At 42.5% G+C, this 60,948-nt stretch overlaps 6 non-coding genes across 6 annotated transcripts; all 6 read right to left on the bottom strand.

The window, feature by feature from the left end:
- Positions 1–37,173: 37,173 nt before the first annotated feature.
- TRNAS-GCU (transfer RNA serine (anticodon GCU)) lies at positions 37,174–37,255 on the bottom strand. The gene has a single exon. It is a non-coding gene; the product is annotated as a tRNA-Ser (tRNA).
- A 2,565-nt stretch (positions 37,256–39,820) lies between these two features.
- On the bottom strand, positions 39,821–39,903 carry TRNAS-GCU (transfer RNA serine (anticodon GCU)). The gene has a single exon. It is a non-coding gene; the product is annotated as a tRNA-Ser (tRNA).
- Positions 39,904–42,468: 2,565 nt separating this feature from the next.
- TRNAS-GCU (transfer RNA serine (anticodon GCU)) lies at positions 42,469–42,550 on the bottom strand. The gene has a single exon. It is a non-coding gene; the product is annotated as a tRNA-Ser (tRNA).
- Positions 42,551–47,760: 5,210 nt separating this feature from the next.
- TRNAS-GCU (transfer RNA serine (anticodon GCU)) lies at positions 47,761–47,842 on the bottom strand. The gene has a single exon. It is a non-coding gene; the product is annotated as a tRNA-Ser (tRNA).
- A 5,211-nt stretch (positions 47,843–53,053) lies between these two features.
- TRNAS-GCU (transfer RNA serine (anticodon GCU)) lies at positions 53,054–53,135 on the bottom strand. The gene has a single exon. It is a non-coding gene; the product is annotated as a tRNA-Ser (tRNA).
- Positions 53,136–58,345: 5,210 nt separating this feature from the next.
- On the bottom strand, positions 58,346–58,427 carry TRNAS-GCU (transfer RNA serine (anticodon GCU)). Its single transcript has one exon. It is a non-coding gene; the product is annotated as a tRNA-Ser (tRNA).
- Between the last annotated feature and the right edge of the window lie 2,521 nt (positions 58,428–60,948).

Below are 60,948 nucleotides of genomic sequence, written 5' to 3' on the forward strand. Positions count from 1 at the left end.
GACCACCTCAACAGTTTTGGATTTTCACCTTTCATTTGCATCAGCCATCTGAGAGGTCTGTGGTCAGTTTGAACTACAAAGTGATTACCTAAGAGGTATGGTCTCAGCTTCTTCAGGGACCAAACCACAGCAAAGGCCTCCCTCTCAATGGCACTCCAACGCTGCTCCCTGGGGAGTAACCTCCTGCTAATGAAAGCAACAGGCTGGTCAAGGCCATCATCATTTGTTTGGGACAAAACTGCCCCTATCCCATGTTCAGAGGCATCTGTCTGCACAATGAACTGCTTGGAGTAATCTGGAGCTTTTAGACGTGGTGCTGTGCACATTGCTTGTTTCAGGGTGTCAAAGGCCTGTTGGCATTCTACAGTCCAGTTTACCTTCTTGGGCATTTTCTTGGAGGTGAGTTCTGTGAGGGCTGTCACTATGGATCCATATCCCTTCACAAACCTCCTGTAATACCCAGTCAAGCCAAGGAATGCCCTGACTTGAGTCTGAGTTTTTGGAGCTGCCCAGTCCAGAATAGTCTGGATCTTAGGCTGGAGTGGCTGAACTTGGCCTCCACCTATAAGGTGTCCCAAGTAAACCACAGTTCCCTGCCCTATCTGGCATTTGAATGCCTTGATAGAGAGGCCTGCTGATTGCAGAGCCTTCAAAACCTTCTTCAGGTGGACCAGGTGATCCTGCCAGCTGGAGCTAAAGACAGCAATATCATCAAGATAAGCTGCACTAAAGGACTCCAAACCAGCAAGGACTTGATTCACCAACCTTTGGAAGGTGGCAGGGGCATTCTTTAAACCAAAGGGCATAACAGTAAACTGCTAATGCCCATCAGGTGTGGAGAATGCTGTTTTTTATTTTGCTCCAGGTGCCATTTTGATTTGCCAGTACCCTGCTGTTAAGTCAAAGGTACCTAAGAATTTGGCAGCACCTAATTTGTCAATCAGTTCATCAGCCCTAGGAATGGGATGGGCATCTGTCTTGGTGACAGAATTAAGTCCTCTGTAGTCCACGCAAAACCTCATCTCTCTCTTTCCATCTTTGGTGTAAGGTTTGGGGACTAAGACCACTGGGCTAGCCCAGGGTCTGTCAGAATGCTCAATTACTCCCAATTCCAGCATATTGTGGACTTCCACCTTGATGCTTTCCTTAACTTGGTCAGACTGTCTGAAAATTTTGTTTTTGACAGGCATGCTGTCTCCTGTGTCCACATCATGGGTACACAGGTGTGTCTGACCAGAGGTTATGGAAAAGAGCTCAGCAAACTGTTGCAGGACCTTCCTACAATCAGCTTGCTGTTGGCTAGAGAGGGTGTCTGAATAGATCACTCCATCAACTGAGCCATCCTTAGGGTTTGATGAGAGGAGATCAGGGAGAGGTTCACTCTCAACTTCCTGGTCCTCATCTGTTACCATCAACAGATTCACATCATCCCTATCATGGAAGAGATTTAGGCGGTTCACATGGATCACCCTCTTGGGGCTCCTGCTAGTGCCTAGGTCCACCAGGTAGGTGACCTGACTCTTCTTTTCTAGCACTGGGTAAGGGCCACTCCATTTGTCCTGAAGTGCCCTGGGAGCCACAGGCTCCAAAACCCAGACTTTCTGCCTTGGTTGAAATTCAACCATTGCAGCCTTTTGGTCATACCAAAACTTCTGGAGCAGTTGGCTGGCCTCAAGGTTTTTACTTGCCTTTTCCATGTACTCTGCCATCCTTGAACGTAGGCCAAGTACATAGTCCACTATGTCTTGTTTAGGCTCATGAAGAGGTCTCTCCCAGCCTTCTTTCACAAGAGCTAGTGGGCCCCTTACAGGGTGGCCAAACAGAAGTTCAAAGGGTGAGAACCCTACTCCCTTCTGAGGCACCTCTCTGTAAGCAAAAAGCAGACACGGAAAGAGGACATCCCATCTCCTTTTGAGTTTTTCAGGGAGCCCCATGATCATGCCTTTTAATGTCTTGTTGAATCTCTCAACAAGGCCATTAGTTTGTGGATGATAGGGTGTAGTGAATTTATAAGTCACTCCACACTCATTCCACATGTGTTTTAGGTATGCTGACATGAAGTTGGTACCTCTGTCAGACACCACCTCCTTAGGGAAACCCACTCTGGTAAAGATACCAATGAGGGCCTTGGCTACTGCAGGGGCAGTAGTCGACCTAAGGGGAATAGCTTCAGGGTATCTAGTAGCATGATCCACTACTACTAGTATGTACATATTCCCTGAGGCTGTGCGAGGCTCAAGTGGACCCACTATGTCCACACCCACTCTTTCAAAGGGGACCCCCACCACTGGAAGTGGAATGAGGGGGGCCTTTGGATGTCCACCTGTCTTACCACTGGCTTGACAGGTGGTACAGGAGACACAAAACTCCTTGACTTTCTGGGACATGTTGGGCCAGTAGAAGTGGTTGACTAGTCTCTCCCACGTCTTGGTTTGTCCCAAATGCCCAGCAAGAGGAATATCATGGGCTAAGGTCAGTATGAACTCTCTGAACTCCTGAGGCACTACCATTCTCCTAGTGGCACCGGGTTTGGGATCTCTTGCCTCAGTGTACAGGAGTCCATCTTCCCAATAGACCCTATGTGTTCCAGTTTTCTTGCCATTGGACTCTTCAGCAGCTTGCTGCCTAAGGCCTTCAAGAGAGGGACAGGTTTCTTGCCCCTTACACAACTGCTCCCTTGAGGGTCCCCCTGGGCCTAAGAGCTCAACCTGATAAGGTTCTAACTCCATAGGCTCAGTTCCCTCAGAGGGCAGAACTTCTTCCTGAGAAGAGAGGTTCTCTTTTTGTTGTTGTGTTGCAGCTGGTTTCCCAGTTGTCTTTCCTTTTCTCTTGGTAGGCTGGGCCCTTTTTCCAGGCTCCAGCTCTACTTTTTCACCCTGAGCCTTGCACTGTGTCCTTGTCTTGACACACACCAGTTCAGGGATACCCAGCATGGCTGCATGGGTTTTTAGTTCTACCTCAGCCCATGCTGAGGACTCCAGGTCATTTCCAAGCAAACAGTCTACTGGGATATTGGAGGAGACCACCACCTGTTTCAGGCCATTGACCCCTCCCCACTCTAAAGTTACCATAGCCATGGGATGTACTTTAGTTTGATTGTCAGCATTGGTGACTGGATAAGTTTGTCCAGCCAGGTATTGACCAGGGGAAACCAGTTTCTCTGTCACCATAGTGACACTGGCACCTGTATCTCTCAGGCCTTCTACACTTGTCCCATTAATTAAGACCTGCTGCCTGTATTTTTGCATATTAGGGGGCCAGGCAGCCAGTGTGGCTAAATCCACCCCACCCTCAGAGACTAATGTAGCTTCAGTGTGACACCTGATTTGCTCTGGGCACACTGTTGATCCAACTTGGAGACTAGCCATTCCAGTGTTAGCTGGAGTGGAGTTGGAAGTGGTACTTTTCTTGTGACAGGCCTTGTCTCCAGTTTGGTGTCCAGGCTGATTAGAGCTACGACACCAGGCCTTTTTGGGATCAAAGTTTTTACCCTTGTACCCAAAATTGTTTTGTGAAGAGGCTCTGGGCCCACCCTCCTGTGCAGGTTTTTGGGGGCCTGAAGAAGACTCTTTACTATTTTTGTTTTTGGATGTCTCAACACTCTTCCCCTGGGGAGGCTTTGTGACCCCTTTCTTTTGGTCACCCCCTGTGGAAGTCTTGGTCACCCTAGTATTGACCCAATGGTCCGCCTTCTTTCCCAATTCTTGAGGAGAAATTGGTCCTAGGTCTACCAGATGCTGATGCAGTTTATCATTTGAACAATTACTTAATAGGTGTTCTTTCACAAATAAATTGTACAGCCCATCATAATCATTAACACCACTGCCTTGAATCCAACCATCCAGTGTTTTCACTGAGTAGTCCACAAAATCAACCCAGGTCTGGCTCGAGGTTTTTTGAGCCCCCCTGAATCTAATTCTATACTCCTCAGTGGAGAATCCAAAGCCCTCAATCAGGGTTCCCTTCATGAGGTCATAAGATTCTCCATCTTTTCCAGAGAGTGTGAGGAGTCTATCCCTACACTTTCCAGTGGACATTCCCCAAAGGAGAGCACCCCAGTGAGATCTGCTTACTTTTCTGGTTACACAAGCCCTCTCAAAAGCTTTGAACCATTTGGTGATGTCATCACCATCTTCATATTTAGTTACAATCCCTTTAGGGATTTTCAACATGTCAGGAGAATCTCTGACCCTATTTATGTTGCTGCCACTATTGATGGGTCCTAGGCCCATCTCTTGTCTTTCCCTTTCTATGGCTAGGATCTGTCTTTCCAAAGCCAATCTTTTGGCCATCCTGGCTAGCAGGAGGTCCTCTTCACTGAGGCTATCCTCAGTGATTTCAGAGGTGCTGGTCCCTCCTGTGAGGGAAGCAGCATCTCTGACTAGTATATTTGGAGACAGGGCTTGAGGGGCCCTGTTCTCCCTATGTAGGACTGGAGGGGGGAAGTCTCCTCCAAGTCAGTATCATCATCCTCTGGGTTGTCATCCTCAGAGGGGTTGGCTTTTTCAAACTCTGCCAAAAGCTCCTGGAGCTGTTGTTTGGAGGGTCTTGAGCCAATTGTGATTTTCTTTAGTTTGCAGAGTCACCTTAGCTCCCTCATCTTAAGATGGAGGTAAGGTGTGAGGTCGAGTTCCATAACATTCACATCTGCACTAGACATTATGGGGGTCATTCTGACTCCCGCCGGCCGCGGTAACCGCGGTGCCGGCGGGAGCCGCCACAATACCGCTGCGCGGTCAGAAGACCGCTGCGGTTATTCTGTGTTTCCCGCTGGGCGGGCGGGCGACCGCCAGAAGGCCGCCCGCCCGCCCAGCGGGAAACCCCTTTCCACGATGATGCCGGCTCCGAATGGAGCCGGCGGAGTGGAAAGGGTGCGACGGGTGCAGTTGCACCCGTCGCGAATTTCAGTGTCTGCTATGCAGACACTGAAATTCTCAGTGGGGCCCTGTTACGGGGGCCCCTGCAGTGCCCATGCCATTGGCATGGGCACTGCAGGGGCCCCCAGGGGCCCCACGACACCCCATACCGCCATCCTGTTCCTGGCGGCCAAAGCCGCCAGGAACAGGATGGCGGTATGGGGGTCGGAATCCCCATGGCAGCGGAAAAACGGCGGTACACCGCCGGTTTTCCGTTTCTGACCGCGGCTGTACCGCCGCGGTCAGAATGCCCTTGGGAGCACCGCCAGCCTGTTGGCGGTGCTCCCGCGGTCCCCGGAATGACCGCCTATGTTTCTAAAAGTTGGAATACTTTTTAAGAATCTAAAACTTGTTCTAGAACCTAATTCAAACATTCACAAAACTTTTAAACTCTCAAAGAAATGCTAACAGGGACTAACACAAGGCCCTAGCAGGACTTTTAAGAATTTAGAAAAATAGTTCAAATTGCAAAAATCTATTTCTAATGACAATTTTTGGAATTTGTCGTGTGATCAGGTATTGGCTGAGTAGTCCAGCAAATGCAAAGTCTTGTACCCCACCGCTGATCCACCAATGTAGGAAGTTGGCTCTGTATGCACTATTTCAAAGTAAGGAATAGTATGCACAGAGTCCAAGGGTTCCCCTTAGAGGTAAGATAGTGGCAAAAAGAGATAATACTAATGCTCTATTTTGTGGTAGTGTGGTCGAGCAGTAGGCTTATCAAAGGAGTAGTGTTAAGCATTTGTTGTACATACACACAGGCAATAAATGAGGCACACACTCAGAGACAATTCCAGGCCAATAGGTTTTTGAATAGAAAAATATATTTTCTTAGTTTATTTTAAGAACCACAGGTTCAAATTCTACATGTAATACTTTGCATGAAAGGTATTGCAGATAAGTACTTTAGGAACTTTGAATAATCACAATAGCATATATACTTTTCAAATAAAACACATATAGCTATTTTAAAACTAGACACAGTGCAATTTTCACAGTTCCTAGGGGAGGTAAGTAATTGTTAGTTCTTGTAGGTAAGTAAACCACCTACGGGGTTCAAGTTTGGGTCCAAGGTAGCCCACCGTTGGGGGTTCAGAGCAACCCCAAAGTTACCACACCAGCAGCTCAGGGCCAGTCAGGTGCAGAGTTCAAAGTGGTGACCAAAACACATAGGCTTCAATGGAGAAGGGGGTGCCCCGGTTCCAGTCTGCCAGCAGGTAAGTACCCGCGTCTTCGGAGGGCAGACCAGGGGGGTTTTGTAGGGCACCGGGGGGGACACAAGTTAGCACAGAAAGTACACCCTCAGCAGCACGGGGCGGCCGGGTGCAGTGTGCAAACACACGTCGGGTTTTCAATTGGAATCAATGGGAGACCAAGGGGTCTCTTCAGCAATGCAGGCAGGCAAGGGGGGGGGCTCCTCGGGGTAGCCACCACCTGGTCAAGGGAGAGGGCCTCCTGGGGGTCACTCCTGCACTGGAGTTCCGATCTTTCAGGTCCTGGGGGCTGCGGGTGCAGAGTCTTTTCCAGGCGTCGGGATCTGGGAGTCAGGCAGTCGCGGTCAGGGGGAGCCTCGGGATTCCCTCTGCAGGCGTCGCTGTGGGGGCTCAGGGGGGGCAACTCTGGCTACTCACGGTCTCGTAGTCGCCGGGGAGTACTCCCTGAAGTGTTTGTTCTCCACAAGTCGAGCCGGGGGCCTCGGGTGCAGAGTTGCAAGTCTCACGCTTCTGGCGGGAAATGCAGTTGTCTTGAAGTTGCTTGTTTGGAAACAAAGTTGCAGTCTTTGGTGAACAGGGCTGCTGTTCTCGGGAGTTTCTTGGTCCTTCTAGAGCAGGCCAGTCCTCTGAGGATTCAGAGGTCGCTGGTCCTGGGGAAAGCGTCGCTGGAGCAGTTTCTTCAGAAGTGGGGGAGACAGGCCGGTAGAGCTGGGGCCAAAGCAGTTGGTGTCTCCGTCTTCTCTGCAGGTTTTTTCAGCTCAGCAGTCCTCTTCTTCTTAGGTTGCAGGAATCTGAGTTCCTAGGTTCAGGGGAGCCCCCAAATACAGAATTTAGGGGTGTGTTTAGGTCAGGGAGGGCAGTAGCCAATGGCTACTAACCCTGAGGGTGGCTACACCCTCTTTGTGCCTCCTCCCAAGGGGAGGGGTGTCACATTCCTATCCTTATTGGGGGGATCCTCCATCTGCAAGTTGGAGGATTCCTAAAAGTCAGAGTCACTTCAGCTCAGGTTGCCTTAGGGGCTGTCCTGACTGGCCAGTGACTCCTCCTTGTTTTTCTCATTATCTCCTCCGGCTTTGCCGCCAAAAGTGGGGCTGTGGCCGGAGGGGGCGAGCAACTCCACTAGCTGGAAAGCCCTGTGGTGCTGTAACAAAGGGGGTGAGCCTTTGAGGCTCACCGCCAGGTGTTACAGTCCAGCAAGGGGGAGGTGATGAACATCTCCACCCAGTACAGGCTTTGTTACTAGCCACAGAGTGACAAAGGCACTCTCCCCATGTGGCCAGCAACATGTCTCGAGTGTGGCAGGCTGCTAAAACCAGTCAGCCTACACGGGCAGTTGGTTAAGGTTTCAGGGGGCACCTCTAAGGTGCACTCTGGGGTGTATTTTACAATAAAATGTACACTGGCATCAGTGTGCATTTATTGTGCTGAGAAGTTTGATACCAAACTTCCCAGTTTTCAGTGTAGCCATTATGGTGCTGTGGAGCTCGTGTATGACAGACTCCCAGACCATATATTCTTATGGCTACTCTGCACTTACAATGTCTAAGGTTTTGCTTAGACACTGTAGGGGCACAGTGCTCATGCACAGGTGCCCTCACCTATGGTATAGTGCACCCTGCCTTAGGGCTGTAAGGCCTGCTAGAGGGGTGACTTATCTATACTGCATAGGCAGTGTGAGGTTGGCATGGCACCCTGAGGGGAGTGCCATGTCGACTTACTCGTTTTGTCCTCATCAGCACACACAAGCTGGCAAGCAGTGTGTCTGTGCTGAGTGAGGGGTCCCCAGGGTGGCATAAGATATGATGCAGCCCTTGGTGACCTTCCCTGGCATCGGGGCCCTTGGTACCAGGGGTACCAGTTACAAGGGACTTACCTGGGTGCCAGGGTGTGCCAAATGTGTAAACAAAAGTACAGGTTAGGGAAAGAACACTGGTGCTGGGGCCTGGTTAGCAGGCCTCAGCACACTTTCAAATCAAAATATAGCATCAGCAAAGGCAAAAAGTCAGGGGGTAACCATGCCAAGGAGGCATTTCCTTACACACCGTAACTAACCTCAAATTAGCATCACCATGATTGGCTTCATGCAAAACAATTCAGCAAACACAAATTTGGAAAACATCCAACTATGGCCTCTAACAAAGAGAAGTTGGTACCTAAAAAGAAAAGGCAAACCGACAATTACAATTTTCATCAGATAGTTACCCATCCAACGGATCAGCAAACAGCATCAGTTTTCGTCCTAAGGACATCAGTCGTTTTCATCATCAGCAAAGATAGGACAGGGAAAAGTCTCAGTATGGCATAGCTAAGGAACAAGAAGTCCCTTCATATAAAGGAGATATAAGTATCAGGAAAGGAATAAATAAAGGGAGGTTTAGAGTATCAGGACAAACAAACGGCAAAGTCTCAAAAGAAATGGCCTAAATGGCTCAGTAGAATGGCAAAGAATGGCTTGGAGTGGAATGTCCAATAAATGGCTGATTTCTCCTCAGGTCATGTGGTTAAATCAAAACTATCTAATTAACTCCTAATTCCTCATTGGATAATAATTGGTGCATCGTTATCTCTGTCCAATAATTCTTCACGCATTTCACCAGAATTTTCCACAAACCACAGTTCACATGTCGTTGTTTGGCCCATGTTATTGACGTCTTCATCGGTTGGAATGTCAGGTAAACAAAGTTACACTTTACGCACCAGTCAGTAGTTCCATTGTTTTCTCCTACTCCAGGCAGCCTTGCACCTGTTACGAATTCCACTGTTGCATTCAGCAAGAATGTCTCCTTGAGCAAGTGGGGTCCCATGAGAAAGAATTTACTACAGCTACACACATCTCTAGCTTCTGGAAAAGTACAGTTTTGTGTCCTTCAGGAAAACAGCACATTGCACGTTAGAAAAACACAGTTTAATATGAGACCAGGCAACTAGGCCCAGACCCTCGCTAAACTAAGGCCTAATGCTCAATGAACAAACTCCTAATACATAACTCCAATTTTGATATGTTAATACAAATTCAAAATATCAGTACATTATTAATTCAGCATAAATAACTTTCATTAGTCTTCGTATACATTGGTAGCCACTCCCCGTAGGCACATTTCAAACACGTGCATTATTTCTACATTAATACATTTTCTATGCATTTTCATTACACAATATATTGCAAACTTCTACGTCCCGCAACTTACCAACCCTCTGCCTCAGGAAAGATTTTGTTATTCATGCGCAGAAACCGGCCGGCGCTGTTTACAGTAATGCCTAAGCACAGTACTCACCTGAGCGGTGTTTCGAAACCGAGCCGTTTTACTGTCAGAAATACCATGGGATATGTAATTTAACTTTAACAGAAAATAGGGTTATCCCAGCCCTACCACATACTAAAAACTAAACATGCAATAATAAACCGACATAGGTGGGATTCAAACCCACACATGCATAGCACAATGGATTAGCAGTGCATTCCATTAACCACTCAGCCACCTCGTCTTGTAAGGGTCATATTTCAGTAGTACAAAATATAGTAGCCGAAATGTGTTCTATGAGGTGAAAGTTGTCCACACATAATAAAGAGCATATATTTACAGATTGTTATGGCAACTTGTTGTCTTCAGCTTTGCTCTAAATGACCTTGTTGTCCTTCCCTACTTCAGCTTGAATTTATATGATATATGTAATGTAATCATGAAAATTACACATTCCAAATGTGTTCTATCCATATGTGATCTACTGTCACACTACCCTCAAATGAGCTAAGATTGCTTTATTTCAGTTGTACGTGGATTTAAAGTCCAATTTCATACAAATATTTTACTGGTATGTTGCTTTCGAGTCTCTAGGTGTCATTCATTGTTGGGGTGCTTACATGTCAACATTAGGCAGCAAATAGTACACAAATAAGGAAAACTGCCTTCCCATTTAATGTGCATTGTTCTGCAAAACGTTTTAAGTAGGAGAAAGTAAAACTTAGTTTATAAAACCGCCTAAACTGAGAGTATTGCCGCTACAGCTATGACACTTCAGTTTAAAAACGTACGTGCATCAGCAAGAAATATTTTTGCGCTAAATAAATTCCTGTCCGACTGCTCACGTAACGCGTAAAACTGAGGCAGTCGTAATTACACTACATTGAAGTAATATCTTGGTGGTTTTCGTTGACGATGACTCAGCAGCAACAGATCAGATGACTTTTTATTAGTGATAGCGCATCACGGCCTTCATAAGTAAACTTACAAGGAGACACGCCTAGGTCGATGAACCTTTTGGACCACGTTCGAGGACTTCCCAGTACGAGATGTCTTTTGGCATCACAAATCAATGGATTAATATCTCAACAACAATAGCAAAAACTAATCATCATGCTAATCAATAACCTTTAATGAGAGTCAATAAAGTGAACACACCATGACTTTTCAGTCATGAATAAAAACACCAATTTAGTTAAGTGTTAGGATACTTATTTCCCCATTGGTTACAATCTAAAGTCATTTCTGTTAATCTCATCGGCAATTCATCTCATTAGTAACTTTTCAGATTTCCAATTAGAAATGCAATTAATCAATACATGGAGAATATTCACTCAGTATTAACACATCTTTAATAAGAAGCATCTTAGCAAAGTCTCAGTAGTGCATGATTCAACAAAGCAAGAACTCAGTCATTTGTCTGTTTGCGTCAGATTTTAGTGAACACCTTAACTAACCTCAAATTAGCATCAGATTGTTGGGCTTCATGCAAAACAATTTAGCAATCACAAATTTGGAAAACATCTAACTATGGCCTCTATCAAAGAGCAGTTGGTACCGAGAAAGAAAAGGCAAACCGACAATTACAATTTTCATCAGATAGTTACCCATCCAACGGATCAGCAAACAGTGTCAGTCTTCGTCCTCAGGATATCAGTCGTTTTCACCATCAGCAAACACAGGACAGGGCAAAGTCTCTGTATGGCATAGCTGAGGAACAAGAACTCCCCTCATATAGAGGAGATATAAGTATCAGGTAAGGAATAAGTAAAGGGTGGTTTAGAGTATCAGGACGAACAAACGGCAAAGTCTCAAAGGAAATGGCCTAAATGGCTCAGTAGAATGGCAAAGAATGGCTTGGAGTGGAATGTCCAATAAATGGCTGATTTCTGCTCGGGTCATGTGGTTAAATCAAAACTGTCTAATTTACTCCTAATTCCTCACTGGATAATAATTGGTGCATCGTTATTTCTGTCCAATATTTCTTTACCCATTTCACCAGAATTTTACACAAGCTACAGTTCACATGTCGTTGATTGTCCCATGTTATTGACGTCTTCATCGGTTGGAATGTCAGGTAAGAAAAGTTAAACTTTATGCACCAGTCAGTAGTTCCATTGTTTTCTCCTACTCCAGGCAGCCTTGCACCTGTTACGAATTGCACTGTTGCATTCAGCAAGAATGTCTCCTTGAGCAAGTCGGGTCCCATGAGAAAGAATTTACTACAGCTACACACATCTCTAGCTTCTGGAAAAGTACAGTTTCGTGTCCTTCAGGAAAACAGCACATTGCACGTTAGAAAAACACAGTTTAATATGAGACCAGGCAACTAGGCCCAGACCCTTGCTAAACTAAGGCCTAGTGCTTAATGAACAAACTCTTAATACATAACTCCAATTTTGATATGTTAATACAAATTCAAAACATCAGTACATAATTAATTCAGCATTAATAACTTTCATTAGTCTTCGTATACATTGGTACCCACTCCCCGTGGGCACATTTCAAACACGTGCATTATTTCTACATTAACACATTTTCTATGCAGTTTCATTACACAATATATAGCAAACTTCTACGTCCCCCAACTTACCAACCCTCCGCCTGAGGAAAGATTTTGTGATTCATGGGCAGAACCCGGCCGGCGCTGTTTACAGTAATGCCTAAGCACAGTGCTCACATGAGAGGTGTTTCCAAACCGAGCCATTGTACTGTCGGAAATACCATGGGATATGTAATTTAACTTTCACATGAAATAGGGTTAACCCAGACCTACTGCATATTAAAAACTAAACACACAATAATAAACTGACAAGGGTGGGACTCAAACCCACGCATGAAGAGCACAAGGGATTAGCAGTCCATCACCTTAACCACTCGGCCACCTCTCCTTATAAAGGAGAGTTTTCAGGAGGAAAAAATATAGTAGCCGAAATGTGTTCTATGAGGTGATAGTTGTCCACACATAATAAAGAGCATATATTTACAGATTGTTATGGCAACTTATTGTCTTCAACTTTGCTCTAAATGACCTTGTTGTCCTTCCCTACTTCAGCTTGAATTTATATGATATATGTAATGTAATCATGAAAATTACACATTCCAAATATGTTCTATCCATATGTGATCTACTGTCACACTACCCTCAAATGAGCTAAGATTGCTTTATTTCAGTTGCACGTGGATTTAAAGTGCAATTTCATACAAATATTTTATTGGTATGGTGCTTTCGAGTCTCTAGGTGTCATTCATTGTTGGGGTGCTTACATGTCAACATTAGGCAGCAAATAGTACACAAATAAGGAAAACTGCCTTCCCATTTAATGTGCATTGTTCTGCAAAACGTTTTAAGTAGGAGACAGTAAAACTTAGTTTATAAAACCGCCTAAACTGAGAGTATTGCCGCTACAGCTATGACACTTCAGTTTAAAAACGTACGTGCATCAACAAGAAATATTTTTGCGCTAAATAAATTGCTGTCCGACTGCTCACGTAACGCATAAAACTGAGGCAGTCGTAATTACACTGCATTGAAGTAATATCTTGGTGGTTTTCGTTGACGATGACTCAGCAGCAACAGATCAGATGACTTTTTATTAGGGATAGCGCATCACGGCCTTGATAAGTAAACTTACAAGGAGACACGCCTGGGTCGATGAACCTTTTGGACCACGTTCGGGGACTTCCCAGTACGAGATGTCTTTTGGCATCACAAATCAATGGATCAATATCTCAACAACAATCGCAATAACTAATCATCATGCTAATCAATAACCTTTAATGAGAGTCAATAAAGTGAACACACCATGACCTTTCAGTCATGAATAAAAACACCAATTTAGTTAAGTGTTAGGATACTTATTTCCCTATTGGTTACAATCTAAAGTCATTTCTGTTAATCTCAACGGCAATTCATATCATTAGTAACTCTTCAGATTTGCAATTAGAAATGCAATTAATCAATGCATGGAGAATATTCACTCAGTATTAACACATCATTAATAAGAAGCAAGTTAGCAAAGTCTCAGTAGTGCATGATTCAACAAAGCAAGAACTCAGTCATTTGTCTATTTGTGTCAGATTTTAGTGAACACCTTAACTAACCTCAAATTAGCATCAGCATGTTGGGCTTCATGCAAAACAATTTAGCAAACACAAATTTGGAAAACATCTAACCATGGCCTCTATCAAAGAGCAGTTGGTACCGAGAAAGAAAAGGCAAACAGACAATTACAATTTTCATCAGATAGTTACCCCTCCAACGGATCAGCAAACAGCGTCAGTCTTTGTCCTCAGGCCATCAGTCGTTCTCACCATCAGCAAAGATAGGACAGGGCAAAGCCTCTGTATTGCATAGCTGAGGAACACGAACTCCCCTCATATAGAGGAGATATGAGTATCAGGTAAAGAATAAGTAAAGGGTGGTTTAGATTATCAGGACGAACAAACGGCAATGTCTCACAGGAAATGGCCTAAATGGCTCAGTAGAATGGCAAAGAATGGCTTGGAGTGGAATGTCCAATAAATGGCTGATTTCTGCTCGGGTCATGTGTGTGAGAAAACAGGGCTGATTGCAGAGGCCCCCTAACTTTTTGCCCCCATTTTCCACTTTATGCTGGTGTTTTCCTGACTCTGATGGTGCCCTGGGTACTGCTAACCAGTCCCAGGGCCTGTGCTCTGTGTAAAATCAATATGCAAATTAGGCTAAATATAATTGGCTAAGTTAACCTACCTATAAGTCCCTAGTATATGGTAGGGCATGTAGTTTTAGGGACCACAGCATAGGTGGTGCACACCTAGGTGCACTGCTGAGGTGCCCAGTGTCATTTTAAAGGCAGGCCTGCCTTGCTGGCTGCTTTTAAATTAAAGTTATATGCAAATTCGACTTTGGAATTAAAAGTAGTTCCAAAGTCTTAAACTACCTTATTTTTACATATAAGTCACCCCTAAGGTGTGCCCTATGTGACCCTAGGGCTGGGTGCCATGTAACTATAAGCAGGGACTTTATAAAAATAGATTTATAAACCCTGGTGAGGTAAAAACAGCCAAATTCGTTTTTCCCTCATTGAAGTAAATGGCCTTCATAGGCTAGAATGGGGAGACTTTATTTTAAATTTTAAAGTCTCCTTAAATGTTGCATACCAAGAATTTGGTATCAAATTAATTGTTGTAATAAATCCCACAACTTCCAGTTGTTGGATTTAATATAACTTGTTCAGGTAAAAAGTTTTAGACTTTACCTAAAATGTTGCCAATTTCAGCCCTGCATTGTTTTTGCTGCTGTGCTCTGATTGGCCAGCCTGCAGCAGCTTAGCCAAGGTGCCTTGATGAGGTGTGAAGTGGCCTGGCTTCACACAAAGGAATGTGCTTGTGGGAGAGAATCTCCCCTCAGCAGATGGTGAGGCAGGAAGGGGGAGGGCTGCCAAACTGGTCTTCAAAGGCAGAGAAGGACATTTGGAGCAACCAGCAACACCCCCACATCCTGCAACCCCAGACAACTAGGTGCCCCCTTGATTAGATTAGGAGAGGGCAGGAGAGGGGTGTGTTTATGATTTTTAGCCACACCAGTGGGTGGGCTCAGCCAGATGTAACCTCCAAAAATCAGATTCAGCCATGTTGGATTTTTAGAGAATGTTGCCTTCTGGGATGGATTTTTGCCACACTTCCCAGGAAGTGGTCATCACAGGGGGACGACCCTGTACCTGATTGGAGAACCAGGACCCCCCTGCTTTTCACCCAGGAGCAAGGATAAAACTGGCAGACCTGCACCCACACCTCAGATCCCCACCAGAATTCAACAAGAAAAGAACTAAAGGAGAAGAAGGACTGCCCTGCTGGACCCCTGGCCTGCACCTGGAACCTGCACTCAGAAGGACTGCACCAGCTGCACACTTGGGCTTCACCACAAGAAGGACTTTGCCTGGCTTCAACTGGTTCAAGGAGGGACTCCCTGTTTGCTACAGGTGAAAAATTGCTAACCAGAGTCCCCTGCACCAACTCCTGAAGAAAGCGACCAGCTGACCACTGCCCAGTGGCCAAAAAGGAGTTTGCGCCAGGTGCATTCTGGGAGTGGTAGTCCGCACCCCCCAAGAACCATCTCAGAACTTCTGGACCCTTGGGGTGAACTGTGGACCCCAAAAGAACCTTAAAAGAACATCTGGGTGAAGCCCCAGAAGTTTGGAGAAGATTTGAGAATTTTTGTAAAAAAGCTCCATAGAGGGACCGACCCGCCTCGTAGATTCTAGCCGGCTTGCCTCAACCGCGACCCGGCCTGATTTGGTGGTTCGTCCCGGTAAAGAAAAATCTCCGAAAAAGAGACTAAGTCCGAAGGTAAAAAGTTGACCGGGACCTCCCAGCCATCGTATCCGAGAAGGGCTCCATGGACGTCGGATCAAGATCCAGGTTTACCCCGGTCGAAGGATTTTCACCTCGAAAAAACAACTAAGTCCGAAGGTAAAAATCTCCACTGAGGAATCCAGCATCGCGTATCCGGAGAAGGGCTCCAGGAGGTCAGATAGGACTGGCAGGTTCGTCCCGCTGAAGAAAATCTTCAAAATAAAGACTAAGTCAGAAGGTAACTTTTTAACCGAGGCCTCCCGCGACCTGTAGCCGAGCAAGGCTCCATCGCGGTCGGCCTGAAACTTTGACTTTGCCCCGGTCGAGGTGCAACCAGATGACCCGATTGGCGCTTTTTGTTTCTAAGCGCTAGAAAAATTATAATTCTTTTAAAATTCTTATCTCCGGTTCCCTTTATCCGATTTTATTCGTTTTGGTGTCATTTTAAAGATAAAAATATAAACTATTTTTATAAATTGGTTTTGAATTTTTAAACTGTTTCCTGTGTTTTATTTAATTACTGTTTTGTGATATTTGAATGCTTTACACACTGTCTCCTAAGTTAAGCCTTGACGCTCGTTGCCAAGCTACCAAGGGTTGAGCTGGGGTTAATTTACTGAGACCTAACTGGACCTAAGTGGAGGTTAGTGGCTTGTTGCTAGGTGTAGGTACCTACCTGCCCTTACCAGTAACCCATTTTCCAACATTTTTGGTGGCAGCGGTGGGATCCTGTACTTGTGTTCAGTATCACGTTACAGTTTTAAGTAAAACAAATTAAAAATCCTTTAAATTGTCTTAGTGCAAAAATTGTTTAAAAAAAAAAAAGATTTTTTATTTTTTTTTTACAATTTTTAATTTGGATTAATTTCTATTATTGAATTTTTGTAATTTTTCTAAATTATTGTTTCCAATTTTTGCAAAAAGTTTTTGTTGACACAAAACCAGGGAACCATGGAGCTTGATCTGGCTAGCCTACCCACACTGACAGTAGTCCAGCTTAGGGGGTTGTGTACTGAAAGAGGGTTGCCTGCAACCACTGACCTCAGGAAGCAAGTCCTGATCAAATCCCTGACAGCATGGGCTGAGGCCCAAGAAGTAGACCTAGGGGAAGCTCCAGAGGAGGAAGAAACAGGGGAGGGTGCTAGCTCTAGCCACTCAGGGGAGGGAGGGCATCTGAGCCTAAGTGAGGATGAGGAAGAACGTTCCTCAGTACATACAGTCACTAGGGGCAGACCCAAAGCTAGTGGTGGGAAGGGGGTCCTTTCAGGAGGAGAGAACCCATCCATCAGGGAAAGAGAGCTGGAGGCCCAGCTAGCATATATAGCTTTGGAAGCAGACAAGCTGGCCCTAGAAAAGAAAAAGTGGGCAAACAAGGAGAAAAGAGATGGTGGCAGCGATAAAGAAGCTGAGGTGTCCATGGGTGGGGGAGTTTGCCCCAGATTACCCAAGGGGGTGGTTCCTGCTTATGTAGAGGGGTATGATATAGACAAGTGGTTGGAGGCCTTTGAGAGGGCACTCCAAATGAGAAGGGTTAGGCCTCAATACTGGGGTTCCCTTTTGTGGGAGTTGGTCCCCAACTCAGGGAGGGATAGGCTTCTGACCTTAAGTGGGGAGGAGGCAGATTCGTACCCTAGTATGAAGAGGTGCTTAACCAAGAAGTTTGGTCTGACCCCAGAGCAGTATAGAATGAAGTTCAGGGACACCCAGAAGGTCAGTACCCAGTCTTGGGTTGACTTTGTAGACACCTCACTAAAGGCACTAGAGGGCTGGATTATTGGTAACAAAGTAAATACTTATGAGGGGTTATACAGTCTGATCATGAGAGAGCACATCTTGACCAATTGTACCCAAGAAAGGTTACGCCAGCATCTAGTGGACTCTAAGCAGACCAACCATAGAGAGCTAGGGGAGGCAGCTGATGAGTGGTTGAGAACCAGGGTGGTTGTCAAGTCCCAGGTGGGAGACTCCAAGAAGGGGGGGTCAGGTCCCCAAAAACCTAAGGAGGGCGGTGGTAAGCCCACCACAGAGACTCACTCTGTACCCCAGAACCCAAAGAAGGAGGAGAGTAAATCATACTCCCACTCTGACAAGCAGAGACAGGGAGACCCAGGGTTAAAAAAGCTCTTGAACAGTAGGGCTTGCTTTGACTTTCAGCAGACAGGTCACTTCAGAGGGGATGCAGCCTGTCCAAAGAAGGTGGTTAGCACTGGGCTGTCCAGTGTAGCCATGGAGGAGGACTCCTCAGATGATGAAGTCCTTCCTAGCATTGAGCTGGGAGACAGGACCAGATGGTAAGCTGGTGATCCCTGAGGGTGGAAGTAGGCACTTCCACCCCATTCAGGTGAATGGGATCCCTACCACTGGCCTGAGAGACACCTGTGCCAGTCACACTATAGTGAGTGACCGGTTAGTGACCCCAGACATGTATGTCCCAGGAGAGACAAGGAAAGTCAGGATAACCACAGGGGAGGTCACCACCAAACCTGTAGCCATAGTGCCCCTAGAGAGGGAGGGTATCCTTGACTGGTTTAGGGTGGTAGTCAGTGCTGACCTCCCCCTAGATTGTATCCTGGGCAATGACCTCCCAGAGGTGGGTCTGGTCCCAGATGGGGCAGTCGCCCAGGGCGCCCCCCAAACCAAAGTCCTGGGGAGTCAGTCCCTACAGTTAGGAGACAGGGGTCCCCAAGAAAAGGAAAGAAGAAAAGGAAGGGTAGGCCACTCTTAAAGAGAGTTCCAGGGAGCCAAAGGCCTTCTGCCCCAGTACGGGGGGAGCCCAGAGTTGGCACTGGTGAGGCCTCCCCTCACCCCAAGGAAGTCCTGAGTAGTCAGGCAGCTGTCCAGATGCAGGGTGTTGCCCCTGCACTGACAGAAGGGAGAGTGGAAGGAGGGTGTCTGCCACAGGAGGTGGTAGCCCCCCACTCTAGACAGCAAGAGGGGTGCCAGGACCCCAAAGTTGCCCCTAAAGCAGCTCAGCCACCTGTCAGTGGAGAGCTTAGGGTGTGGTTCTGGGTACTGACAGCTGTCAGTAGCCTCTGCTGGGTGCTAGCCTTCCTGGCAGCACTGTACTTGGCCTGGGAGGCAAACCCCAGGGCCAATAGCAAAGTAGACCCCCTGACCCTGTTGGTCATGGTGGGGTTGCTCAAGTGTTGGGTGACCTCTTTGGGTAAGCTAGGTGTTGCCCTAGCAAAGTTAGGAGTAGGGGAGGTGGGCACCTCACTACCCAAGTTGGCAGAGAGAGAGGAGGAAGACCCCCCTAGAGGGAAGTTTCAGTTTGAGATGGGTCCTTTCACTGTTGGGATGGCTTCACTACCCAGAGGGAGTGACCATGACAGGAGGATGTAAGGCAGAGTAGGCCCTGCAAAGGGACAGCCAGTTTTCTTCACTGTCTTCCTCGCCTAACAAGCCAGGAAGACTCTCCCAGGGCTGGGCTGAGTCTCCTGGGCGTGTGGGCTGGGGGGGGGGGGCTTGTGTGAGAAAACAGGGCTGATTGCAGAGGCCCCCTAACTTTTTGCCCCCATTTTCCACTTTATGCTGATGGTTTCCTGACTCTGATGGTGCCCTGGGTACTGCTAACCAGTCCCAGGGCCTTTGCTCTGTGTAAAATCAATATGCAAATTAGGCTAATTATAATTGGCTAAGTTAACCTACCTATAAATCCCTAGTATATGGTAGGGCATGAGGGTTTAGGGACCACAGCATAGGTGGTGCACACCTAGGTGCACTGCTGAGGTGCCCAGTGTCATTTTAAAGGCAGGCCTGCCTTGCTGGCTGCTTTTAAATTAAAGTTATATGCAAATTCGACTTTGGAATTAAAAGTAGTTCCAAAGTCTTAAACTACCTTATTTTTACATATAGGTCACCCCTAAGGTGTGCCCTATGTGCCCCTAGGGCTGGGTGCCATGTAACTATAAGCAGGGACTTTATAAAAATAGATTTATAAACCCTGGTGAGGTAAAAACAGCCAAATTCGTTTTTCCCTCATTGAAGTAAATGGCCTTCATAGGCTAGAATGGGGAGACTTTATTTTAAATTTTAAAGTCTCCTTAAATGTTGCATACCAAGAATTTGGTATCAAATTAATTGTTGTAATAAATCCCACAACTTCCAGTTGTTGGATTTAATATAACTTGTTCAGGTAAAACGTTTTAGACTTTACCTAAAATGTTGCCAATTTCAGCCCTGCATTGTTTTTGCTGCTGTGCTCTGATTGGCCAGCCTGCAGCAGCTTAGCCAAGCTGCCTTGATGAGGTGTGAAGTGGCCTGGCTTCACACAAAGGAATGTGCTTGTGGGAGAGAATCTCCCCTCAGCAGATGGTGAGGCAGGAAGGGGGAGGGCTGCCAAACTGGTCTTCAAAGGCAGAGAAGGACATTTGGAGCAACCAGCAACACCCCCACATCCTGCAACCCCAGACAACTAGGTGCCCCCTTGATTAGATTAGGAGAGGGCAGGAGAGGGGTGTGTTTGTGATTTTTAGCCACACCAGTGGGTGGGCTCAGCCAGATGTAACCTCCAAAAATCAGATTCAGCCATGTTGGATTTTTAGAAAATGTTGCCTGCAGTTGGTACCGAGAAAGAAAAGGCAAGCCGACAATTACAATTTTCATCAGATAGTTACCCATCCAACGGATCAGCAAACAGCGTCAGTCTTTGTCCTCAGGACATCAGTCGTTTTCACCATCAGCAAAGATAGGACAGGGCAAAGCCTCTGTATTGCATAGCTGAGGGACAAGAACTCCCCTCATATAGAGGAGATATAAGTATCAGGTAAGGAATAAGTAAAGGGTGGTTTAGAATATCAGGACGAACAAACGGCAAAGTCTCAAAGGAAATGGCCTAAATGGCTCAGTAGAATGGCAAAGAATGGCTTGGACTGGAATGTCCACTAAATAGCTGATTTCTGCTCGGGTCATATGGTTAAATCAAAACTGTCTAATTTACTCCTAAGTCCTCATTGGATAATAATTTATGCATCGTTATCTCTGTCCAATAATTCTTCACGCATTTCACGACAATTTTCCACAAACCACAGTTCACATGTCGTTGTTTGGCCCATGTTATTGATGTCTTCATCGGTTGGAATGTCAGGTAAGAAAAGTTACACTTTACGCACCAATCAGTAGTTCCATTGTTTTCTCCTACTCCAGGCAGCCTTGCACCTGTTACGAATTACACTGTTGCATTCAGCAAGAATGTCTCCTTGAGCAAGTTGGGTCCCATGAGAAATAATTTACTAGAGCTACACACATCTCTAGCTTCTGGAAAAGTACAGTTTCGTGTCCTTCAGGAAAACAGCACATTGTACGCTAGAAAAACACAGTTTAATATGAGACCATGCAACTAGGCCCAGACCCTCACTAAACTAAGGCCTAGTGCTTAATGAACAAACTCCTAATACATAACTCTCCAATTTTGATATGTTAATACAAATTCAAAACATCAGTACATAATTAATTCAGCATTAATAACTTTCATTAGTCTTCGTATACATTGGTAGCCACTCCCCGTGGGCACATTTCAAACGCGTGCATTATTTCTACATTAACACATTTTCTATGCAGTTTCATTACACAATTTATTGCAAACTTCTACGTCCCCCAACTTAGCAACCGTCCGCCTGAGGAAAGATTTTGTGATTCATGCGCAGAACCCGGCAGGTGCTGTTTACAATAATGCCTAAGCACAGTGCTCACCTGAGCGGTGTTTCCAAACCGAGCCATTGTACTGTCGGAAATACCATGGGATAAGTAATTTAACTTTCACATAAAATAGGGTTAACCCAGACCTACCGCATATTAAAAACAAAACACACAATAATAAACCAACAAGGGTGGGATTCAAACCCACGCATGCAGAGCACAATGGATTTGCAGTCCATCACCTTAACGACTCGTCCACCTCATTGTGCAAAGGTCAGTTTTCAGGAGGAAAAAATATAGTAGCCGACATGTGTTATATGAGGTGATAGTTGTCCACATATAATAAAGAGCATATATTTACAGATTGTTATGGCAACTTGTTGTCTTCAGCTTTGCTCTAAATGACCTTGTTGTCCTTCCCTACTTCAGTTTGAATTTATATGATATATGTAATATAATCATGAAAATTACACATTCCAAATGTGTTCTATCTATATGTGATCTACTGTCACACTACCCTCAAATGGGCTAAGATTGCTTTATTTCAGTTGCACGTGGATTTAAAGTGCAATTTCATACAAATATTTTACTGGTATGGTGCTTTCGAGTCTCTAGGTGTCATTCATTGTTGGGGTGCTTACATGTCAACATTAGGCAGCAAATAGTACACAAATAAGGAAAACTGCCTTCCCATTTAATGTGCATTGTTCTGCAAAACGTTTTAAGTAGGAGAAAGTAAAACTTAGTTTATAAAACCGCCTAAACTGGGAGAATTGCCGCTAAAGCTTTGACACTTCAGTTTAAAAACATACGTGCATCAACAAGAAATATTTTTGCACTAAATAAATTGCTGTCCGACTGCTCACGTAACGCATAAAACTGAGGCAGTCGTAATTACACTACATTGAAGTAATATCTTGGTGGTTTTCGTTGACGATGACTCAGCAGCAACAGATCAGATGACTTTTTATTAGTGATAGCGCATCACGGCCTTGATAAGTAAACTTACAAGGAGACACGCCTAGGTCGATGAACCTTTTGGACCACGTTCGGGCACTTCCCAGTACGAGATGTCTTTTGGCATCAAAAATCAATGGATCAATATCTCAAACAAATCGCGATAACTAATCATCATGCTAATCAATAACCTTTAATGAGAGTCAATAAAGTGAACACACCATGACCTTTCAGTCATGAATAAAAACACCAATTTAGTTAAGTGTTAGGATACTTATTTCCCTATTGGTTACAATCTAAAGTCATTTCTGTTAATCTCATCGGCAATTCATCTCATTAGTAACTCTTCAGATTTGCAATTAGAAATGCAATTAATCAATGCATGGAGAATATTCACTCAGTATTAACACATCATTAATAAGAACCAACTTAGCAAAGTCTCAGTAGTGCATGATTCAGCAAAGCAAGAACTCAGTAATTTGTCTATTTGCGTCAGATTTTAGTGAACACCTTAACTAACCTCAAATTAGCATCAGCATGTTGGGCTTCATGCAAAACTATTTAGCAAACACAAATTTGGAAAACATCTAACTATGGCCTCTATCAAAGAGCAGTTGGTACCGAGAAAGAAAAGGTAAGCCGACAATTACAATTTTCATCAGATAGTTACCCATCCAACGGATCAGCAAACAGCGTCAGTCTTTGTCCTCAAGTCATCAGTCGTTTTCACCATCAGCAAAGATAGGACAGGGCAAAGCCTCTGTATTGCATAGCTGAGGAACAAGAACTCCCCTCATATAGAGGAGATATGAGTATCAGGTAAGGAATAAGTAAAGGGTGGTTTAGAGTATCAGGACGAACAAACGGCAAAGTCTCAAAGGAAATGGCCTAAATGGCTCAGTAGAATGGCAAAGAATGGGTTGGAGTGGAATGTCCAATAAATAGCTGATTTCTGCTCGGGTCATATGGTTAAATCAAAACTGTCTATTTTACTCCTAATTCCTTGTTGGATAATAATTTTTGCATCGTTATCTCTGTCCAATAATTATTCACGCATTTCACCAGAATTTTCCACAAACCACAGTTCACGTGTTGTTGATTGGCCCATGTTATTGACGTCTTCATCGGTTGGAATGTCAGGTAAGAAAAGTTACACTTTACGAACCAGTCAGTAGTTCCATTGTTTTCTCCTACTCCAGGCAGCCTTGCACCTGTTACGAATTACACTGTTGCATTCAGCAATAATGTCTCCTTGAGCAAGTTGGGTCCCATGAGAAAGAATTTACTACAGCTACACACATCTCTAGCTTCTGGAAAAGTACAGTTTCGTGTCCTTCAGGAAAACAGCACATTGCACGTTAGAAAAACACAGTTTAATATGAGACCAGGCAACTAGGCCCAGACCCTCGCTAAACTAAGGCCTAATGCTTAATGAATAAACTCCTAATACATAACTCCAATTTTGATATGTTAATACAAATTCAAAACATCAGTACATAATTAATTCAGCATTAATAATTTTCATTACTCTTCATATACATTGGTAGCAACTCCCCGTGGGCACATTTCAAACACGTGCATTATTTCTACATTAACACATTTTCTATGCAGTTTCATTACACAATATATTGCAAACTTCTACGTCCCCCAACTTACCCACCCTCCGCCTGAGGAAAGATTTTGTGATTCATGCGCAGAACCCGGCCGGCGCTGTTTACAGTAATGCCTAAGCACAGTGCTCACCTGAGCGGTGGTTCGAAACCGAGCCATTGTACTGTCGGAAATACCATGGGATACGTAATTTAACTTTCACATAAAACAGGGTTAACCCAGACCTACTGCATATTAAAAACTAAACACACAATAATAAACCAACGAGGGTGCGATTCAAACCCACGCATGCAGAGCACAATGGATTTGCAGTCCATCGCCTTAAACACTCTGCCACCTCGTCGTGTAAAGGCTAGCTTTCAGGAGCACAAAATATAGTAGCCCAAATGTGTTCTATGAGGTGATAGTTGTCCACACATAATAACGAGGATATATTTACAGATTGTTATGGCAACTTGTTGTCTTCAGCTTTGCTCTAAACGACCTTGTTGTCCTTCCCTACTTGAGCTTGAATTTATATGATATATGTAATGGAATCATGAAAATTACACATTCCAAACGTGTTCTATCCATATGTGATCTACTGTCACACTACCCTCAAATGAGCTAAGATTGCTTTATTTCAGTTGTACGTGGATTTAAAGTGCAATTTCATACAAATATTTTACCGCTATGGTGCTTTCGAGTCTCTAGGTGTCATTCATTGTTGGGGTGCTTACATGTCAACATTAGGCAGCAAATAGTACACAAATAAGGAAAACTGCCTTCCCATTTAATGTGCATTGTTCTGCAAAACGTTTTAAGTAGGAGAAAGTAAAACTTAGTTTATCAAACCGCCTAAACTGGGAGTATTGCCGCTACAGCTTTGACACTTCAGTTTAAAAAAGTACGTGCATCAACAAGAAATATTTTTGCTCTAAATAAATTGCTGTCCGACTGCTCACGTAACGCATAAAACTGTGGCAGTCGTAATTACACTAAATTGAAGTAATATCTTGGTGGTTTTCGTTGACGATGACTCAGCAGCAACAGATCAGATGACTTTTTATTAGTGATAGCGCATCACGGACTTCATAAGTAAACTTACAAGGAGACACGCCTAGGTCGATGAACCTTTTGGACCACGTACGAGGACTTCCCAGTACGAGATGTCTTTTGGCATCACAAATCAATGGATCAATATCTCAACAACAATCGCAATAACTAATCATCATGCTAATCAATAACCTTTAATGAGAGTCAATAAAGTGAACACACCATGACCTTTCAGTCATGAATAAAAACACCAATTTAGTTAAGTGTTAGGATACTTATTTCTCTATTGGTTACAATCTAAAGTCATTTCTGTTAATCTCATCGGCAATTCATCTCATTAGTGACTCTTCAGATTTGCAATTAGAAATGCAATTAATCAATGCATGGAGAATTTTCACTCAGTATTAACATGTTAATAATAATAAGCAACTTAGCAAAGTCTCAGTAGTGCATGATTCAACAAAGCAAGAACTCAGTCATTTGTCTATTTGCATCAGATTTTAGTGAACCCCTTAACTAACCTCAAATTAGCATCAGATTGTTGGGCTTCATGCAAAACAATTTAGCAAACACAAATTTGGAAAACATCTAACTATGGCCTCTATCAAAGAGCAGTTGGTACAGAGAAAGAAAAGGCAAACCGACAATTACAATTTTCATCAGATAGTTACCCATCCAACGGATCAGCAAACAGCGTCAGTCTTCGTCCTCAGGACATCAGTCGTTTTCACCATAAGCAAAGACAGGACAGGACAAAGTCTCTTTATGGCATAGCTGAGGAACAAGAACTCCCCTCATGTAGAGGAGATATAAGTATCAGGTAAGGAATACGTAAAGGGTGGTTTAGAGTATCAGGACGAACACACGGCAAAGTCTCAAAGGAAATGGCCTAAATGGCTAAGTAGAATGGCAAAGAATGGCTTGGAGTGGAATGTCCAATAAATGGCTGATTTCTGCTCGGGTCATATGGTTAAATCAAAAATGTCTAATTTACTCCTAAGTCCTCATTGGATAATAATTTATGCATCGTTATCTCTGTCCAATAATTCTTCACGCATTTCACCACAATTTTCCACAAACCACAGTTCACATGTCGTTGTTTGGCCCATGTTATTGACGTCTTCATCGGTTGGAATGTCAGGTAAGAAAAGTTACACTTTACGCACCAATCAGTAGTTCCATTGTTTTCTCCTACTCCAGGCAGCCTTGCACCTGTTACGAATTACACTGTTGCATTCAGCAAGAATGTCTCCTTGAGCAAGTCGGGTGTCATGAGAAATAATTTACTAGAGCTACACACATCTCTAGCTTCTGGAAAAGTACAGTTTCATGTCCTTCAGGAAAACAGCACATTGTACGCTAGAAAAACACAGTTTAATATGAGACCAGGCAACTAGGCCCAGACCCTCACTAAACTAAGGCCTAGTGCTTAATGAACAAACTCCTAATACATAACTCTCCAATTTTGATATGTTAATACAAATTCAAAACATCAGTACATAATTAATTCAGCACTAATAACTTTCATTAGTCTTCGTATACATTGGTAGTCACTCCCCGTGGGCACATTTCAAACGTGTGCATTATTTCTACATTAACACATTTTCTATGCAGTTTCATTACACAATATATTGCAAACTTCTACGTCCCCCAACTTACCAACCCTCCGCCTGAAGAAAGATTTTGTGATTCATGCGCAGAACCCGGTTGGATCTGTTTACAGTAATGCCTAAGCACAGTGCTCACCTGAGCGGTGTTTCCAAACCGAGCCATTGTACTGTTGGAAATAGCATGGGATACGTAATTTAACTTTCACATGAAATAGGGTTAACCCAGACCTACTGCATATTAAAAACTAAACATACAATAATAAACCAACAAGGGTGGGATTCTAACCCACGCATGCAGAGCACAATGGATTAGCAGTCCATCACCTTAACGACTCGACCGCCTCATTGTGTGAAGGTCAGTTTTCAGGAGGAAAAAATATAGTAGCCGAAACGTGTTCTATGAGGCGATCGATGTCCACACATAATAAAGAGCATATTTTTACACATTGTTATGGCAACTTGTTGTCTTCAGCTTTGCTCTAAATGACCTTGTTGTCCTTCCCTACTTCAGCTTGAATTTATATGATATGTGTAATGTAATCATGAAAATTACACATTCCAAATGTGTTCTATCCATATGTGATCTACTGTCACACTACCCTCAAATGAGCTAAGATTGCTTTATTTCAGTTGTACGTGGATTTAAAGTGCAATTTCATACAAATATTTTACTGGTATGGTGCTTTCGAGTCTCTAGGTGTCATTCATTGTTGGGGTGCTTACATGTCAACATTAGGCAGCAAATAGTACACAAATAAGGAAAACTGCCTTCCCATTTAATGTGCATTGTTCTGCAAACCGTTTTAAGTAGGAGAAAGTAAAACTTAGTTTATAAAACCGCCTAAACTGAGAGTATTGCCGCTACAGCTATGACACTTCAGTTTAAAAACGTACGTGCATCAACAAGAAATATTTTTGCGCTAAATAAATTGCTGTCCGACTGCTCACGTAATGCATAAAACTGAGGCAGTCGTAATTACACTACATTGAAGTAATATCTTGGTGGTTTTCATTGACGATGACTCAGCAGCAACAGATCAGATGACTTTTTATTAGTGATAGCGCATCACGGCCTTCATAAGTAAACTTACAAGGAGACACGCCTAGGTCGATGAACCTTTTGGACCACGTACGAGGACTTCCCAGTACGAGATGTCTTTTGGCATCACAAATCAATGGATCAATATCTCAAAAAAATCGCAATAACTAATCATCATGCTAATCAATAACCTTTAATGAGAGTCAATAAAGTGAACACACCATGACCTTTCAGTCATGAATAAAAACACCAATTTAGTTAAGTGTTAGGATACTTATTTCCCTATTGGTTACAATCTAAAGTCATTTCTGTTAATCTGATTGGCAATTCATCTCATTAGAGACTCTTCAGATTTGCAATTAGAAATGCAATTAATCAATGCATGGAGAATATTCACTCAGTATTAACATGTTAATAATAATGAGCAAGTTAGCAAAGTCTCAGTAGTGCATTATTCAACAAAGCAAGAACTCGGTCATTTGTCTATTTGCGTCAGATTTTAGTGAACACCTTGTTGGAAAATGGGTTATTAGTAGGGCAGGTAGGTACCTACACCTAGCAACAAGCCACTAACCTCCACATAGGTACAGTTAGGTCTCAGTAAATTAATCCCAGCTCAACCCTTGGTAGCTTGGCAACGAGCGTCAAGGCTTAACTTAGGAGACAAAGTGTAAAGCATTCAAATATCACAAAACAGTAATTAAATAAAACACAGGAAACAGTTTAAAAATCCAAAACCAATTTATAAAAATAGTTTATATTTTTATCTTTAAAATGACACAAAAACGATTAAAATCGGTTCAGGGGAACCGGAGATATGAATTTTTAAAGTATTATTATTTTTCTAGCGCTTAGAAACAAAAAGCGCCAATCGGGTCATCTGGTTGCACCAGGACCGGGACAAAGTCAAAGTTTCAGGCCGACTGCGATGGAGCCCTGCTCGGCTACAAGTCGCGGGAGGCCTCGGTTAAAAAGTTACCTTCTGACTTAGTCTTTATTTTGAAGTTTTTCTTCACCGGGACGAACCTGCCAGTTCAATCCGACCTCCTGGAGCCCTTGTCCGGATACGCGATGTGGGTTTCCTTGCTGGAGACTTTTACCTTCGGACTTAGTCGTTTTTTCGAGATGAAAATCCTTCGACCGGGGTAAACCTGGATCTTGATCCGACGTCCATGGAGCCCTTCTCGGATACGATGGCTGGGAGGTCCCGGTCAACTTTTTACGTTCGGACTTAGTCTCTTTTTTGGATGTTTTTCTTTACCGGGACGAACCACGAAGTCAGGCCGGGTCGCGGTTGAGGCAAGCCGGCTAGAATTTCCGCGGCGGGTCGGTCCCTCTCTGGAGCTTTTTTCCAAAAATTCTCAAATCTTTTCCAAACTTCTGGGGCTTCACCCAGATGTTCTTTTAAGGTTCTTTTGGGGACCACAGCTCACCCCAAGGGTCCAGAAGTTCTGTGATGGTCCTTGGGGGGTGCGGACTTCAACTCCCAGAATGCACCTGGCGCAAACTCCTTTTTGGCCACTGGACAGTGGTCAGCTGGTCGCTTTCTTCAGGAGTTGGTGCAGGGGACTCTGGTTAGTAATTTTTCACCTGTAGCAAACAGGGAGTCCCTCCTTGAACCAGTTGAAGCCAGGCAAAGTCCTTCTTGTGGTGAAGCCCAAGTGTGCAGCTGGTGCAGTCCTTCTGAGTGCTGGGTCCAGGTGCAGGCCAGGGGTCCAGCAGGGCAGTCCTTCTTCTTCTTTAGTTCCTTTCTTGTTGATTTCTGGAGGGGATCTGAGGTGTGGGTGCAGGTCTGCCAGTTTTATCCTTGCTCCTGGGTGAAAAGCAGGGGGGCCCTGATTCTCCAATCAGGGACAGGGTCGTCCCCCTGTGATGACCACTTCCTGGGAAGTGTGGCAAAAATCCATCCCAGAAGGCAACAGTCTCTAAAAATCCAACATGGATGAATCTGATTTTTGGAGGTTACATCTGGCTGAGCCCACCCACTGGTGTGGCTAAAAATCATAAACACACCCCTCTCCTGCCCTCTTCTAATCTAATCAAGGGGGCACCTAATTGTCTGGGGTTGCAGGATGTGGGGGTGTTGCTGGGTGCTCCAAATGTCCTTCTCTGCCTTTGAAGACCAGTTTGGCAGACCTCCCCCTTCCTGCCTCACCATCTGCTGAGGGGAGATTCTCTCCCCCAAGCACATTCCTTTGTGTGAAGCCTGGCCACTTCACACCTCATCAAGGCAGCCTGGCAGAAGCTGCTGCAGGCTGGCCAATCAGAGCACAGCAGCAAAAACAATGCTGAGCTGAAATTGGCAACTTTTTAGGTAAAGTCTAAACTTTTTACCTGAACTAGTTTTATTAAATCCAACAACTGGAAGTTGTAGGATTTATTACAAATATTAATTTGATACCAAATTCTTGGTATGCAACATTTAAGGAGACTTTAAAATTTAAAATAAAGTCTGCCCATTCTAGCCTATGAAGGCCATTTACTTCAATGAGGGAAAAACGAATTTGGCTGTTTTTACCTCACCAGGGCTTATAAATCTATTTTTATAAAGTCCCTGCTTATAGTTACATGGCACCCAGCCCTAGGGGCACATAGGGCACACCTTAGGGGTGACTTATATGTAAAAATAAGGTAGTTTAAGACTTTGGAAGTACCTTTAATTCCAAAGTCGAATTTGCATATAACTTTAATTTAAAAGCAGCCAGCAAGGCAGGCTTGCTTTTAAAATGACACTGGGCACCTCAGCAGTGCACCTAGGTGTGCACCACCTATGCTGTGGTCCCTAAACCTACATGCCCTACCATATACTAGGGACTTATAGGTAGGTTAACTTAGCCAATTATAATTAGCCTAATTTGCATATCCATTTTACACAGAGCACAGGCCCTGGGACTGGTTAGCAGTACCCAGGGCACCATCTAAGTCAGGAAAACACCAGCAAAAAGAGGAAAATGGGGGCAAAAAGTTATGGGGCCTCTGCAATCAGCCCTGTTTTCTCACACAACCCCCCCAGCCCACACGCCCAGGAGACTCAGCCCAACCCTGGGAGAGTCTTCCTGGCTTGTTAGGCGAGGAAGACAGTGAAGAAAACTGGCTGTCCCTTTGCAGGGCCTACTCTGCCTTACATCCCCCTGTCAGGGTCACTCCCTCTGGGTAGTGAAGCCATCCCAACAGTAAAAGGACCCAACTCAAACTGAAACTTCCCTCTAGGGGGGTCTTCTTCCTTTCTCTCTGCCAACTTGGGTAGTGAGGTGCCCACCTCCCCTACTCCAAACTTTGCTAGGGCAACACCTAGCTTACCCAAAGAGGTCACCCAACACTTGAGCAACCCCACCATGACCAATAGGGTCAGAGGGCCTACTTTGCTATTGGCCCTGGGGTCTGCCTCCCAGGCCAAGTACAGTGCTGCCTGGAAGGCTAGCACCCAGCATAGGCTACTGACAGCTGTCAGTACCCAGAACCACACCCTAAGCTCTCCACTGACAGGTGGCTGAGCTGCTTTAGGGGCATCTTTGGGGTCCTGGCACCCCTCTTGCTGTCTAGAGTGGGGGGCTACCACCTCCTGTGGCAGACACCCTCCTTCCACTCTCCCTTCTGTCAGTGCAGGGGCAACACCTTGCATCTGGACAGCTGCCTGACTACTCAGGACTTCCTTGGGGTCAGGTGAGGCCTCACCAGTGCCAACTCTGGGCTCCCCCCCTACTGGGGCAGAAGGCCTTTGGCTCCCTGGAACTCTCTTTAAGAGTGGCCTACCCTTCCTTTTCTTCTTTCCTTTTCTTGGGGACCCCTGTCTCCTAACTGTAGCGACTGACTCCCCAGGACTTTGGGTTGGGGGGGCGCCCTGGGTGACCACCCCATCTGTGACCAGACTCACCTCTGGGAGGTCATTGCCCAGGATACAATCTAGGGGAAGGTCAGCACTGACTACCACCTTAATCCAGTCAAGGATACCCTCCCTCTCTAGGGGCACTATGGCTACAGGTTTGGAGGTGACCTCCCCTGTGGCTATCCTGACTTTCTTTGTCTTTCCTGGGACATACATGTCTGGGGTCACTAACCGGTCACTCACTATAGTGTGACTGGCACCGGTGTCTCTCAGGCCAGTGGTAGGGATCCCATTCACTTGAATGTGGTGGAAGTGCCTACTCCCACCCTCAGGGATCACCAGCTTACCATCTGGTCCTGTCTCCCAGCTCAATGCTAGGAGGACTTCATCATCTGAGGAATCCTCCTCTATGGCTACACTGGACAGCCCAGTGCTAACCACCTTCTTTGGACAGGCTGCATCTCCTCTGAAGTGACCTATCTGCTGACAGTCAAAGCAAGCCCTACTGTCCAAGAGCTTTTTTAACCCTGGGTCTAACTGTCTCTGCTGGTCAGAGTGGGATTTACTCTCCTCCTTCTTAGGGTTCTGGGGTACAGAGGGAGTCTCTGTGGTGGGCTTACCACCTCCCTCCTTAGGTTTTTGGGGACCTGTCCCCCCCTTCTTGGAGTCTCCCCCCTGGGACTTGACAACCACCCTGGTTCTCAACCACTCATCAGCTGCCTCCCCTAGCTCTCTAGGGTTGGTCTGCTTAGAGTCCACTAGATGCTGGCGTAACCTTTCTTGGATACAATTGGTCAAGATGTGCTCTCTCATGATCAGATTGTATAACCCCTCATAAGTATCTACTTTGTTACCAATAATCCAGCCCTCTAGTGCCTTTAGTGAAATGTCCACAAAGTCAACCCAAGACTGGGTACTGACCTTCTGGGTGTCCCTGAACTTCATTCTATATTGCTCTGGGGTCAGACCAAACTTCTTGGCTAAGCACCTCTTCATACTAGGGTATGAATCTGCCTCCTCCCCCCTTAAGGTCAGAAGCCTATCCCTCCCTGAGTTGGGGACCAACTCCCACAAAAGGGAACCCCAGTATTGAGGCCTAACCCTTCTCATTTGGAGTGCCCTCTCAAAGGCCCCCAGCCACTTATCTATGTCATCCCCCTCTACATAAGCAGGAACCACCCCCTTGGATAATCTGGGGCAAACTCCCCCACCCATGGACACCTCAGCTTCTTTATCGCTGCTTCCATCTCTTTTCTCTTTGTATGCCCACTTTTTCTTTTCTAGGGCCAGCTTCTCTGCTTCCAAAGCTATGTATGCTAGCTGGGCCTCCAGCTCTCTTTCTCTGATGGATGGGTTCTCTCCTCCTGAAAGGACCCCCTTCCCACCACTAGCTTTGGATCTGCCCCTAGTGACTGTATTTACTGAGGACCGTTCTTCCTCATCCTCACTTGGGCTCAGATGCCTTCCCTCCCCTGAGTGGTTAGAGCTTGCATCCTCCCTTCCTTCTCCCTCCTCTGGAGCTTCTTCTGACTCTACCTCTTGGGCCTCAGCCCATGCTGTCAGGGATGTGATCAGGATTTGCTTCCTGAGATCAGTGGTTGCAGGCAACCCTCTTTCAATACACAACCCCCTAAACTGGACTACTGTCAGTGTGGGTAGGCTAGCCAGATCAAGCTCCATGGTTCCCTAGTTTTGTGTCAACAAAAACTTTTTGCCAAAATTGGAAACAAGAATTTAGAAAAATTACAAAAATTCAATAATTGAAATTAATCCAAATTTAAAAATTAAAAACAATTTTTGCACTAGGACAATTTAAAGGATTTTTAATTTGTTTTACCCAAAACTGTAACGTGATATTGAACACAAGTACAGGATCCCGTCGCTGCTTCCAATTATGTTGGAAAATGGGTTATTGGTAGGGCAGGTAGGTACCTACACCTAGCAACAAGCCACTAACCTCCACATAGGTACAGTTAGGTCTCAGTAAATTAATCCCAGCTCAACCCTTGGTAGCTTGGCAACGAGCGTCAAGGCTTAACTTAGGAGACAAAGTGTAAAGCATTCAAATATCACAAAACAGTAATTAAATAAAACACAGGAAACAGTTTAAAAATCCAAAACCAATTTATAAAAATAGTTTATATTTTTATCTTTAAAATGACACAAAAACAATTAAAATCGGTTCAGGGGAACCGGAGATATGAATTTTTAAAGTATTATTATTTTTCTAGCGCTTAGAAACAAAAAGCGCCAATCGGGTCATCTGGTTGCACCAGGACCGGGACAAAGTCAAAGTTTCAGGCCGACCGCGATGGAGCCCTGCTCGGCTACAAGTCACGGGAGGCCTCATTTAAAAAGTTACCTTCTGACTTAGTCTTTATTTTGAAGTTTTTCTTCACCGGGACGAACCTGCCAGTTGAATCCGACCTCCTGGAGCCCTTGTCCGGATACGCGATGTGGGTTTCCTTGGTGGAGACTTTTACCTTCGGACTTAGTCGTTTTTTCGAGATGAAAATCCTTCGACCGGGGTAAACCTGGATCTTGATCCGACGTCCATGGAGCCCTTCTCGGATACGATGGCTGGGAGGTCCCGGTCTACTTTTTACGTTCGGACTTAGTCTCTTTTTTGGATGTTTTTCTTTACCGGGACGAACCACGAAGTCAGGCCGGGTCGCGGTTGAGGCAAGCCGGCTAGAATTTCCGCGGCGGGTCGGTCCCTCTCTGGAGCTTTTTTCCAAAAATTCTCAAATCTTTTCCATACTTCTGGGGCTTCACCCAGATGTTCTTTTAAGGTTCTTTTGGGGTCCACAGCTCACCCCAAGGGTCCAGAAGTTCTGTGATGGTCCTTGGGGGGTGCGGACTTCAACTCCCAGAATGCACCTGGCGCAAACTCCTTTTTGGCCCCTGGACAGTGGTCAGCTGGTCGCTTTCTTCAGGAGTTGGTGCAGGGGACTCTGGTTAGCAATTTTTCACCTGTAGCAAACAGGGAGTCCCTACTTGAACCAGTTGAAGCCAGGCAAAGTCCTTCTTGTGGTGAAGCCCAAGTGTGCAGCTGGTGCAGTCCTTCTGAGTGCTGGGTCCAGGTGCATGCCAGGGGTCCAGCAGGGCAGTCCTTCTTCTTCTTTAGTTCCTTTCTTGTTGATTTCTGGAGGGGATCTGAGGTGTGGGTGCAGGTCTGCCAGTTTTATCCTTGCTCCTGGGTGAAAAGCAGGGGGGCCCTGATTCTCCAATCAGGGACAGGGTCGTCCCCCTGTGATGACCACTTCCTGGGAAGTGTGGCAAAAATCCATCCCAGAAGGCAACAGTCTCTACAAATCCAACATGGATGAATCTGATTTTTGGAGGTTACATCTGGCTGAGCCCACCCACTGGTGTGGCTAAAAATCATAAACACACCCCTCTCCTGCCCTTTCCTAATCTAATCAAGGGGGCACCTAATTGTCTGGGGTTGCAGGATGTGGGGGTGTTGCTGGGTGCTCCAAATGTCCTTCTCTGCCTTTGAAGACCAGTTTGGCAGCCCTCCCCCTTCTTGCCTCACCATCTGCTGAGGGGAGATTCTCTCCCCCAAGCACATTCCTTTGTGTGAAGCCTGGCCACTTCACACCTCATCAAGGCAGCCGGGCAGAAGCTGCTGCAGGCTGGCCAATCAGAGCACAGCAACAAAAACAATGCTGAGCTGAAATTGGCAACTTTTTAGGTAAAGTCTAAACTTTTTACCTGAACTAGTTATATTAAATCCAACAACTGGAAGTTGTAGGATTTATTACAAATATTAATTTGATACCAAATTCTTGGTATGCAACATTTAAGGAGACTTTAAAATTTAAAATAAAGTCTGCCCATTCTAGCCTATGAAGGCCATTTACTTCAATGAGGGAAAAACGAATTTGGCTGTTTTTACCTCACCAGGGCTTATAAATCTATTTTTATAAAGTCCCTGCTTATAGTTACATGGCACCCAGCCCTAGGGGCACATAGGGCACACCTTAGGGGTGACTTATATGTAAAAATAAGGTAGTTTAAGACTTTGGAAATACCTTTAATTCCAAAGTCGAATTTGCATATAACTTTAATTTAAAAGCAGCCAGCAAGGCAGGCTTGCTTTTAAAATGACACTGGGCACCTCAGCAGTGCACCTAGGTGTGCACCACCTATGCTGTGGTCCCTAAACCTACATGCCCTACCATATACTAGGGACTTATAGGTAGGTTAACTTAGCCAATTATAATTAGCCTAATTTGCATATCCATTTTACACAGAGCACAGGCCCTGGGACTGGTTAGCAGTACCCAGGGCACCATCAAAGTCAGGAAAACACCAGCAAAAAGAGGAAAATGGGGGCAAAAAGTTATGGGGCCTCTGCAATCAGCCCTGTTTTCTCACACACCTTAACTAACCTCAAATTAGCATCAGCATGTTGGGCTTCATGCAAAACAATTTAGCAAACACAAATTTGGAAAACATCTAACCATGGCCTCTATCAAAGAGCAGTTGGTAAAGAGAACGAAAAGGCAAACCGACAATTACAATTTTCATCAGATAGTTACCCATCCAACGGATCAGCAAACAGTGTCAGTCTTCGTCCTCAGGACATCAGTCGTTTTCACCATCAGCAAAGACAGGACAGGGCAAAGTCTCTTTATGGCATAGCTGAGGAACAAGAACTCCCCTCATATAGAGGAGATATAAGTATCAGGTAAGGAATAAGTAAAGGGAGGTTTAGAATATCAGGACGAACAAACGGCGAAGTCTCAAAGGAAATGGCCTAAATGGTTCAGTACAATGGCAAAGAATGGCTTGGAGTGGAATGTCCAATAAATGGCTGATTTCTGCTCGGGTCATGTGGTTAAATCAAAACTGTCTAATTTACTCCTAATTCCTCATTAGATAATAATTTGTGCATCGTTATGTCTGTCCAATAATTCTTTTACGCATTTCACCAGAATTTTCCACAAACCACAGTTCACATGTCGTTGATTGGCCCATGTTATTGACGTCTTCATCGGTTGGAATGTCAGGTAAGAAAAGTTACACTTTACGCACCAGTCAGTAGTTCCATTGTTTTCTCCTACTCCAGGCAGCCTTGCACCTGTTACGAATTACACTGTTGCATTCAGCAAGAATGTCTCCTTGAGCAAGTCGGGTCCCATGAGAAAGAATTTACTATAGCTACAAACATCTCTAGCTTCTGGAAAAGTACAGTTTTGTGTCCTTCAGGAAAACAGCACATTGCACGTTAGAAAAACACAGTTTAATATGAGACCAGGCAACTAGGCCCAGACCCTCGCTAAACTAAGGCCTAGTGCTTAATGAACAAACTCCTAATACATAACTCCAATTTTGATATGTTAATACAAATTCAAAACATCAGTACATAATTAATTCAGCATTAATGACTTTCATTAGTCTTCGTATACATTGGTAGCCACTCCCCATGGGCACATTTCAAACACGTGCATTATTTCTACATTAACACATTTTCTATGCAGTTTCATTACACACTATATTGCAAACTTCTACGTCACCCAACTCACCAACCCTCCGCCTGAGGAAAGATTTTGTGATTCATGCGCAGAACCCGGCCGGCGCTGTTTACAGTAATGCCTAAGCACAGTGCTCACCTGAACGGTGTTTCCAAACCGAGCCATTGTACTGTCGGAAATACCATGGGATACGTAATTTAACTTTCACATAAAATAGGGTTAACCCAGACCTACCGCATATTAAAAACTAAACACACAATAATAAATCGACCAGGGTGGGATTCGAACCCACGCATGCAGAGCACAATGGATTAGCAGTCCATCGCCTTAACCACTCGGCCACCTTGTCGTGTAAAGGTCAGTTTTCAGGAGGAAAAAATATAGTAGCCGAAATGTGTTCTATGAGGTGATAGTTGTCCACACATAATAAAGAGCATATATTTACAGATTGTTATGGCAACTTGTTGTCTTCAGCTTTGCTCTAAATGACCTTGTTGTCCTTCCCTACTTCAGCTTGAATTTATATGATATATGTAATGGAATCATGAAAATTACACATTCCAAACGTGTTCTATCCATATGTGATCTACTGTCACACTACCCTCAAATGAGCTAAGATTGCTTTATTTCAGTTGTACGTGGATTTAAAGTGCAATTTCATACAAATATTTTACTGGTATGGTGCTTTCGAGTCTCTAGGTGCCATTCATTGTTGGGGTGCTTACATGTCAACATTAGGCAGCAAATAGTACACAAATAAGGAAAACTGCCTTCCCATTTAATGTGCATTGTTCTGCAAAACGTTTTAAGCAGGAGAAAGTAAAACTTAGTTTATAAAACCGCCTAAACTGGGAGTATTGCCGCTACAGCTTTGACACTTCAGTTTAAAAACGTACGTGCATCAACAAGAAATATTTTTGCGCTAAATAAATTGCTGTCCGACTGCTCACGTAACGCATAAAACTGAGGCAGTCGTAATTACACCACATTGAAGTAATATCTTGGTGGTTTTCGTTGACGATGACTCAGCAGCAACAGATCAGATGACTTTTTATTAGTGATAGCGCATCACGTCCTTGATAAGTAAACTTACAAGGAGACACGCCTAGGTCGATGAAACTTTTGGACTACGTTCGGGGACTTCGCAGCACGAGATGTCTTTTGGCATCACAAATCAATGGATCAATATCTCAACAACAATCGCAATAACTAATCATCATGCTAATCAATAACCTTTAATGAGAGTCAATAAAGTGAACACACCATGACCTTTCAGTCACGAATAAAAACACCAATTTAGTTAAGTGTTAGGATACTTATTTCCCTATTGGTTACAATCTAAAGTCATTTCTGTTAATCTCATCGGCAATTCATCTCATTAGTAACTCTTCAGATTTGCAATTAGAAATACAATTAATCAATGCATGGAGAATATTCACTCAGTATTAACACATCATTAATAAGAACCAACTTAGCAAAGTCTCAGTAGTGCATGATTCAAAAAAGCAAGAACTCAGCAATTTGTCTATTTGCGTCAGATTTTAGTGAACACCTTAACCAACCTCAGATTAGCATCAGCATGTTGGGCTTCATGCAAAACAATTTAGCAAACACAAATTTGGAAAACATCTAACTATGGCCTCTATCAAAGAGCAGTTGGTACCGAGAAAGAAAAGGCCAGCCGACAATTACAATTTTCATCAGATAGTTACCCATCCAACGGATCAGCAAACAGCGTCAGTCTTTGTCCTCAGGCCATCAGTCGTTTTCACCATCAGCAAAGAAAGGACAGGGCAAAGCCTCTGTATTGCATAGCTGAGGAACAAGAACTCCCCTCATATAGAGGAGATATGAGTATCAGGTAAGGAATAAGTAAAGGGTGGTTTAGAGTATCAGGACGAACAAACGGCAAAGTCTCAAAGGAAATGGCCTAAATGGCTCAGTAGAATGGCAAAGAATGGGTTGGAGTGGAATGTCCAATAAATAGCTGATTTCTGCTCAGGTCATATGGTTAAATCAAAACTGTCTAATTTACTCCTAATTCCTCGTTGGATAATAATTTGTGCATCGTTATCTCTGTCCAATAATTATTCACGCATTTCACCAGAATTTTCCACAAACCATAGTTCAAATGTCGTTGATTGGCCCATGTTATTGACGTCTTCATCGGTTGGAATGTCAGGTAAGAAAAGTTACACTTTACGCACCCGTCAGTAGTTCCATTGTTTTCTCCTACTCCAGGCAACCTTGCACCTGTTACGAATTACACTGTTGCATTCAGCAAGAATGTCTCCTTGAGCAAGTCGGGTCCCATGAGAAAGAATTTACTACAGCTACACACATCTCTAGCTTCTGGAAAAGTACAGTTTCGTGTCCTTCAGGAAAACAGCACATTGCACGTTAGAAAAACACAGTTTAATATGAGACCAGGCATGTAGGCCCAGACCCTCGCTAAACTAAGGCCTAGTGCTTAATGTACAAACTCCTAATACATAACTCCAATTTTGATATGTTAATACAAGTTCAAAACATCAGTACATAATTAATTCAGCATTAATAACTTTCATTAGTCTTCGTATACATTGGTAGCCACTCCCCGTGGGCACATTTTAAATGCGTGCATTATTTCTACATTAACACATTTTCTATGCAGTTTCATTACACAATATATTGCAAACTTTTATGTCCCCCAACTTAACAACCCTCCGCCTGAGGAAAGAATTTGTGATTCATGCACAGAACCCGGCCGGCACTGTTTACAGTAATGCCTAAGCACAGTGCTCACCTGAGCGGTGTTTCCAAACCGAGGCATTGTACTGTCGGAAATACCATGGGATACGTAATTTAACTTTCACATAAAATAGGGTTAAACCAGACATACCGCATATTAAAAACTAAACACACAATAATAAACCGACAAAGGGTGGGATTCGAACCCACGCATGCAGAGCACAATGGATTAGCAGTCCATTGCCTTAACCACTCGGCCACCTTGTCAGGTAAAGGTCAGTTTTCAGGAGGAAAAAATATAGTAGCCGAAATGTGTTCTATGAGGTGATAGTTGTCCACACATAATAAACAGCATATATTTACAGATTGTTATGGCAACTCGTTGTCTTCAGCTTTGCTCTAAATGACCTTGTTGTCCTTCCCTACTTCAGCTTGAATTTATATGATATATGTAATGGAATCATGAAAATTACACATTCCAAACGTGTTCTATCCATATGTGATCTACTGTCACACTACCCTCAAATGAGCTAAGATTGCTTTATTTCAGTTGTACGTGGATTTAAAGTGCAATTTCATACACATATTTTACTGGTATGGTGCTTTCGAGTCTCTAGGTGTCATTCATTGTTGGGGTGCTTACATGTCAACATTAGGCAGCAAATAGTACACAAATAAGGAAAACTGCCTTCCCATTTAATGTGCATTGTTCTGCAAAACGTTTTAAGTAGGAGAAAGTAAAACTTAGTTTATAAAACCGCCTAAACTGGGAGTATTGCCGCTACAGCTTTGACACTTCAGTTTTAAAACGTACGTGCATCAACAAGAAATATTTTTGCGCTAAATAAATTGCTGTCCGACTGCTCACGTAACGCATAAACCTGAGGCAGTCGTAATTACACCACATTTAAGTAATATCTTGGTGGTTTTCGTTGACGATGACTCAGCAGCAACAGATCAGATGACTTTTTATTAGTGATAGCGCATCACAGCCTTGATAAGTAAACTTACAAGGAGACACGCCTAGGTCGATGAACCTTTTGGACTACGTTCGGGGACTTCCCAGTACGAGATGTCTTTTGGCATCACAAATCAATGGATCAATATCTCAACAACAATCGCAATAACTAATCATCATACTAATCAATAACCTTTAATGAGAGTCAATAAAGTGAACACACCATGACCTTTCAGTCATGAATAAAAACACCAATTTAGTTAAGTGTTAGGATACTTATTTCCCTATTAGTTACAATCTAAAGTCATTTCTGTTAATCTCATCGGCAATTCATCTCATTAGTAACTCTTCAGATTTGCAATTAGAAATGCAATTAATCAATGCATGGAGAATATTCACTCAGTATTAACACATCATTAATAAGAACCAACTTAGCAAAGTCTCAGTAGTGCATGATTCAAAAAAGCAAGAACTCAGCAATTTGTCTATTTGCGTCAGATTTTAGTGAACACCTTAACCAACCTCAAATTAGCATCAGCATGTTGGGCTTCATGCAAAACAATTTAGCAAACACAAATTTGGAAAACATCTAACTATGGCCTCTATCAAAGAGCAGTTGGTACCGAGAAAGAAAAGACAAGCCGACAATTACAATTTTCATCAGATAGTTACCCATCCAACGGATCAGCAAACAGCGTCAGTCTTTGTCCTCAGGGCATCAGTTGTTTTCACCATCAGCAAAGATAGGACAGGGCAAAGCCTCTGTATTGCATAGCTGAGGAACAAGAACTCCCCTCATATAGAGGAGATATGAGTATCAGGTAAGGAATAAGTAAAGGGTGGTTTAGAGTATCAGGACGAACAAACGGCAAAGTCTCAAAGGAAATGGCCTAAATGGCTCAGTAGAATGGCAAAGAATGGGTTGGAGTGGAATGTCCAATAAATAGCTGATTTCTGCTCAGGTCATATGGTTAAATCAAAATGGTCTAATTTACTCCTAATTCCTCGTTGGATAATAATTTGTGCATCGTTATCTCTGTCCAATAATTATTCACGCATTTCACCAGAATTTTCCACAAACCATAGTTCACATGTCGTTGATTGGCCCATGTTATTGACGTCTTCATCGGTTGGAATGTCAGGCAAGAAAAGTTACACTTTACGCACCAGTCAGTAGTTCCATTGTTTTCTCCTACTCCAGGCAACCTTGCACCTGTTACGAATTACACTGTTGCATTCAGCAAGAATGTCTCCTTGAGCAAGTCGGGTGCCATGAGAAAGAATTTACTACAGCTACACACATCTCTAGCTTCTGGAAAAGTACAGTTTCGTGTACTTCAGGAAAACAGCACATTGCACGTTAGAAAAACACAGTTTAATATGAGACCAGGCATGTAGGCCCAGACCCTCGCTAAACTAAGGCCTAGTGCTTAATGTACAAACTCCTAATACATAACTCCAATTTTGATATGTTAATACAAGTTCAAAACAGCAGTACATAATTAATTCAGCATTAATAACTTTCATTAGTCTTCGTATACATTGGTAGCCACTCCCCGTGGGCACATTTTAAACGCGTGCATTATTTCTACATTAACACATTTTCTATGCAGTTTCATTACACAATATATTGCAAACTTCTACGTCCCCCAACTTAACAACCCACCGCCTGAGGAAAGAATTTGTGATTCATGCACAGAACCCGGCCGGCGCTGTTTACAGTAATGCCTAAGCACAGTGCTCACCTGAGCGGTGTTTCCAAACCGAGGCATTGTACTGTCGGAAATACCATGGGATACTTAATTTAACTTTCACATAAAATAGGGTTAAACCAGACATACCGCATATTAAAAAGTAAACACACAATAATAAACCGACAAGGGTGGGATTCGAACCCACGCATGCAGAGCACAATGGATTAGCAGTCCATCGCCTTAACCACTCGGCCACCTTGTCTGTAAAGGTCAGTTTTCAGGAGGAAAAAATATAGTAGCCGAAATGTGTTCTATGAGGTGATAGTTGTCCACACATAATAAAGAGCATATATTTACAGATTGTTATGGCAACTTGTTGTCTTCAGCTTTGCTCTAAATGACCTTGTTGTCCTTCCCTACTTCAGCTTGAATTTATATGATATATGTAATGGAATCATGAAAATTACACATTCCAAACGTGTTCTATCCATATGTGATCTACTGTCACACTACCCTCAAATGAGCTAAGATTGCTTTATTTCAGTTGTACGTGGATTTAAAGTGCAATTTCATACAAATATTTTACTGGTATGGTGCTTTCGAGTCTCTAGGTGCCATTCATTGTTGGGGTGCTTACATGTCAACATTAGGCAGCAAATAGTACACAAATAAGGAAAACTGCCTTCCCATTTAATGTGCATTGTTCTGCAAAACGTTTTAAGCAGGAGAAAGTAAAACTTAGTTTATAAAACCGCCTAAACTGGGAGTATTGCCGCTACAGCTTTGACACTTCAGTTTAAAAACGTACGTGCATCAACAAGAAATATTTTTGCGCTAAATAAATTGCTGTCCGACTGCTCACGTAACGCATAAAACTGAGGCAGTCGTAATTACACCACATTTAAGTAATATCTTGGTGGTTTTCGTTGACGATGACTCAGCAGCAACAGATCAGATGACTTTTTATTAGTGATAGCGCATCACGGCCTTGATAAGTAAACTTACAAGGAGACACGCCTAGGTCTATGAACCTTTTGGACTACGTTTGGGGACTTCCCAGTACGAGATGTCTTTTGGCATCACAAATCAATGGATCAATATCTCAACAACAATCGCAATAACTAATCATCATGCTAATCAATAACCTTTAATGAGAGTCAATAAAGTGAACACACCATGACCTTTCAGTCATGAATAAAAACACCAATTTAGTTAAGTGTTAGGATACTTATTTCCCTATTGGTTACAATCTAAAGTCATTTCTGTTAATCTCATCGGCAATTCATCTCATTAGTAACTCTTCAGATTTGCAATTAGAAATACAATTAATCAATGCATGGAGAATATTCACTCAGTATTAACACATCATTAATAAGAACCAACTTAGCAAAGTCTCAGTAGTGCATGATTCAAAAAAGCAAGAACTCAGCAATTTGTCTATTTGCGTCAGATTTTAGTGAACACCTTAACCAACCTCAAATTAGCATCAGCATGTTGGGCTTCATGCAAAACAATTTAGCAAACACAAATTTGGAAAACATCTAACTATGGCCTCTATCAAAGAGCAGTTGGTACCGAGAAAGAAAAGGCCAGCCGACAATTAAAATTTTCATCAGATAGTTACCCATCCAACGGATCAGCAAACAGCGTCAGTCTTTGTCCGCAGGCCATCAGTCGTTTTCACCATCAGCAAAGAAAGGACAGGGCAAAGCCTCTGTATTGCATAGCTGAGGAACAAGAACTCCCCTCATATAGAGGAGATATGAGTATCAGGTAAGGAATAAGTAAAGGGTGGTTTAGAGTATCAGGACGAACAAACGGCAAAGTCTCAAAGGAAATGGCCTAAATGGCTCAGTAGAATGGCAAAGAATGGGTTGGAGTGGAATGTCCAATAAATAGCTGATTTCTGCTCAGGTCATATTGTTAAATCAAAACTGTCTAATTTACTCCTAATTCCTCGTTGGATAATAATTTGTGCATCGTTATCTCTGTCCAATAATTATTCACGCATTTCACCAGAATTTTCCACAAACCATAGTTCACATGTCGTTGATTGGCCCATGTTATTGACGTCTTCATCGGTTGGAATGTCAGGTAAGAAAAGTTACACTTTACGCACCAGTCAGTAGTTCCATTGTTTTCTCCTACTCCAGGCAACCTTGCACCTGTTACGAATTACACTGTTGCATTCGGCAAGAATGTCTCCTTGAGGAAGTCGGGTCCCATGAGAAAGAATTTACTACAGCTACACACATCTCTAGCTTCTGGAAAAGTACAGTTTCGTGTCCTTCAGGAAAACAGCACATTGCACGTTAGAAAAACACAGTTTAATATGAGACCAGGCATGTAGGCCCAGACCCTCGCTAAACTAAGGCCTAGTGCTTAATGTACAAACTCCTAATACATAACTCCAATTTTGATATGTTAATACAAGTTCAAAACATCAGTACATAATTAATTCAGCATTAATAACTTTCATTAGTCTTCGTATACATTGGTAGCCACTCCCCGTGGGCACATTTTAAACGTGTGCATTATTTCTACATTAACACATTTTCTATGCAGTTTCATTACACAATATATTGCAAACTTTTACGTCCCCCAACTTAACAACCCTCCGCCTGAGGAAAGAATTTGTGATTCATGCACAGAACCCGGCCGGCGCTGTTTACAGTAATGCCTAAGCACAGTGCTCACCTGAGCGGTGTTTCCAAACCGAGGCATTGTACTGTCGGAAATACCATGGGATACGTAATTTAACTTTCACATAAAATAGGGTTAAACCAGACATACCGCATATTAAAAAGTAAACACACAATAATAAACTGACAAGGGTGAGATTCGAACCCACGCATGCAGAGCACAATGGATAGCAGTCCATCGCCTTAACCACTCGGCCACCTTGTCGTGTAAAGGTCAGTTTTCAGGAGGAAAAAATATAGTAGCCGAAATGTGTTCTATGAGGTGATAGTTGTCCACACATAATAAAGAGCATATATTTACAGATTGTTATGGCAACTTGTTGTCTTCAGCTTTGCTCTAAATGACCTTGTTGTCCTTCCCTACCTCAGCTTGAATTTATATGATATATGTAATGGAATCATGAAAATTACACATTCCAAACGTGTGCTATCCATATGTGATCTACTGTCACACTACCCTCAAATGAGCTAAGATTGCTTTATTTCAGTTGTACGTGGATTTAAAGTGCAATTTCATACAAATATTTTACTGGTATGGTGCATTCGAGTCTCTAGGTGTCATTCATTGTTGGGGTGCTTACATGTCAACATTAGGCAGCAAATAGTACACAAATAAGGAAAACTGCCTTCCCATTTAATGTGCATTGTTCTGCAAAACGTTTTAAGTAGGAGAAAGTAAAACTTAGTTTATAAAACCGACTAAACTGGGAGCATTGCCGCTACAGCTTTGACACTTCAGTTTAAAAACGTACGTGCATCAACAAGAAATATTTTTGCGCTAAATAAATTGCTGTCCGACTGCTCACGTAACGCATAAAACTGAGGCAGTCGTAATTACACCACATTGAAGTAATATCTTGGTGGTTTTCGTTGACGATGACTCAGCAGCAACAGATCAGATTACTTTTTATTAGTGATAGCGCATCACGGCCTTGATAAGTAAACTTACAAGGAGACACGCCTAGGTCGATGAACCTTTTGGACTACATTCGGGGACTTCCCAGTACGAGATGTCTTTTGGCATCACAAATCAATGGATCAATATCTCAACAACAATCGCAATAACTAATCATCATGCTAATCAATAACCTTTAATGAGAGTCAATAAAGTGAACACACCATGACCTTTCAGTCATGAATAAAAACACCAATTTAGTTAAGTGTTAGGATACTTATTTCCCTATTGGTTACAATCTAAAGTCATTTCTGTTAATCTCATCGGCAATTCATCTCATTAGTAACTCTTCAGATTTGCAATTAGAAATGCAATTAATCAATGCATGGAGAATATTCACTCAGTATTAACACATCATTAATAAGAACCAACTTAGCAAAGTCTCAGTAGTGCATGATTCAAAAAAGCAAGAACTCAGCAATTTGTCTATTTGCGTCAGATTTTTGTGAACACCTTAACCAACCTCAAATTAGAATCAGCATGTTGGGCTTCATGCAAAACAATTTAGCAAACACAAATTTGGAAAACATCTAACTATGGCCTCTATCAAAGAGCAGTTGGTACCGAGAAAGAAAAGGCAAGCCGACAATTACAATTTTCATCAGATAGTTACCCATCCAACGGATCAGCAAACAGCGTCAGTCTTTGTCCTCAGGGCATCAGTCGTTTTCACCATCAGCAAAGATAGGACAGGGCAAAGCCTCTGTATTGCATAGCTGAGGAACAAGAACTCCCCTCATATAGAGGAGACATGAGTATCAGGTAAGGAATAAGTAAAGGGTGGTTTAGAGTATCAGGACGAACAAACGGCAAAGTCTCAAAGGAAATGGCCTAAATGGCTCAGTAGAATGGCAAAGAATGGGTTGGAGTGGAATGTCCAATAAATAGCTGATTTCTGCTCAGGTCATATGGTTAAATCAAAACTGTCTAATTTACTCCTAATTCCTCGTTGGATAATAATTTTTGCATCGTTATCTCTGTCCAATAATTATTCACGCATTTCACCAGAATTTTCCACAAACCATAGTTCACATGTCGTTGATTGGCCCATGTTATTGACGTCTTCATCGGTTGGAATGTCAGGTAAGAAAAGTTACACTTTACGCACCAGTCAGTAGTTCCATTGTTTTCTCCTACTCCAGGCAACCTGGCACCTGTTACGAATTACACTGTTGCATTCAGCAAGAATGTCTCCTTGAGCAAGTCGGGTCCCATGAGAAAGAATTTACTACAGCTACACACATCTCTAGCTTCTGGAAAAGTACAGTTTCGTGTCCTTCAGGAAAACAGCACATTGCACGTTAGAAAAACACAGTTTAATATGAGACCAGGCATGTAGGCCCAGACCCTCGCTAAACTAAGGCCTAGTGCTTAATGTACAAACTCCTAATACATAACTCCAATTTTGATATGTTAATACAAGTTCAAAACATCAGTACATAATTAATTCAGCATTAATAACTTTCATTAGTCTTCGTATACATTGGTAGCCACTCCCCGTGGACACATTTCAAACGCGTGCATTATTTCTACATTAACACATTTTCTATGCAGTTTCATTACACAATATATTGCAAACTTCTACGTCCCCCAACTTAACAACCCTCCGCCTGAGGAAAGAATTTGTGATTCATGCACAGAACCCGGCCGGCGCTGTTTACAGTAATGCCTAAGCACAGTGCTCACCTGAGCGGTGTTTCCAAACCGAGGCATTGTACTGTCGGAAATACCATGGGATACGTAATTTAACTTTCACATAAAATAGGGTTAAACCAGACATACCGCATATTAAAAAGTAAACACACAATAATAAACCGACAAGGGTGGGATTCGAACCCACGCATGCAGAGCACAATGGATTAGCAGTCCCTTGCCTTAACCACTCGGCCACCTTGTCATGTAAAGGTCAGTTTTCAGGAGGAAAAAATATAGTAGCCGAAATGTGTTCTATGAGGTGATAGTTGTCCACACATAATAAAGAGCATATATTTACAGATTGTTATGGCAACTCGTTGTCTTCAGCTTTGCTCTAAATGACCTTGTTGTCCTTCCCTACTTCAGCTTGAATTTATATGATATATGTGATGGAATCATGAAAATTACACATTCCAAACGTGTTCTATCCATATGTGATCTACTGTCACACTACCGTCAAATGAGCTAAGATTGCTTTATTTCAGTTGTACGTGGATTTAAAGTGCAATTTCATACACATATTTTACTGGTATGGTGCTTTCGAGTCTCTAGGTGTCATTCATTGTTGGGGTGCTTACATGTCAACATTAGGCAGCAAATAGTACACAAATAAGGAAAACTGCCTTCCCATTTAATGTGCATTGTTCTGCAAAACGTTTTAAGTAGGAGAAAGTAAAACTTAGTTTATAAAACCGCCTAAACTGGGAGTATTGCCGCTACAGCTTTGACACTTCAGTTTAAAAACGTACGTGCATCAACAAGAAATATTTTTGCGCTAAATAAATTGCTGTCCGACTGCTCACGTAACGCATAAAACTGAGGCAGTCGTAATTACACCACATTGAAGTGATATCTTGGTGGTTTTCGTTGACGATGACTCAGCAGCAACAGATCAGATGACTTTTATTAGTGATAGCGCATCACAGCCTTGATAAGTAAACTTACAAGGAGACACGCCTAGGTCGATGAACCTTTTGGACTACGTTCGGGGACTTCCCAGTACGAGATGTCTTTTGGCATCACAAATCAATGGATCAATATCTCAACAACAATCGCAATAACTAATCATCATACTAATCAATAACCTTTAATGAGAGTCAATAAAGTGAACACACCATGACCTTTCAGTCATGAATAAAAACACCAATTTAGTTAAGTGTTAGGATACTTATTTCCCTATTGGTTACAATCTAAAGTCATTTCTGTTAATCTCATCGGCAATTCATCTCATTAGTAACTCTTCAGATTTGCAATTAGAAATACAATTAATCAATGCATGGAGAATATTCACTCAGTATTAACACATCATTAATAAGAACCAACTTAGCAAAGTCTCAGTAGTGCATGATTCAAAAAAGCAAGAACTCAGCAATTTGTCTATTTGCGTCAGATTTTAGTGAACACCTTAACCAACCTCAAATTAGCATCAGCATGTTGGGCTTCATGCAAAACAATTTAGCAAACACAAATTTGGAAAACATCTAACTATGGCCTCTATCAAAGAGCAGTTGGTACCGAGAAAGAAAAGGCCAGCCGACAATTACAATTTTCATCAGATAGTTACCCATCCAACGGATCAGCAAACAGCGTCAGTCTTTGTCCTCAGGCCATCAGTCGTTTTCACCATCAGCAAAGATAGGACAGGGCAAAGCCTCTGTATTGCATAGCTGAGGAACAAGAACTCCCCTCATATAGAGGAGATATGAGTATCAGGTAAGGAATAAGTAAAGGGTGGTTTAGAGTATCAGGACGAACAAACGGCAAAGTCTCAAAGGAAATGGCCTAAATGGCTCAGTAGAATGGCAAAGAATGGGTTGGAGTGGAATGTCCAATAAATAGCTGATTTCTGCTCAGGTCATATGGTTAAATCAAAACTGTCTAATTTACTCCTAATTCCTCGTTGGATAATAATTTTTGCATCGTTATCTCTGTCCAATAATTATTCACGCATTTCACCAGAATTTTCCACAAACCATAATTCACATGTCGTTTATTGGCCCATGTTATTGAGGTCTTCATCGGTTGGAATGTCAGGTAAAAAAAGTTACACTTTACGCACCAGTCAGTAGTTCCATTGTTTTCTCCTACTCCAGGCAACCTGGCACCTGTTACGAATTACACTGTTGCATTCAGCAAGAATGTCTCCTTGAGCAAGTCGGGTCCCATGAGAAAGAATTTACTACAGCTACACACATCTCTAGCTTCTGGAAAAGTACAGTTTCGTGTCCTTCAGGAAAACAGCACATTGCACGTTAGAAAAACACAGTTTAATATGAGACCAGGCATGTAGGCCCAGACCCTCGCTAAACTAAGGCCTAGTGCTTAATGTACAAACTCCTAATACATAACTCCAATTTTGATATGTTAATACAAGTTCAAAACATCAGTACATAATTAATTCAGCATTAATAACTTTCATTAGTCTTCGTATACATTGGTAGCCACTCCCCGTGGGCACATTTCAAACGCGTGCATTATTTCTACATTAACACATTTTCTATGCAGTTTCATTACACAATATATTGCAAACTTCTACGTCCCCCAACTTAACAACCCTCCGCCTGAGGAAAGAATTTGTGATTCATGCACAGAACCCGGCCGGCGCTGTTTACAGTAATGCCTAAGCACAGTGCTCACCTGAGCGGTGTTTCCAAACCGAGGGATTGTACTGTCGGAAATACCATGGGATACGTAATTTAACTTTCACATAAAATAGGGTTAAACCAGACATACCGCATATTAAAAAGTAAACACACAATAATAAACCTACAAGGGTGGGATTCGAACCCACGCATGCAGAGCACAATGGATTAGCAGTCCATTGCCATAACCACTCGTCCACCTTGTCAAGTAAATGTCAGTTTTCAGGAGGAAAAAATATAGTAGCCGAAATGTGTTCTATGAGGTGATAGTTGTCCACACATAATAAACAGCATATATTTACAGATTGTTATGGCAACTCGTTGTCTTCAGCTTTGCTCTAAATGACCTTGTTGTCCTTCCCTACTTCAGCTTGAATTTATATGATATATGTAATGGAATCATGAAAATTACACATTCCAAACGTGTTCTATCCATATGTGATCTACTGTCACACTACCCTCAAATGAGCTAAGATTGCTTTATTTCAGTTGTACGTGGATTTAAAGTGCAATTTCATACACATATTTTACTGGTATGGTGCTTTCGAGTCTCTAGGTGTCATTCATTGTTGGGGTGCTTACATGTCAACATTAGGCAGCAAATAGTACACAAATAAGGAAAACTGCCTTCCCATTTAATGTGCATTGTTCTGCAAAACGTTTTAAGTAGGAGAAAGTAAAACTTAGTTTATAAAACCGCCTAAACTGGGAGTATTGCCGCTACAGCTTTGACACTTCAGTTTAAAAACGTACGTGCATCAACAAGAAATATTTTTGCGCTAAATAAATTGCTGTCCGACTGCTCACGTAACGCATAAAACTGAGGCAGTCGTAATTACACCACATTGAAGTAATATCTTGGTGGTTTTCGTTGACGATGACTCAGCAGCAACAGATCAGATGACTTTTTATTAGTGCTAGCGCATCACAGCCTTGATAAGTAAACTTACAAGGAGACACGCCTAGGTCGATGAACCTTTTGGACTACGTTCGGGGACTTCCCAGTACGAGATGTCTTTTGGCATCACAAATCAATGGATCAATATCTCAACAACAATCGCAATAACTAATCATCATACTAATCAATAACCTTTAATGAGAGTCAATAAAGTGAACACACCATGACCTTTCAGTCATGAATAAAAACACCAATTTAGTTAAGTGTTAGGATACTTATTTCCCTATTAGTTACAATCTAAAGTCATTTCTGTTAATCTCATCGGCAATTCATCTCATTAGTAACTCTTCAGATTTGCAATTAGAAATGCAATTAATCAATGCATGGAGAATATTCACTCAGTATTAACACATCATTAATAAGAACCAACTTAGCAAAGTCTCAGTAGTGCATGATTCAAAAAAGCAAGAACTCAGCAATTTGTCTATTTGCGTCAGATTTTAGTGAACACCTTAACCAACCTCAAATTAGCATCAGCATGTTGGGCTTCATGCAAAACAATTTAGCAAACACAAATTTGGAAAACATCTAACTATGGCCTCTATCAAAGAGCAGTTGGTACCGAGAAAGAAAAGACAAGCCGACAATTACAATTTTCATCAGATAGTTACCCATCCAACGGATCAGCAAACAGCGTCAGTCTTTGTCCTCAGGGCATCAGTTGTTTTCACCATCAGCAAAGATAGGACAGGGCAAAGCCTCTGTATTGCATAGCTGAGGAACAAGAACTCCCCTCATATAGAGGAGATATGAGTATCAGGTAAGGAATAAGTAAAGGGTGGTTTAGAGTATCAGGACGAACAAACGGCAAAGTCTCAAAGGAAATGGCCTAAATGGCTCAGTAGAATGGCAAAGAATGGGTTGGAGTGGAATGTCCAATAAATAGCTGATTTCTGCTCAGGTCATATGGTTAAATCAAAATGGTCTAATTTACTCCTAATTCCTCGTTGGATAATAATTTGTGCATCGTTATCTCTGTCCAATAATTATTCACGCATTTCACCAGAATTTTCCACAAACCATAGTTCACATGTCGTTGATTGGCCCATGTTATTGACGTCTTCATCGGTTGGAATGTCAGGCAAGAAAAGTTACACTTTACGCACCAGTCAGTAGTTCCATTGTTTTCTCCTACTCCAGGCAACCTTGCACCTGTTACGAATTACACTGTTGCATTCAGCAAGAATGTCTCCTTGAGCAAGTCGGGTGCCATGAGAAAGAATTTACTACAGCTACACACATCTCTAGCTTCTGGAAAAGTACAGTTTCGTGTACTTCAGGAAAACAGCACATTGCACGTTAGAAAAACACAGTTTAATATGAGACCAGGCATGTAGGCCCAGACCCTCGCTAAACTAAGGCCTAGTGCTTAATGTACAAACTCCTAATACATAACTCCAATTTTGATATGTTAATACAAGTTCAAAACAGCAGTACATAATTAATTCAGCATTAATAACTTTCATTAGTCTTCGTATACATTGGTAGCCACTCCCCGTGGGCACATTTTAAACGCGTGCATTATTTCTACATTAACACATTTTCTATGCAGTTTCATTACACAATATATTGCAAACTTCTACGTCCCCCAACTTAACAACCCACCGCCTGAGGAAAGAATTTGTGATTCATGCACAGAACCCGGCCGGCGCTGTTTACAGTAATGCCTAAGCACAGTGCTCACCTGAGCGGTGTTTCCAAACCGAGGCATTGTACTGTCGGAAATACCATGGGATACTTAATTTAACTTTCACATAAAATAGGGTTAAACCAGACATACCGCATATTAAAAAGTAAACACACAATAATAAACCGACAAGGGTGGGATTCGAACCCACGCATGCAGAGCACAATGGATTAGCAGTCCATCGCCTTAACCACTCGGCCACCTTGTCTGTAAAGGTCAGTTTTCAGGAGGAAAAAATATAGTAGCCGAAATGTGTTCTATGAGGTGATAGTTGTCCACACATAATAAAGAGCATATATTTACAGATTGTTATGGCAACTTGTTGTCTTCAGCTTTGCTCTAAATGACCTTGTTGTCCTTCCCTACTTCAGCTTGAATTTATATGATATATGTAATGGAATCATGAAAATTACACATTCCAAACGTGTTCTATCCATATGTGATCTACTGTCACACTACCCTCAAATGAGCTAAGATTGCTTTATTTCAGTTGTACGTGGATTTAAAGTGCAATTTCATACAAATATTTTACTGGTATGGTGCTTTCGAGTCTCTAGGTGCCATTCATTGTTGGGGTGCTTACATGTCAACATTAGGCAGCAAATAGTACACAAATAAGGAAAACTGCCTTCCCATTTAATGTGCATTGTTCTGCAAAACGTTTTAAGCAGGAGAAAGTAAAACTTAGTTTATAAAACCGCCTAAACTGGGAGTATTGCCGCTACAGCTTTGACACTTCAGTTTAAAAAAGTACGTGCATCAACAAGAAATATTTTTGCGCTAAATAAATTGCTGTCCGACTGCTCACGTAACGCATAAAACTGAGGCAGTCGTAATTACACCACATTTAAGTAATATCTTGGTGGTTTTCGTTGACGATGACTCAGCAGCAACAGATCAGATGACTTTTTATTAGTGATAGCGCATCACGGCCTTGATAAGTAAACTTACAAGGAGACACGCCTAGGTCTATGAACCTTTTGGACTACGTTTGGGGACTTCCCAGTACGAGATGTCTTTTGGCATCACAAATCAATGGATCAATATCTCAACAACAATCGCAATAACTAATCATCATGCTAATCAATAACCTTTAATGAGAGTCAATAAAGTGAACACACCATGACCTTTCAGTCATGAATAAAAACACCAATTTAGTTAAGTGTTAGGATACTTATTTCCCTATTGGTTACAATCTAAAGTCATTTCTGTTAATCTCATCGGCAATTCATCTCATTAGTAACTCTTCAGATTTGCAATTAGAAATACAATTAATCAATGCATGGAGAATATTCACTCAGTATTAACACATCATTAATAAGAACCAACTTAGCAAAGTCTCAGTAGTGCATGATTCAAAAAAGCAAGAACTCAGCAATTTGTCTATTTGCGTCAGATTTTAGTGAACACCTTAACCAACCTCAAATTAGCATCAGCATGTTGGGCTTCATGCAAAACAATTTAGCAAACACAAATTTGGAAAACATCTAACTATGGCCTCTATCAAAGAGCAGTTGGTACCGAGAAAGAAAAGGCCAGCCGACAATTAAAATTTTCATCAGATAGTTACCCATCCAACGGATCAGCAAACAGCGTCAGTCTTTGTCCGCAGGCCATATGTCGTTTTCACCATCAGCAAAGAAAGGACAGGGCAAAGCCTCTGTATTGCATAGCTGAGGAACAAGAACTCCCCTCATATAGAGGAGATATGAGTATCAGGTAAGGAATAAGTAAAGGGTGGTTTAGAGTATCAGGACGAACAAACGGCAAAGTCTCAAAGGAAATGGCCTAAATGGCTCAGTAGAATGGCAAAGAATGGGTTGGAGTGGAATGTCCAATAAATAGCTGATTTCTGCTCAGGTCATATTGTTAAATCAAAACTGTCTAATTTACTCCTAATTCCTCGTTGGATAATAATTTGTGCATCGTTATCTCTGTCCAATAATTATTCACGCATTTCACCAGAATTTTCCACAAACCATAGTTCACATGTCGTTGATTGGCCCATGTTATTGACGTCTTCATCGGTTGGAATGTCAGGTAAGAAAAGTTACACTTTACGCACCAGTCAGTAGTTCCATTGTTTTCTCCTACTCCAGGCAACCTTGCACCTGTTACGAATTACACTGTTGCATTCGGCAAGAATGTCTCCTTGAGGAAGTCGGGTCCCATGAGAAAGAATTTACTACAGCTACACACATCTCTAGCTTCTGGAAAAGTACAGTTTCGTGTCCTTCAGGAAAACAGCACATTGCACGTTAGAAAAACACAGTTTAATATGAGACCAGGCATGTAGGCCCAGACCCTCGCTAAACTAAGGCCTAGTGCTTAATGTACAAACTCCTAATACATAACTCCAATTTTGATATGTTAATACAAGTTCAAAACATCAGTACATAATTAATTCAGCATTAATAACTTTCATTAGTCTTCGTATACATTGGTAGCCACTCCCCGTGGGCACATTTTAAACGTGTGCATTATTTCTACATTAACACATTTTCTATGCAGTTTCATTACACAATATATTGCAAACTTTTACGTCCCCCAACTTAACAACCCTCCGCCTGAGGAAAGAATTTGTGATTCATGCACAGAACCCGGCCGGCGCTGTTTACAGTAATGCCTAAGCACAGTGCTCACCTGAGCGGTGTTTCCAAACCGAGGCATTGTACTGTCGGAAATACCATGGGATACGTAATTTAACTTTCACATAAAATAGGGTTAAACCAGACATACCGCATATTAAAAAGTAAACACACAATAATAAACTGACAAGGGTGAGATTCGAACCCACGCATGCAGAGCACAATGGATAGCAGTCCATCGCCTTAACCACTCGGCCACCTTGTCGTGTAAAGGTCAGTTTTCAGGAGGAAAAAATATAGTAGCCGAAATGTGTTCTATGAGGTGATAGTTGTCCACACATAATAAAGAGCATATATTTACAGATTGTTATGGCAACTTGTTGTCTTCAGCTTTGCTCTAAATGACCTTGTTGTCCTTCCCTACCTCAGCTTGAATTTATATGATATATGTAATGGAATCATGAAAATTACACATTCCAAACGTGTGCTATCCATATGTGATCTACTGTCACACTACCCTCAAATGAGCTAAGATTGCTTTATTTCAGTTGTACGTGGATTTAAAGTGCAATTTCATACAAATATTTTACTGGTATGGTGCATTCGAGTCTCTAGGTGTCATTCATTGTTGGGGTGCTTACATGTCAACATTAGGCAGCAAATAGTACACAAATAAGGAAAACTGCCTTCCCATTTAATGTGCATTGTTCTGCAAAACGTTTTAAGTAGGAGAAAGTAAAACTTAGTTTATAAAACCGACTAAACTGGGAGCATTGCCGCTACAGCTTTGACACTTCAGTTTAAAAACGTACGTGCATCAACAAGAAATATTTTTGCGCTAAATAAATTGCTGTCCGACTGCTCACGTAACGCATAAAACTGAGGCAGTCGTAATTACACCACATTGAAGTAATATCTTGGTGGTTTTCGTTGACGATGACTCAGCAGCAACAGATCAGATTACTTTTTATTAGTGATAGCGCATCACGGCCTTGATAAGTAAACTTACAAGGAGACACGCCTAGGTCGATGAACCTTTTGGACTACATTCGGGGACTTCCCAGTACGAGATGTCTTTTGGCATCACAAATCAATGGATCAATATCTCAACAACAATCGCAATAACTAATCATCATGCTAATCAATAACCTTTAATGAGAGTCAATAAAGTGAACACACCATGACCTTTCAGTCATGAATAAAAACACCAATTTAGTTAAGTGTTAGGATACTTATTTCCCTATTGGTTACAATCTAAAGTCATTTCTGTTAATCTCATCGGCAATTCATCTCATTAGTAACTCTTCAGATTTGCAATTAGAAATGCAATTAATCAATGCATGGAGAATATTCACTCAGTATTAACACATCATTAATAAGAACCAACTTAGCAAAGTCTCAGTAGTGCATGATTCAAAAAAGCAAGAACTCAGCAATTTGTCTATATGCGTCAGATTTTTGTGAACACCTTAACCAACCTCAAATTAGAATCAGCATGTTGGGCTTCATGCAAAACAATTTAGCAAACACAAATTTGGAAAACATCTAACTATGGCCTCTATCAAAGAGCAGTTGGTACCGAGAAAGAAAAGGCAAGCCGACAATTACAATTTTCATCAGATAGTTACCCATCCAACGGATCAGCAAACAGCGTCAGTCTTTGTCCTCAGGGCATCAGTCGTTTTCACCATCAGCAAAGATAGGACAGGGCAAAGCCTCTGTATTGCATAGCTGAGGAACAAGAACTCCCCTCATATAGAGGAGATATGAGTATCAGGTAAGGAATAAGTAAAGGGTGGTTTAGAGTATCAGGACGAACAAACGGCAAAGTCTCAAAGGAAATGGCCTAAATGGCTCAGTAGAATGGCAAAGAATGGGTTGGAGTGGAATGTCCAATAAATAGCTGATTTCTGCTCAGGTCATATGGTTAAATCAAAACTGTCTAATTTACTCCTAATTCCTCGTTGGATAATAATTTTTGCATCGTTATCTCTGTCCAATAATTATTCACGCATTTCACCAGAATTTTCCACAAACCATAGTTCACATGTCGTTGATTGGCCCATGTTATTGACGTCTTCATCGGTTGGAATGTCAGGTAAGAAAAGTTACACTTTACGCACCAGTCAGTAGTTCCATTGTTTTCTCCTACTCCAGGCAACCTGGCACCTGTTACGAATTACACTGTTGCATTCAGCAAGAATGTCTCCTTGAGCAAGTCGGGTCCCATGAGAAAGAATTTACTACAGCTACACACATCTCTAGCTTCTGGAAAAGTACAGTTTCGTGTCCTTCAGGAAAACAGCACATTGCACGTTAGAAAAACACAGTTTAATATGAGACCAGGCATGTAGGCCCAGACCCTCGCTAAACTAAGGCCTAGTGCTTAATGTACAAACTCCTAATACATAACTCCAATTTTGATATGTTAATACAAGTTCAAAACATCAGTACATAATTAATTCAGCATTAATAACTTTCATTAGTCTTCGTATACATTGGTAGCCACTCCCCGTGGACACATTTCAAACGCGTGCATTATTTCTACATTAACACATTTTCTATGCAGTTTCATTACACAATATATTGCAAACTTCTACGTCCCCCAACTTAACAACCCTCCGCCTGAGGAAAGAATTTGTGATTCATGCACAGAACCCGGCCGGCGCTGTTTACAGTAATGCCTAAGCACAGTGCTCACCTGAGCGGTGTTTCCAAACCGAGGCATTGTACTGTCGGAAATACCATGGGATACGTAATTTAACTTTCACATAAAATAGGGTTAAACCAGACATACCGCATATTAAAAAGTAAACACACAATAATAAACCGACAAGGGTGGGATTCGAACCCACGCATGCAGAGCACAATGGATTAGCAGTCCCTTGCCTTAACCACTCGGCCACCTTGTCATGTAAAGGTCAGTTTTCAGGAGGAAAAAATATAGTAGCCGAAATGTGTTCTATGAGGTGATAGTTGTCCACATATAATAAAGAGCATATATTTACAGATTGTTATGGCAACTCGTTGTCTTCAGCTTTGCTCTAAATGACCTTGTTGTCCTTCCCTACTTCAGCTTGAATTTATATGATATATGTGATGGAATCATGAAAATTACACATTCCAAACGTGTTCTATCCATATGTGATCTACTGTCACACTACCGTCAAATGAGCTAAGATTGCTTTATTTCAGTTGTACGTGGATTTAAAGTGCAATTTCATACACATATTTTACTGGTATGGTGCTTTCGAGTCTCTAGGTGTCATTCATTGTTGGGGTGCTTACATGTCAACATTAGGCAGCAAATAGTACACAAATAAGGAAAACTGCCTTCCCATTTAATGTGCATTGTTCTGCAAAACGTTTTAAGTAGGAGAAAGTAAAACTTAGTTTATAAAACCGCCTAAACTGGGAGTATTGCCGCTACAGCTTTGACACTTCAGTTTAAAAACGTACGTGCATCAACAAGAAATATTTTTGCGCTAAATAAATTGCTGTCCGACTGCTCACGTAACGCATAAAACTGAGGCAGTCGTAATTACACCACATTGAAGTAATATCTTGGTGGTTTTCGTTGACGATGACTCAGCAGCAACAGATCAGATGACTTTTATTAGTGATAGCGCATCACAGCCTTGATAAGTAAACTTACAAGGAGACACGCCTAGGTCGATGAACCTTTTGGACTACGTTCGGGGACTTCCCAGTACGAGATGTCTTTTGGCATCACAAATCAATGGATCAATATCTCAACAACAACCGCAATAACTAATCATCATACTAATCAATAACCTTTAATGAGAGTCAATAAAGTGAACACACCATGACCTTTCAGTCATGAATAAAAACACCAATTTAGTTAAGTGTTAGGATACTTATTTCCCTATTGGTTACAATCTAAAGTCATTTCTGTTAATCTCATCGGCAATTCATCTCATTAGTAACTCTTCAGATTTGCAATTAGAAATACAATTAATCAATGCATGGAGAATATTCACTCAGTATTAACACATCATTAATAAGAACCAACTTAGCAAAGTCTCAGTAGTGCATGATTCAAAAAAGCAAGAACTCAGCAATTTGTCTATTTGCGTCAGATTTTAGTGAACACCTTAACCAACCTCAAATTAGCATCAGCATGTTGGGCTTCATGCAAAACAATTTAGCAAACACAAATTTGGAAAACATCTAACTATGGCCTCTATCAAAGAGCAGTTGGTACCGAGAAAGAAAAGGCCAGCCGACAATTACAATTTTCATCAGATAGTTACCCATCCAACGGATCAGCAAACAGCGTCAGTCTTTGTCCTCAGGCCATCAGTCGTTTTCACCATCAGCAAAGATAGGACAGGGCAAAGCCTCTGTATTGCATAGCTGAGGAACAAGAACTCCCCTCATATAGAGGAGATATGAGTATCAGGTAAGGAATAAGTAAAGGGTGGTTTAGAGTATCAGGACGAACAAACGGCAAAGTCTCAAAGGAAATGGCCTAAATGGCTCAGTAGAATGGCAAAGAATGGGTTGGAGTGGAATGTCCAATAAATAGCTGATTTCTGCTCAGGTCATATGGTTAAATCAAAACTGTCTAATTTACTCCTAATTCCTCGTTGGATAATAATTTTTGCATCGTTATCTCTGTCCAATAATTATTCACGCATTTCACCAGAATTTTCCACAAACCATAATTCACATGTCGTTTATTGGCCCATGTTATTGAGGTCTTCATCGGTTGGAATGTCAGGTAAAAAAAGTTACACTTTACGCACCAGTCAGTAGTTCCATTGTTTTCTCCTACTCCAGGCAACCTGGCACCTGTTACGAATTACACTGTTGCATTCAGCAAGAATGTCTCCTTGAGCAAGTCGGGTCCCATGAGAAAGAATTTACTACAGCTACACACATCTCTAGCTTCTGGAAAAGTACAGTTTCGTGTCCTTCAGGAAAACAGCACATTGCACGTTAGAAAAACACAGTTTAATATGAGACCAGGCATGTAGGCCCAGACCCTCGCTAAACTAAGGCCTAGTGCTTAATGTACAAACTCCTAATACATAACTCCAATTTTGATATGTTAATACAAGTTCAAAACATCAGTACATAATTAATTCAGCATTAATAACTTTCATTAGTCTTCGTATACATTGGTAGCCACTCCCCGTGGGCACATTTCAAACGCGTGCATTATTTCTACATTAACACATTTTCTATGCAGTTTCATTACACAATATATTGCAAACTTCTACGTCCCCCAACTTAACAACCCTCCGCCTGAGGAAAGAATTTGTGATTCATGCACAGAACCCGGCCGGCGCTGTTTACAGTAATGCCTAAGCACAGTGCTCACCTGAGCGGTGTTTCCAAACCGAGGGATTGTACTGTCGGAAATACCATGGGATACGTAATTTAAATTTCACATAAAATAGGGTTAAA

The sequence above is a fragment of the Pleurodeles waltl genome, chromosome 12, assembly GCF_031143425.1.
Source record: "Pleurodeles waltl isolate 20211129_DDA chromosome 12, aPleWal1.hap1.20221129, whole genome shotgun sequence".
Lineage (NCBI taxonomy): Eukaryota > Metazoa > Chordata > Amphibia > Caudata > Salamandridae > Pleurodeles > Pleurodeles waltl.